Below are 72,089 nucleotides of genomic sequence, written 5' to 3'. Positions count from 1 at the left end.
TCACTTTCACCATTAAAGACCCATGAATATGATTACAATAATGAAGGGGAAGGGGAAGGGAATGATAGAATGAAAATCAATGGAACTTATCTCTCAAGATTATCTTTTCCTAGCTTGAAAATTCTCTCTAGGTGTTTGTTGGGAAGTGTGTTGGGGTTTTGTGAGAAGAGAAAATAAAACTGAGTATATAAAATTCAGGCTACTGTTTTACGTCAACATCTACAACAAAAGTCACGCTCGCCGCAATCACATCACGCCGTTGCAGCGGTACCGCTATAGCGGTCAAGTAATCGTTATAGCGGCCACCATAAAATCGATGTGATCGCTATGGCGGTCCATCTACCGCTATAGCGGTACCGCTATAGCGGTACATTGCCCGCTATAGCGGCCACCAAGGAAAATGGATGGCCGCTGGCAGCGGTCCGAGTACGCCACAGTGGCTCGTTTTGGGCAGTGAGCTCGATTTTGTCCAGTTTTTCTCCCTATCACCCCACATTTCATTCAAGGCCTCAAAAACACAACACAAAAAATGCACGCATACAAAAAGACGCCCTACGAATTTACCCACGACCTCAGAATTCCCAACAGAGTCCTAATTTCCCATAACAACCGGAAGGGTCATTACAGTTACTAGTAGCACAGTATCGACATAAATCCTATGCAGATAATCAGCGACGTAAGTTAGAGTTTGAGGTATACGATTGGGTCTTCCTGAAGATCTCGCTTATGAAAGAAGTGATGAGGTTTGGCAAGAAAGGTATGTTAAGCCCTCGATACATTGGGCCATATAGAATCATTCGTACAGTGGGTAAGGTAGCATATGAGTTAGAGCTACCTTCTGATCTGGAGTATGTACATCCTGTATTCCATGTGTCCATGCTCCGTAAGTGTATAGGAAATCCCTCGAGAGTTGTACCGATAGATCATGTTCAGGTAACTGAGCAATTATCATATGGGAAAACCCCTGTGGCTATATTAAATAGACAAGTCCGTCGGCTGCGGACTAAGGATGTGGCTTCTATTAAAGTGCTCTAGAGGAATAATAATGTTGAAGAAAAGACCTGGGAAGCAGAAAACGATATGAAATTCAAATATCCACATCTATTCTCAACTTCTGAGGAAGTCCGGACTTCAGGTATGTGATATACTTATAGCTATTTTATTTTGGTCGTGTGAGGCCACAATTATTATTGTTTTGTGTGGCCCTGTGTATTGTTAGGTTGCTGTATGGCAGGTTGGTATTGGTAAAGTTATAGACGAGACTCTGCCAATTTTTTTATAAGATTCTATTGACTAAACATTAGAGGACAAATGTTCCTAAGGGAGGGAGAATGTTACATCTCCCATTTTGATACGTCATTAGTCCATAGTATGTTAATCACCTCATCCTCGAGTTTTAAGATTCATCTTCAAGATTTTGGGATATTAGACATGCTTAACTCTTGTATATGAATAGTCAAGTTTAAGTATTACAAGTATTGGAAGGATTAGAGGTTAAATGAATCGATGATGAACGGAAAAGCGCATGCTGCAACTTGAGGAGGCAATTTGATGACCCGTCAACATGTTGACATCGTTATCAACATTGTTGACGGTGGCTAAAGCCAAGTTGACGCCCAGCCACCTAAGAATCAGGGGCTATGGCATGTTGACGGTGGAGGGACGACGGTCGTCGACCATGTCAGCGCCGTTGTCGAACATGTTGACGCCACCGTCCTTTTGAGGCGGTGGCCACCTTCTCTCTTTGTTATATTAAGTTGAGGCTCGACCTCTTCTTCATATTTTCATCCAAACAAACCCATATACTCCCCTAAGGCTCTCCAAAGTCTTCAAACTGATTTTTCTTAAAATAAACCAAGATTTAGTCTTACAAATTGGAAACTAGCTAAGGAAGAGTGGTAGTATTGATACTTTGATGTGGGGCTGATCATCGGAGCTTAAAGTTAAGATTCTAATTGGGTTTTTTGGAGTTTAAGGTATGCTTTATCCCTTTTTCTTGTTAATTAAGTTGGTTACGGAAGAATTGCCTAGTTTAAAGTGACGGAAATGGTGTTATAAAGATATAAACTAGTTAGTTGATATGGCTGTCTTGTGGGCTTTTTTTAATTAGATTTTTGGAGATATTCCCACTTGTTTATGTTGCTATTTGATGTTGTTATTGTTTTTGGTGATGTTGTGTATATTGTAGGTTGTTCTAGAGTTAGTTTGGAGTAAGAATTATAGGGAAAATGCTTCCCGAATTTCGTTAAGTTCCATTCATACTCGAATTAGATAATAAGTGATGTAAATGGTCTAATCGTGATATATATTATCTTGATTGTAGACCTACGGACTTGAGGTTAGACGTTAAGATAGATTTTGCAGGTATGTTAAGGCTATCCCTTTTATTCTTTTGGCATGATCCTTATGTTACGAACAAAAGAAGTAAATGACCGAGTCCCAAAGACTCTATTCCTAGATAGTATAGGAATCATTGTATCCTTGATTTCATATGTTTCACATCTATAGTTTTCCAAAGATCTATTATATTGATACTTTAGCTTCTTATGCCACTTAGAGGTCTTATGTTACCCCGAGGAGTTCAGAGTATTCTTTTACGAGTCTTTTATGCATCTATATATATGTACAACTATTTTCTCACACCGCACCGCGCTATAGTCGACCGGGTAGGCACGTGGATGTGCACACCATTGTAGTGGATACAGTATAAGAATACCCCGAATGCGGGATGATATGATATATGGATCGGGCTGTACGTTCCGCAGTACTAACATTTATTGATCAGGCTGTACGTTCCTCAAAGACTAACAGTTATATTATGATATATGTATTTTTTAAAAAGAAAGCATCCATATCATACGCCCTCGGATGTACTTTCAGTTATACAGAGTTATACAGACACTTCCAGTTGTTCAATCACTCAAATGCATTCAGATATTTGGATTAGCTTTCATGTTTCAGATTTCTTTCATGATTCTTATGTATATGTTGTTCTTATGCCTTAAATACTTGGTACATTATTCGTACTGATTCCCCTATTGCTTTGGGGCTGCGTTCATGCCTACACGTTCATGTAGACAGACAGGCAGTCCAGCTCAGTAGGACTTCCTTCCAACAGTATTCAGTGCGCTCTACTTAGTTCAGAGCTGTAGTCTCTTTTGGTATGCTAGTTTGAAATGTATATATGGGTATGGCGGGGCTCTGTCCTGTCCTTTATACAGCTTTGTACTCTATTAGAGGTCTGTAGACAGTTGTATGTAGTTGGGATGCTATGTAGCCTTGTCGGCTCTTATTTTATTGTACAACGTATGTAGCGGTCTAGTCCGCTTGCACTGTTATCTTCAGTACATATATATATATATGATTGTGCGTTCTCGATGCAGAGTCCATTATGTTATTCTTACAGGAGTCGATATTGTCACACCCCGATCTCACTAGGGTGTGATGGGCACCCGACCCCGTAACCGGAGCCGAGCGAACCCACTGACTCTTACTACGTACTAAATTTTTTTTTTTTGAATCTCTAAGTCAAGTATACATAATAGGATTGCTGAAAAATTCCTTTGCTGCTTTCAAATCAAATAAAATATGTAACTGTACAAAACTTGTATCATAGCACAGATTGACTCCGAACCCACGACTATGTCTGCAAAGTCTCTAACTTCGGACAAGACATCATAGCATAGCACACTGACTCGACGACACTCCAGAATGATTGGAGTTGCCAACTTCGCTGGGACATCATCTGCCCTGGCTTCTGTCTGTCTGGGTGTACCTGCGCGGCATGAAACGCAGCCCCCGAAGAAGAGGGGTCAGCACGAGCAATGTACTGAGTATGTAAGGCATGAACAGTAACATGGTATGAAAAGTAGAGCATGTCATGTAAGAGAGTATACTGTACATATGGAGCATGTCATGTATGAAGCTGTAACCTGTAGGTATGAGTGCCTCTTAAGGCGGAATCATGCATGCTTAATGTTTGCGGAACGTGCGGCCCCGATCCATATACTATCTTGCGGAACGTGCGGCCGATCCATATACATTCTTCGCGGAACGTGCAGCCCGATCCATTTGTATATACATGTACGTATTCTTTCTTGAAAACATCTCATTTTCATATATAAAGAAAATATAACATACCATATTGCCGAGGCGTCGGCTCCGATCCATTTAACCACTTATCCCGCGTCCGGGCATCCCGCGTCCGGGACGATATCATATCATTCTCAGCGATCGGTGGGCCGCGCGCCTATAGCCCTTTCCCCATCTTCCCCATATACATATACGTATACTTATACATGTATCATGTCGTAGCATGCAGGGGAGCCCAAAGAAAAGCTATAGCTCTATCGGAGTGACGTAAGGTCGGTAACCTCCGATTGTATTATGGAATAATCATGGGCGCTTTATCTCGCATCGAAAGGACTAATAATAAGGCGAGACTATCAATGAAGGATAACATTTAAAATCATAAAACGGGGTCATAACATATCATTTCATATACTTTGAAACCTTTAAAATAGTCATTATCCCAAAATAGCTTAACATTTCATATCGTCATATTCATGGTAAGAACATATCCTTGACATATTCGTTCTAGTCATTTCCTCATATCTAGCATCATCATGGTCATCCTAAAATCATAGTCGTTGTTTTGGTCATAAAACTTTCGAAAATCGTAAAACTTGGATTTTGGAGAAAATGGATATTTTGGAAATCATTCATAAACTTTTAGGAAGGAAAATCATGCTTTGAAATCATAACTTCTAACTTTTGAAAATAAGGACGCTAAGGGAGCATTTATAAAATCGCAACGTATGATTCATGCCATAGAAGGAAAAGGGACGAGCCTTAACATACTGTCGCGCCTTACTAGCTACGCTTGTTCGTCCAACTTGTTAGTCTACATTCAAGAAGATCGACACTATCGTTAGGTTCATTATCATATGCCTCTCTTAATCCTTCAAATACATTTACTTGTTATCTGCCGAAATTTCGTGCAAAAGATCTCTCCTCGTAAATACACCATCCCCGAGAATCTAACTCGGCCAATTTTTAATCAACGCAATCCGGAATTCAACCCGGCCAAATTATCAACAACAACACCAACAATCATGCCAATAATATCAACATCACAACACTTTTATTCATAACAATATGTTCCATAAACATCCCACACGATGTTTTTCAACATACAACAACAACATGCACTTCCTTTCGTCCCAATCGAGGAGTATAATCTCGCCAACAAACTAACAATATTATATACCATCTTTACATATATAAATCAGTCCATACACATGGCCACAACATGTTCAAACAGCCCATAAACACAATCGCTTCAACACAACACTTTATGACCATAACTTCTCCATAACTATTTTCGTTTTTAAAGCTTGCTAGACCTTAAAATAAACTCAACACAAGATATGGGATGAATAAAATACCTTATACTTGAAGAAACTCAGCCACATAAATTTTCTCCAACGCCACACTTGAGTAGAAAGAAGAACAATCACCTTTCACGGACTAGTTTGGCGAAATCTTGTTAAATTCTTGATTTATCAAACTATAATATTTGGGAGAAGTTTGAGAGAATTCTAGAAATTTTAGAATGCTAATATTGCTGAAAAAATAGGATTTATGGGGTATTTATAGCACCCCTAAGTCGGGTTTCACCGACCTCCCCATGTGGGGCCCGCGGTTTCTCTTTATTATTTTTTGGCAGCTTAAGGTCTCTCTCTTAAAATGGCCATAACTTTTGATTCCGACATCGTGTCGGGGTCCACAACCTACCGTTGGAAAGCTAATTCAATTATCTACAACTTTTATTTCTGGGGTTTTCCTAAATTCCAAACGTATAATGCCGTGTTTGCCCCTTAAAGTCAGGTCATCCGAAACGTTTTCTTAAATCGTCCTTTTGGAGGGCTTACACTCATTTTTGGCTTATGGGTCCTTCTTAAGACTTGCTCAACTTCACATGTACTACCCATATATCTCTTTATATGTCTTTTATAACGTCCCGATGGGCGGGCCCCACCTTGGCTTATGGTTACAAGGGCTATCCTCGAGTGATCACGTTAACCGGTTTACTTCCTACGCTCTCCGAATTCCATATATATACATTCTCATACTCGGATAATATAATCTTTATCCCCGATCCTTGTGTGAAATTCCCGTTTTGCCCTGGCACTTCCGCATTATTTCCGTGAACCATTTTGTGAATTCCTCTTTTTACCCTTAACTTTTCCCGATATTTCCATACTACTCATATTCCTAACCAACTTGTACATTAAAATAATTTTGGGAGATGGTCATTCCCTTATCTTTGCCACGACTACCTTGAAATATCCGAACGTATAAAATACGGGATATAACAAGTATAGTTCAGTTATAAGTTATATATGGGCCACCCTGTTATTCGAAGGAGATCCCGGGTACGGTATAAGGGTGTGGTCGGTAGGTCGAGGGCACTCATTGCGACTCATCGGGTTGGGTCGTGACACATCCCTTCTATAATTATGAGGGACCCAAGCTGCTTTGGGTTCCCAAATCCAAACACTGACATCTTGTGTAGGCTGAGGATAGAGAGAAGAAAGGAAATGGTTAATTAATCTTCTGAGTTAACTTGAGAGGTCTCTCCTTAAATCCTTCACGACAGGATGTGTCTTTGTCATCTAATGGAAAGGACACATCTCAATATCAGAAGCTGCAGTTCAAAATTCAATCACTCCAATGGAAGCTCGAGGAAAAAGCAGAGTGTGAAAATGCTGGGTCAAAATGTGGATGTGACAGAAAAAGAGGTATGCACGCATGAGAAGTACAGTACAGCGCATGAACAAGTTCAAGTTTTTAGAATTACTGCTCAGGACGGTCAAGTTTGTCCAGAGACCTACTCTCCCTGTGACTCAGGTTAGTAGTTCTCTCAGCACTCTCATATGTCTCTTACTACTTTTTGTACTAAGTCGGTCAAGCGCCTCCCACTTCAAAAGTCAAAAACAAACACGAATCCCAACGCCTTCTCTTATATCCACTCTAAACAGTCATCTCTAATAGCTTAACAATAACTACAGGCCCTCTCGTTTGTTCACCGTCAATCTCTCTCTCTTACATAGCACCTTCTTTGGTTCACATCGCTTCACATCTCTTTCCTACTTCTAAATACTACCTAGTGTGACATACTGATAGCTAACCAAAGCAAAATGATTCTTGTGTCATCATCCTCATATGATCCAACCTCTTTAGACCACAGTACTAGCGACTCTGTTTCTCTTGGAGGCGATAACCGCAAAACCGGAGGGAAGTCCACATCTCTATCCGAGTTGTTCTACTCAAGTCAACCACACTACTCTATTGATAGTGCTGAAAATTCATACCTATCAACATCAAATTCATCCCTTTGGAAACACAAAGTTCTTTTTGGAATGATGATCGATAAAAGCCTAGGGGAGCAGACTGGCATGAAAGAATTGATGGAAATGTTGGAATTTCAAAATTAGACTCATCTTTTTACTCCTTCGGCTCCTTGCATAAACAAAACTGAAGTGGATATATTTTACGCCAACCTATGTCACCTTGATAATAACACATTGGCTCTAACTGTAAATGCGACAGATTTTATTTTGAATGAATCAACACTGGAAAAAATTCTGGGAGTACCAGCTGTAGGGGTAAGGGATGTGACTGGAAGAGCTTCTACCTCCTTAAAAAATGTGATTGTTAAAAACGGATCATCAACTTGCACCAAAAAACTCTTCAAAAGAGAGATCCATCCAGTCTATCAACTAGTCCTTGAATTTATGGACAAAGTATTCATACCAAGGACTGGAGGAAATGTTATCGTCACTTCGGTATATGTGGTTCTCATAGAAGCTCTATCAGCTTTTGAATCGATCAATCTACCAGCCATCATGATCATACAAATGATCAAAGCAACGCGCATTAGGGAAGATAGACCTGGTCTTCCCTATGGCTTCTTCCTGACAAAAGTACTGGGGCACTTTAACGTAAGAACTGGAAAAGCAACCTTAGGAACGGCAAAGAACACGCTCTCTATGGCTAATCTAGAAGATTACGAATGTGTCGCTGAAGGAACGGGTTCCACCATCTCTTTCCTGACCGAAGCCTTAAAGGCAGTAAATTACGAAATTGAACAGCTAAAGGCTGAGAATGCTCTCCTGAAGGATCATCTGAAAGTAACAGTGGAAGAACTCCAGCACCAAATGCTTCAGGATAAGGGTGAAATTATTGATAGAATTGATGGGATTCTTCACGATCTAAATCATTTCTAGTAACCCACTCTTAAGCAAACTCTTTCCAGTCTCCGTCCTTTTTTTCCTTTGTTGTCTAGTTCTGTGCTGCTATGTGTCACGACCCAACCCCGTAGGCCGTGACTAATGCCCGAACTGGACACTCGTATACACACTTGTTAACTATAATCGATCTGAAACTGAACATAACATGGAAACTTATAAGAACAAAACGTCGCCTCAGAAAGCGTCACATATATGTCAAGGTAACCTGTCTCCTGAGGAGTTACAACAAGTCAAAGATAACACCGTACACAAGCCGACAAGGCTGTCATAACGTATGGGAACGTCCCAACTATATATACGCAAGCCGACAAGGCTGCCACTACATACAACATCCCAAAATATATACATACGCAAGCCAACAAGGCTGCCACTAAAAATGGGAACGTCCCAAAATATAATTCATGCTAACACAGCTGAACAACATCTATACACAACCCACACATATGTCTACAGACCTCTAAGAGTATCAACAGTAACCTATGACGAGACAGGGCCCCGTCGTACCCCTGGATAAATATATATATACATCAAAAGGGTCTGTACCAAAAGTATAGGCTCGGGACAATGGAGCACTCCAAGACAGCTGAATAGAAGTCCTAAGGGCCGGCGGATCACCAAAACGAGTATGCACGCGCGGGCGTAAGACGACCCCACAGAAGAAAGGGGTCGGTATGAGATATGTGCGAGTATATAAAATATGAAATATAATAAGAAAGATCATAAGCGAAGTAGAGATTCCGGGAGACAAGTATGATAATCAAGAAATCAGCATGCATGTGCCTTACGAATGAAATCATGCATATCATTATCATATACCATACCTGGCCCATTATGGGACTCGGTGAATAAAGTCGTGTACACATATACCGTACCCGACCCATCATGGGACTCGGTGCCATAATCATATCATCGTATCATCATATCATCATATAACGTACCCGGTCCTACAGTGGGGACTCGGTGAATAATGTAGTGAAACGTGCATGATAACATACCGGCCGGGACTCGGTGGAAGATGTAATAACAATATGCACGAGCAGAGTAGTGAGTAACCATATGCATCTAAATCATCATCTGAGACTCAATAGACAAGTAGGCTAACTAACACTCAAATATCAAAGCGATAGTCATGTTGCGTACTCTTTAAATGTCACTATGAATTACATCAAATAGAGCCTCAGAAATCATAGATATGTATCAAGATAATGTGTAATGGCTTATGGAATCAGAGACATTAGTCATCGTAGATCCTTTAGGAATAGGAACTTATACATCCGACTACTATCCGACATATAGAAGGCTCGAGGGCAGTAGCTCAACTACTTTAAGAGTTTTAATATCAAGAAGTGAATAAGAATCATGAATCACACTCGGAACTTATGAATGGAATTACCCCAAAGCTCATTTCATATATCACTTATATCTAAGACATGCCAAAAGAAAGAAGGGATAACTTTACATACCTTGTCCGCTTCTTAAGCTAATCCAAACTTAAGTCTCGGGCTTCCTAAGATCTACAACAACGTCAGTATATACCAAACATTAGCTACAAGTACTTAGGAATCCAACCTTAGGCTAGCACGTTATTCATAGAAATTCGGACAAAGATTTCCTTTATAAATTCAACAAACCCCGAGAATTCAACTCGGCCAAATCATCAACAACAATACCAACAACCATATTAAAAACATCAACAATTAATCCCATCGATCCAGCCTCTCAACAATATAAAGATAGTTTCAATAATTCAAACAATAATGCGACGAGCGGCAAGCTCGGCTTGTCAATTAAACAATAGTTTTAAACCCCATCTTCATTCCGAAATTTCTCAACAATATTAAAAACAACACTACCTCCAGGTTATTCAATTAATTTCTAGTCATATAATTTCATAAGAACAGCCTCCCAAAACAGTCCACCGAACTACAACACTAATTAATTATCCGATTTCTTACAATTAATTTTGTAGTTCCCATCTCATAATTTAGCTATGACCGGGATGAATTTAAATATATCAAGTATAGGAGAATTCTTACCTTATATGCCAAGAACTACTCTTCTTCCACCTTTCTTCACTACGAAGAAATCTCCAAATTTTCTTTTTCTCTGTTGTTCTTCGTGAATTTTGCTTCGGTGAAGAGCATTTTCCCTATCTCAATTCGTGGCTGCCCTTGACTCTTCATAAATAATCTCTTCCATTTAAGAGAGTAAAATGAAATATACATATTAAGTGTCTCTATAGTTATTAGAACCTTGCAACACAATTCTTCAATATAGAAAGCCAAGAAAATGGCTAAATGTTTTAAGTGAACTTTTTCATTTACACGTGTAAGCCCATGATCCGTGGTGAAATTTGTCATCACCTAAAGGATCCACCATAATTTCATATGCATGTATAGATATACTAATTTGCTGCCACTTGTCCGTATTTTATGTTGACTTTTCCCCACCTAACAATTATCCATAGTCCACTAATTAATCCACTCATCCTCCATACAGTCCAACATTTAATTAATTACACAAATAATTAATTTCTTGATCTCAGTTCACTCAGTATTGGTTACTTCTAACACACTTCATATACTCATTATCATAATCATGTGGTAGAATTGTAGTCCATAGCCTCATTTGCCATACATAAAATATTATTTGCAATCATCGTCGTCACACTTTTCCATCTTAAATTATTTTGGGACTTCATTCCTCATATACACCAAGTCCTTGATTTGCATGCTTCAATATGACCAAATTCTCCAGGCTTGGGTAAATTTGCTCATGTTGGACGGTTAAATTTCCCGGTCCAAAATATAGGATATAATAGCTTGGACCGTATTTCATTCAAATAATTTTCAAACCTCGACGAAACTTATTTTCTTCGACTTTCAAACCTCATTTTTGTTACTAGTGTCATTTAACTCGCATGCTTCCCAACGTATGAAAACACGGAATGTAATAGCCTACCATGTTGACATGTGTCCAGCCACCATGACATGTGTCCCACTATGGCATGGACCAATCAGATTTGGCCATGTTGTAGTGGGTCCCACTTAGTGCTACTTAATCTTAATTAATCTCTAATCCCCACTTAATAATCTAATCATGGTTAATTAATCCCTAATCTCCACTAATAGAAATTTGCAAGCAAGTCATGCACTTATTAAAATCGGGGATTAAAAGTCCTTGTTTCATATCCCAAAAATAATCTGATCCTTGAACTTATATCGATTAGCTTACAAATAATCCAATGTACAAAAATACGCGATATAACACTATGTGGTGGTCTGTTTGCCTATCTCCTCTTGTTGGTAGAATAGCAGTTAAGTTAACATATGTATGTACTGTTTGAACTACTATATGTCATGTGATCACTCTTTGTTTGCTCTAAATTGCTCTGATCACCGTCAATCACCCCGTGGATATGTGTTGATGTATCTGACCTTCTTACTTGTTGTGCCTTAGTTATTTTTTATGATGCCAAAAGGGGGGAAGATTTGTTGATGTGTTAGTGAGATTATGCTGAAATGAGAAAGTAATGTATGTGCGCTGAGCTAGATATGTACTCGTAAGTGATGAGAAGCGTGCGATGATTAAGGAGGAAGACATTTTGAATAATTTTACTGCAAAATCACAACTATGGGAAGATGTGCTGAGCAAGGGGGAAGAATTGAAGACTGATATGTGATGATATTGTGGCATTTTTTTTGTCTTCCAGTTGAAATTGGTATTATGTTTCTAACATATTGCAGGTGCCTTGACAATGATAATCTGCTTTGCAGGGGGAACATTGGGAAGTTGGATCTCAAGGGGAACATCATCTATAAGTTCGTCATCATCAAAAAGGGAAAAATTAGTAAGATCAAGTGCATTTGTGTTTTGATGATTGTCAAATTGATTTAGAACCAGATAGAGGCATGGTCTGTGATTTGCTCTATGTGTAGCTTGCACGGTAAGCAGAGACAACTGTAAAGCCGAGCTACTCACTACACAAGTACAGCAGTTGAGCTGGCCCATGCTTTAGGTCAAATATTGAATGAGTGGTCTCCAGATATCCCACATGGTTCCCACTATATATACAACATGTTGCAAAATATTTTGTATCACTAAAAAACTAAAAATCACTCAAAAGGTGCAGCCGTCACAAGACACTCCAAGTGTTCAACAAAGCTAATCACAAACTGAAGGATCTGCTCCAACACCGAAGATACTTTATTCTCTTAGTTTGCATTAAGCTTTATTTATGTGCTTTAACTTGTAAACCTACTCTTCTCTTATAAGAAGCTGTTGTAGGTATTTTAAATTCTTAGTAGTTGTTAGGCAGTTTACCTTTTAATTTATTAAGTGGTACCCTTCGCTAGTGTGTAGTCTAAAGTGTATTAGTTGGGTTGGCTAGAGGTAGTTAACCTTAGTTTCCTTGGCTAGAGTTAGTCAAGTGGAGGTGCTTGCAGTCGGAGTATTGCAAGGGTAGAGGGACTACGAGGGTTAGTTCCCAGGTTGCTATTATTGTAAGGGTTAAGGGATTATGGGAGTTAGTTCTTAGCTTACAATAGGTTGTAATCTGAAGTTTGTCGTGCAGTAGAGTTGAAATTCTACTGGGGTAGGTCGTGTTTTTAATCCCTTGAGTAAGGAGTTTTTCACGGTGAAAACAGTGTCTTCTTTACTTATTGCATTGCACAAAGGAACTGGTACACAACCAGGTCCCTCATATACTATTTGGTGGGCACACAACCTTTATCAATAAGGAATGTGAACAATCAATGAATCAATATCAAGGAACATAAGTCAACATGCCACAAGTCATATCAAGACTCAAGAATCAATTCATCAATAACATGAATAAGGGATTACTCTAAGTCAACAAGAAGAGTATTCATTAACTTCTTCTTTATCATATCATAATAGTTCATCACATAATTAATCAATCAATATCAAACTTAGGAATTTCCAAAAACACTTTATGTCCGAAGACCTAATCATGCCTTTTCCTATCAATTTCATAACATATACAATCGACTAATCAAAGTCTAACTCAAGTAGACCGTAACCTACCTCAATGCAGAACTGAAACAATGCAAGCTATTCCACGTGATTCTTTCCTTTCCGCAATGCCTCAGAACGTTCAAAGTCTAGAAATATAGCGCTACATGAGTATTTGTGTCATCTACTCAAACAATACAATAATTGGGAAAGGGAAACCCACTTATTTCCACTCTTTCCAATTGGTTGAACTATCGCTTATGATGAACTCACCATTACCTCTCTCCCAATGATCCTACTATTCTAATTCATGGGTTTCTAATCAATTCAACCCTTTTACAAGCAGTTTTTATGCTAAAGTTACATCTTTATGAAACCCTAAGTCTCAATACATCATTCTTATCCATTAGAACTTGAATTCCCACCCTAGGAAGTGATAATCTATAACCTTAGATGAATAAACAACAATAAAATCAGTAACTCATTCATTATTCAAGGGTTTTTTAAGTTCTAGGGTTTTTAGTGCTTTTATTCACCATTGTTAACACCTAATTTTTGACCTCTCATAATTTATTTTAATTATTCAGAGTCCTTGAATGACAAATAAAATAATTTGTGCACCTTAGACGGTCTAAATAATTTTTATAAAAAATTGGTTGGGACAATAATTCACCCCTTTAAATTGATAAAGAGATTTTCAGGACATTATGAATTGTGTGAAAATTATTGATATTTTATGACATTTATGGAATATTTTATTGGAATTAATCAAAGGCAAAACAATTTGAATAATTATTTACTTAATTAATTAAATCAAGCAAAATCAGATTAATGAATAATTTATTCTCTTTATTGTCCAAGGTAATTTGAGTAATTAAAAGAATTGACCATTTTATGCCTCAAACTCTGATTCTATGTGTTTGCCTGGTTGTTTAATTAATAAAGTATATTGGTAATTAATTTGATTAATTATTGGGGCCATATCTGCAAAATGGTTTTAACAAGTCGTGTTTTACATTAATTGAGTCCTAATTGGTTAATAATTGTTTTTTTTTTTTTTTTAGTTTAGGACATTTACCTTCGACCCTCCATACATATATATACACACCATGTATATAAAAATATACATTGTGTGTGTGTCTATATATATAAATATATATATGCCAAAAGGCCCATGCCTTTTTAAAAAAAAAAAAAAAAAAAGACCAGCCTAGTCCATAATGGACTAGACCGGTCCATCAAGCATTTTAAGGGGGGGGGGGGGGGAAGGAATACCTATATCCCCCTTCCTCATTTATTTTTCAGACCCTATGGGTCTTATATGCAAAAGAGAGAAAGGGGAGGCGGCTAGGGCAAAACCCTAGCGCCGCCTCCACTACTACACCCCACCCTCGCCTGTCCTCGTCGTCTCCCGTCACATGTGGCGTGTATAATTAGAGGAGAGGACTAAGCATTAATGGCTTCATCCTTTTCTCCATGAAATCAGGCTAAACGACCCCTTAAGTTATTAACTTGGAATTTCTTTATATTTTTCGTCGATTACAGTGGTATGAAGTGAACGGAACCATTGATTTTATTTTTTCTTTAAATCTGGACCGTGTATGTTGGTTTCAAGTGAAGACTTGTGGAAAATCCACAAGTCCCACATCATTGTTGTTAGTTTTGAGATAAGTTTTGGGGTTCTATAAATAGAACCCCATCCTTCACAGAAAAACAAGTTGGAACACTTTTATAAAAGCTTGAACTTTGAGTTTTTTGTTCAAGATTTGAGTTTCATCAGTGTTATTAAGCTTTCACTAAAAATTTTAAGTCTTCCCTAGTTCTAAAAATTTTATTTCTTTTCTGTTGCTTGGTATTTAGTGGCTGAGTTTGGTGTTGGAAGCACAAGAAGGCATCCAAATCTATTCTTGCTCCGGTTGCACTTTAAAAAGGTAACCATTTATTAGTTTGTTGCTTGATTTGAGTTTCTGTCTATATTAATTAAAGTTTGATGTGATTAAGTGTTCTATGTGTAGTTACAATGTAGTTCAATACTGGTGGTATGCCTAGTTGATGTATGAACAATAATTTCTGTGTTTGAATTAGAATTAGAATTAGAAGTTTATTAAATAGTGTGCTTGGTTGGATTCTGTTTATTCCATTTGGTAATGTGTTTGGTTTAAAGGTTGTTCAAAGGGTTACAGGTCTGATAAGCAGTATGTTTGGTTCAATTCTTGTTTATCCTATTTAGTAGTATGCTTAGCTTAAAAGTTAGTTCAAAGATTAAAAGTTTATTAAATAATATGCTTGGTTGGATTCTGTTTATTCCATTTGGTAATGTGTTTGGTTTAAAGATTGTTTAAAGATTTATAGATCTAATAAGTAGTTTGTTTGGTTCAGTTCTTGATCATTCTATTTATGTAGTATGCTTTACTTAAACGTTGGGTCAAAGGTAAAGGTTTATGAAGTGATGTGTTTAGTTTGATTCTGTTTATTCTATTTGGTAAAGTGCTGGGTTTAAAGGTTGTTTAAAGGTTTCCAGGTTTATTAAGTAAAGTGCTTGGTTTGATTATGTTTATTCTATCCAGTAGTGTGCTTGGCCTAAAGGTTGGTAGAGGCTTAAAGATTGATACTTTATTCTATATTGATAATGTGCCCAGTTGGCTATTTTACAGAACAATGGTTTTGAGGGCTTGAATCATGATAAAGATGTTCATTAATCCTACACTTGTCTGATTGCTCTTAATTGTAACAATTTGGTTTAGATAATGACTATTAGGACCTGTTTGAACTGACCTCTGAGTGGAGTTTGTTTGAATAAGAATGTACTTGGGTGGTTTGAAGGATCTTTGACACTTTTAAATAAATTGAACTCAGGGCAGTCCTGAGATGGTCCTTATCTTGTCCAAAATGGTCAACCAATTAGTAAAACAAGTTTGTTAAGTGGTGATGATAGTTATACTTGTTTTAACTTAGTAATGAGGTGCCAAATCCTGAAAAATGGTATTAAGAAAGAACTTTAAGGATTGGTAGTTTGACATGAAAACATGTGTGTGTGTGTGTGTGTGAGTCTGTTTTGTTTTACCATGTGTAGAAGTGTCTATGTATGTGCTATGTGTAGAGAAAATCATCTTTTCAAGACTGATCACATAACATCTAATAATTATAAAGATAAGAGAAAAGGGGAATTGTGGGAAAACCTTAGTAGGAGTCTGCCCAGGTTGTCTTTGTGAAGCTGCTTAGTACTGCCTTTTTGGGATGTTGTGGATTGAATTTCTTTAAATGAACAAGTTGTGCAGGGTCAAGAAGAGGACTGATGGTGATGTTTAGGGTCTGTAAAGTTAAAATTGTTTTGTATTTGAGTATGTCTTTTTTATCATATGTGATTTGGTCCTAAAAGAAAGACATATATGCTCTGAGATGCTGTGTGGTATAAAAAGGATAAAGTCATTCCATAGTTAGACTTTGGGTTGAGATTGTCTTTGAATATTAATCTGTGTCATTGCCATTTAAATACTTATGTTGGGTCTGTCTTAGTAGTCATGTTTGTAACTTGGCCACAAAATCTTTAAAGCTTGGATAGAGTTCAATGAGTCAACTGTGGTAGTTTTGTGATAGTGTTAGTTTGTTCTAAACCTTCCTATGGTCTTTAGTGTTGTCACTGGGGTATGAGGAAGAGGCCATGGGATGGGGGAAGGGTCTTGGGAGAGTAAAAGGTGAGCCTGGGCATGAACTGACCCATGCTATGCCCCTGAATTGGTTTAGTTATGCTTTGGGGATTTTGAGAAATGGTTATGACCCTAGCCTAAGATGATTGTGTCTGCTTAGTTAAACATGTATGTTTTAAAACCCATTTTGGATTGAATTCTAGGCTGTGAATAACTTGAAAAATGCAAACCTCCATGTGATCACAAGAGGGCTGAAAGTGAACTAAGGCCACATGGCCTAGTATGAGTCTTTTAAAGGTACCCTGGAGAAAGGAGATAGGAGAAAGGAGAAACGAAAACTAGGCTCAGCCTGGTTTATAACACCTTTTCCCTCAGATAAAGGGCCCATGGCACTTTTATGGCTCGGGGTTGTGTGTTCATTGCAAAGTACCTTGGAATCACATAGACCCAGCTCCTAGACTAAATGGGACTCCCAGATTTAGAGTTAAGTGTACTAACAGGAGTAATTGGTGGCTTGACCAAATGGGGGAGTAAGTGTGCACCTGTGATTGAAGTTAGGCAAAAGGGAAAGGAATTAGTGGAAGTGTGAGGCTGTTGCCTTGACCATTGTCTTATTTACCTGTTCCTAGAGTGTACAGGCTACTTTTAGATGACACCAGGCTGTGTATATGAAAATTCAGATAAATGAGGGCCTTAGTCTTGCCTATCTCCTTGCCATGTCCACATACCTTGATTTGTTCTGTCTGCTTTCTCATTGGCAAAATGTAAACTGCTTAGTTCATTTCATGGTAGTGTGTTTTAGTATTGGCTTGCCTCCCTTGTGTGTCACATTTTGTGTGTGTCTTACCATGGTTATGCGTTTTGATTTCCTATCCTTGGCCATCCCAAATCCTTATACTGCAGCCTATGAAGTATCTCCATGATCATGTTGCTTTACCCCTTGTTCCATTTATGTTATACTGGTGGACTGCAGTTGTGTTATCCCCAGGACTGTATATTTTGGTCCTTTGCCTCTTTGTTCATCTCAGCCTACCTTGAGTTCCTTTTATGAGTGTACGTTTGGTCCTACTTTTGCTACTTTAAGCCCATGTCCAGAAGTTTTACTTGATTGTCTATGTTCTTTGGTTTGCATTATGTTCATGAACATGGCCAATTATATTATGGTTTGGTCCTGGGATCTGCCTATATGTTGGTTACATTGGTATGGGATAAGGTAATTTAGGGGGGGGGGGAGTAGGGGGTCTAGTCTTAGCCTTCCGCGATGACCAGCCATGCCTGGGGTTCATGAAATCCCTTGGAACTTGTGCGGCATCAGGAATACAGGGGCGACGACTCTCCCTTCCTCTTTGTTACCAAACACCTGCCAGTGGGCCTTGTGGTATACATATATACACTCCTGCATAATTGCTTTACTTCATTGACTTATAAATTTACTTGATACATGTATACATATTTTATATATGTCTTTTTTTTTTTTTTTGTAAATATAATCGTGATAAGTTCAGAAAATCATAAACTAACCGGGTTCCCTTTTCCTTTTCTCCTTCACCACATAACCATTCGAGTCGGGGTCAACCTGCCTATTGGGCCTTAGGCCCAATGAGGAAAGTTCTTTCTCCAAAGATATTGAGTCCGCGAAGATAAAATTGAATAGCTTGGTGCGCAGAAGGCCCAGCCATGGGTGAAAATGGCCAGCTAGGGGCTTGGTACGCCCCTAGTCTTTCCATTTCCTTTATTTGTTTCTTGTTTTTCCTTCATCTTTGAGCTTTGAGTGTATTTGTACAACAAAAAAAAAAAAACTTGACTAGTAGTCTTAGGATAACGATACTTATGCCGTTTAGATTGACTTTAAGTCCCCAAAACCATTTTCAAAAAAAAAAAAAAAAACCGGATTTAGCGTAATGGTTTTGACAAACTTAAATAAATAATTAGCTAAACTATGTTTAACATGGTTTAATTTTAAACAAAAAGAATATTTCAAAATCACATGTTGCAGCACTGTTAAAGAAAAAACGGACTGAATTTAAAACCAAAGCATATATTCTTTCTAAAAATAAAAACACATTTTATTCAAAATAAAGCCAGCTATTTTTTGACACGGTTTAAAAGGACATTTCCAAAATCACGAGTATTACAATTTTATGGACTGAATTTTTGAAATCAACGCACATTCTTGATAAACCAGGTTTTGTTCTAAAAAATAGAGGCCAAGAATAAATGTGTTTTTTTAATTAAATGAATCTAGCAAAATATTGGGCCAAAAGCCCGCTGGTTTTAGAAAATATGGCCAGAACTGGCCAGGTTCAGCAAAAACAAAAAGGAGTTTTTGAACCAAAGCCCGTTCACGGATAAAAAGGGGTGATGATATAGACATCTCAAAATTTCTATGCACAAATTTATTTGGGCCAAGCCCATAAGGAAAACGGACAGACCTCTTTAAAAATGGAAATTTATTTGGCTACGAAATCCGAGATCGAATTTCCTAAACTTATAACAAAAGACGTACGTTCTAAAACAAAAAACATTTGTATATACGAGTTCTTGGAGAAAGCGTTCTAAATGTATTAAACGGATCGATCCAAATAAAGTATGAGTTAAAGCATGAACAAGATTATACAGTCAACACATAACAAGTTCATAATTTTAAAGATGACAACTCTATACTTATTAATAAAAATACATCATCCTCGTGTACCAAGGGAGGTTATTTTATCTAGATATTATAAATCTGAATCTATGTACCCTACATATAAAGGGAATATATTCACATTCTTTTCTCAAAAATGACATGCAAAATGACAAGATTTTTTTGCGAGAAAAAAATACTAAACAGACAGTTCATGCAAATACTCATATATTGGAAGTTGAAGGTCAACCATACAGTACGGATCCTTACCACTGGAGTGCCTAACACCTTCCCTAGGGGATCATCAGAACCCTTACCTAGAACTCAGGATTACGAAGGATTTTTCACGGTATTTGAATAAACCCTTCACCCTCGATTTTTCTAATTTCCTAGAAATTAGGTAGTGACTCTTTTCTAAACAAAGTCTGAAAGAGCACCAACAAGTTCATAGTAGCTTTTATGCCTTTAACTCGCATAAAAAGCGAATCGTTACAACCATTAGAGAACCTTAAACTAATCATGAAACTTAAGAAGATGATGGAATGAACAAAGTAAAAGGTTGATACTTACCTTTCAAGAGTATTTTAGCCCTAGCCTTAGAAAATCGGCACAAGTGTTCTTGGGAACTGTTTTGGAGTTATGTGAGGAATGAGTTCAGAATAAAGAATATAAAACGCTGATTCTGCCTCCCGTCGACCGCTGCAGCGGTTGATGTCTCGCTCCAGCGGTCTCGCTATAGCGGGAAACCTCCCGCTATGGAGGACCTCATTTATTCCCCGACTCCCCGCGGTGGCGAGCCTCGCCCCGCTATGGCAGACTCGCTATAGCGGTACTACCACCGTTGGAGCGGTCCATATTGACCAGTAGCTCTGGTTTTTCCACCAGCTTTTCAATAAAATACAGCAACAACAAACAATTCAAGTTTCAGTTTTTAGACTTCTACATGTTTAAGTTATTATTAGCTCATTTCTATTCTCACGAAGGTACTAGCAAGGTTACAAGGGTCGAATCCCCCATAACGACCTAGTGGGTCGTTACAAGAATTTGGGATACCAAATCATGATTTCAATTCTTTTAAATGTAAAACTCGACCCATAAGTCTATATTTTGTATTAAAAAAAAAAAAAAAAGATCCATAAGTTAGTATATATATTTTTTAAATGTAAAACTTGACTTGAAGTAACAATATTGGTTCGTCTTTTCGATCATTTGATAGTAAATGCAGGCTCGACGTGAAGAGATTGTTCGTACCATGTGGGAAAATTCTATTTTGTGTAGTACTCATGTTCAGTTTTCATTTTTATTGAACTAAAGTTCGATCAATAGATGTTGTTTTTTTAGAAATATTTTCTAGTAGCATATTGACTTTGGTATGAGCTAAGTTTTGCTCATTTCGTAAGATTGTATTAGAATTGAGAAAGTTTTGATAGTTTTCACAACTTGTGGGCTTTTCACGTTTATGAGAAAAAATACAACTTAAGAAATCCAAATTGCATGTCCAAAAAGAAAACTTCAACTTCAAATCAAGCTGATTTAAATCATATCCAAACGGGACCTTAGAAATTCCCTTGTGAGGGAGTTAGATTCGGGTCACCCATCTGGGTCAACACGGATCTATAAAAATAATAAATACATTCAGACCTCTCTATAATGAAAACGTTTTTCTGAAAATTTTCATAGCTGCTATTAGGGGTGTACAAAGAAAATCGACAAACCGTACCAAACCGATTAATCTAGTCAAACCGAGAAAAAAAACCCGACTAGTGGTGTGGTTTGACTTGGTTTGGTGTTTAAAAAAATCCGACCATAAATGGTTTGATTTGGTTTTAGTTAAAAAAAGTCAAACCGAACCAACCCAACCCGACATTACATGTATTCAATTTTTAAAATATTTTATACATAAAAATATTTATTTGTAATGTAGTTTATAAATATTTCTTATATTTTTTCATAATTTTTTGTCTTTATCATATTATTTCAAGCTTGAACTTAAAATTTTGAATGTCAATAAGTTTTATATCCCATAAATGTTAGTAACTCAAATAAAGTCCAAACCAAAACCAACTCAACACTAATGTTAACAAAATAAATTTAATTCTAACACTAGGAATGACAATAATGTTGGATATCGATTCTTTAGTTTTGCATAATTAGTTTAGAGAGTGAAAATACGTAATTTAATTTTTTCTTTGTCATTTAATTAATACTTATTAGCCGTACTTATTTAGCATGACTTAGTATTTTTAAATTATCGTCATTTTCTTTATGGCCTATTAATTAGCAATATTTATTTTAACCAATTTTATTATCATTTTTGTTGAATATTTAAATACAATATCATACCTCATCTCACATTTTGTGTTATTTTTTAAGAAACACCTTAATTATATAGTTTTATCTTACTAGTACTAAAGAAATATTTAGAGTAAAATTTATATATTTTGTATGAAGACTTTTCCCGAAAAAAATCCAAGGTTGAAAAATTCGAATTTTATTGGTTTGGTTTATAAATTTAAAAACCCGACGCAATTAGTTTGTTTTGGTATTTAAAAAATCCGAACCAACCCTGTCCATGTACACCCCTAGTTGCTATAGTGAGGTATTTTCATGTATGCGTACTGGCATTTGATGTTTAGATCTCATTTAGTTATTATAAATTGAAGTACACAAAAAGTTATTTTTCTATACTATTGATGTTATAAATGAAAACAAAAACCGTGTTAATTTTAAAATCTCAATTGATTTTCATATTTCATTAATTAAGATTGAAAGGACTAATAATTTACTTATAAATCATAATTAGTTGTATCATACCGATGTAATTAAAATCTAACGAACATATGCGTTTATAATTAATTGGAAGTTTAAATATTTAAGTTTGACGTAAGATTTTTTTTTTAGCAAATCAACTAGCACAAGTTTAGTTGTAATTTTATTAAAATTTGACGTAAGAATTCTATAATTGTAGGCTGTTTCGTGAATTTCAGTCTCTTAGTGATAATATAACTTGAATTGATTTTGAGATTTTGCAAGACTAAATCAGATTACATTGAAATTTTTTTATTTTATTTTTAGATATTCGTACTTGAAATTTTACTATGTACATAACATTAATGATGATTACCATAAATATTTTAATATTTTATTTTTATACATAATATATTTCTTACGAAATATTATACATAATATTTGAGTATGACTCTTATAGAGAGGTAATATTTATAAAGAGTGTACCATTAGGTAGAATGATATTATAGAGAAGTAAAATCTGAAGAAAATCAGGCCGTTATAGTGAAATGCAGTTATAACGAATGTACTAAATAAATTAACTTTTGTTATATATTTAATTGAAATTAAAAGAGAGAAAGGACACAACTATTGTACCTATTTAGGAAACATAAAAGAAGTTCAACAGGAAAAACCTTGTCACTTCTGGAAAAAAAAATGTTTCCTTCCATCATTCCGAAAATAGAAAAAAACTCTTTTCTTCTAGTGAACAGTTACCGAGTGAGATTCCGGAGAAGAACAAAAGTGATTTTCTACAAATCACCGAAGCAATTTTCTGTAATTCGGGTATGATTTAGACTGTGAATCTTTATAGCGCAGTCCGTGTTTATATTATGTGATTATGCCGTCAATTAATAAAACAGAATTTGATGCATCTTTGAGAACTGTGTGTTCTTGTGTCACGACCCAAGTAGTCATGAGTGGCACCCACACTATCCCCTTAGTGGGCGAACCATCTACTTAACCAACCAACCTAACGATTACCGATTACTTAGCCACTGTTAGACATATCCAGAATATAACAAAAGTAACAATCATCCAAAACATCTAGTCATGCCATAAATAAATAATGAATGCAGAAGTCTAATTATTACAACCCCAAAATCTGAAAGTCATCGTACAAGGACTCTAAAACAAAAATTGTCTAAAGAATGAACTACTGTCTGAAATTAACATAAATGTATGAAATGACATAGCCATCCAAAATAAGAAAGATCTTCAGGCGGCCTGGCATGGATAGGAGTTCACCCTCAATCTATCGGAAACTGACCTCACGCTAAATATGAGGTCTGGTAGACGTCTCTGGATCACAATCTGCACTCAAAGAATGCAGCAAGATAGTATCAGTATCAATAATATGTACCGATAGATATAATAGGCCTACTAAGATTTGTATCATGCATAAAATCACAAAATCAACAGAATAGACAGATAGATACAACAACACATAACCATATGAAACTATCATTAGGAATCATCAAACACCGAAATACGATAAGCCCAAACAAACAGTAACCAATACAAGTAACTCAACCCGTGTCATTACCAATACAACCATAACTCCCGAAAAATCTCAACTCTGTCACATATTTGTACACACATGCTAAATGGTATTATTTTCCCAGATAGCCATGACTTGCAGGGGACCCATGGTGTTCATGTACCACTCGCTCCTGAATTGACCTCGAATCACGAGCCCATAACTAGGCCACATCCTCACCCCCTATCAAATGTGCCTTTTCATATTTATATTATCTTTCTCATCACAATGTATTTCCGTTCCACAATCAATAAGGAATGTGAACAATCAATAAATCAATATCAAGGAACACAAGTCACCATGTCACAAGTCATATCAAGACTCAAGAATCAATTCATCAATAGCATGAATAGGGGATTACTCCAAGTCAACAAGAAGAGTATTCACTAACTCCTTTATTATATCATAATAGTTAATCACATAATCAATCAACCAATATCAAATAAAAGAATTTTCAACCACACTTTATGTCTGAAGCCCTAATCATGCTTCTCCTATCAATTTCATAACATATACAATAAACTAATCAAAGTCTAACTCAAATAGACTGTAGCCTAACTCAAAGCCGAACTGGAACAATGCAATCACTAAGCAATAGCTTTCCCCTTTCGCAACGCTTTAGAACGTTCAAAGTCTATCAATCATAACGCTAAGTGAGCAATGGGTCATCTACTCAACAAAAAACAATTGGGAAGAGAACCCAACCACTTCTACCCTTTTTCAAACGGGTGAACTATCACTAAGCATGATTTCATACTAATATTAATCCCAATAGTCATATTTTATCCATTCATGGGTTTTCTAATCAATTCAACCCTTTTTACAAGCAGTTTTTATGCTAAAGTTACCTTCTTTATGAAACCCTAAGTGTCAATACATCGTTCTCATCATTTAATAATCAAATTCTCATCCTAGGAAGTGATAATCTATACTCCTAGATGATCAAACAACAATAAAATTGATAACCCATCAATTATTCAAGGGTTTGCAGTTTCTAAGGGTTCTAACCTTTCATTCACCATTAGAGAACCTTTAACTAATCATGGAACCTAACAATATGATGGAATGAACAAAGTGAAGGGTTGGAACTTACCTTTTAAGAGTACTTTAGACCTAGCCTTAGAATTTAGTCACAGAAGTTCTTGGAAACTGTTTTGGAGTCTTGTGGGGAATGAGTCCTGAATAAAGAATATAAAACATGGATTCTGCATCCCGTAGATCACTAAAGCGGTCATTGTCTCGCTGCAGCGATCTCGCTATAGCGGGAAACCTCCCGCTATGGCGTACCTCATTTAATCCCCGGCTCCTCGCGGCAGCGAGCCTAGACCCGCTACGACAGACCCGCTACAGCGGTCCCTCACCCGCTGTAGCGGTCCATTTTAACTAGTAGCTCAGGTTTTCCCACCAGTTTTCACCCAAAAATTCCAACACCAATTCGAGGCCCTATAGACGCAAACAAAACATGCTACACACTCAACCACAGCCTCGAAATTTCCAATAGAGATGTAGTTTTCTAAGTCACCCCCCTATAACAACTTAGCGGATCATTACATCATATACCAATTAAACACGAGTTCGTCCCCGAATGGACAAGGAAGAGAAAAAGTACCCGACTTAGTGAAAAGCCGGGGATAATTCTTTCGCAGATCAGATTCGGTCTCCTAAGTAGTTTCCTCCAAAGGACGGTTCTTCCACTGAACCTTCACTGATGCTATTACTGTCGATCTCAACTTACGAACCTCTCTATCTAGAATAGCAATGGGCTCTTCCTCATAGGACAGATTCTCATCCAACAACAAAGAATCCCAACTAATGATAAATGAACCATCACCGTGATATCTCTTCAATATAGAGACCTAGAATGCTGGATAAACACCTGACAAGCCTGGGGGCAAAGCCAACTCATAGGCTCCATCCCCCACACGATTTAGAATCTCAAACGGACCAATGAATCTGGGACTAAGCTTAACCTTGTTCCTAAACCTCATCACACCCTTTATGGGTGAGACCTTCAACAAGACTTGTCTCTAACCATAAACTCAAGATCTCGGACCTTTTGATCCGCATACTCCTTCTGCCTACTCTGAGCTGCCAAAAGCTTTTCTTGAATCACTTTAACCTTATCTAATGACTCTCTTAAAAGATCGGTACCCCATGGACTTACCTTAAATGCATCAAACCACGCGATAGGAGACCTACTGTTTCACCTCGGACATTTCGTGTTGTTGTGCGGTGAATAGACTAACGCAAGCTTAAGGTAAACACGAAGTCCATATGATCCGAAGAGGGGGTATTTGGTGGCTTAAAGGTGTATACTATAAGTTTTTTGAAGTATTATGTATCGGAGAAATTAAGTTCGTCGAAGAAAGTGAGGTATAAGTTGCGTTTGGGGAGGTTTAGCAATTATCGAGTTGATAATTATTTAGTAATGTTTTGAGGAAGAGCTATAGGGCTCCTTAGATGGTTAATGGAGTGTTATATAAGTGCCTAGAAAGTCCCACAAGGATTGGGTAAATGGTCCGTATAACCATGGCAGAGAGGGGTGTTTCCATGGTGGGATTATACGGTCCATTATACGGACCGTATAAGTTATATGGACCGTATAATGGTATGTATAATTGGGTCGGGCCAGCTTTTTAAAATTTTATATATGGACGACCCTAGTGCATTTAATTCGTTTTCAACATTTCCCCAAGTCTTAAAAGACCTAGAACCCTCTCTCAAACTTATTCTCCGCAAACCTAAGGGAGATTAGAGATTAAATAGCAAGAATCAAAGGATCTAAGTGTTGGAAGGCTCAATAGGGTTTGTAGAACTCAAGATTTTCTTTGGTATTGAAGCTAGGGTTTTTATACAAGTTGGTAACTTGACCCAAAGCTCATCTCTATGATATAAAAGGTTAGTTTCCATGACTATTTCATGTTTTTAAGAATGTTTGGTTGTTGGATAACTTGGATGAGGGAAATAGTAGAAGAGGAAGTTCAAATGTAGAATTCATGATATTTTGAGTAGCAACTTACCTTGGGTTATCATTGTTAGAATGTTATGATTATAATCTCATTATGAAGGGTAATAACGATAACAAGAAAGTGTTGTGTACGATTGTGTAAAGGGTTGACGTGAAGTTATTGATAAGTTGAATGTGAGAATGAATTGTGAAACTTAATGAAATGTGACTAATTGGTTATGATATTGCAAATGCTATTAAAGTTGTTTGGGAGTTGTTTTGCAATATGATGGGAGTCAATAAGACAGAGGAAATGCTGCCCAATTTTGTGAACGTGGAAGGAGAACATTAAACGATTAAGGAGACGTTAAGGTATGTTAAGGCTGTCCCTTCTTTCATTTTGGCATGATCCTATGCTATGAGCCAACCAGCGATTAAATGAGCTTCCATATTACTCTACTCGTAGAAGCACTAGGAGTATGTCAGTTTTTAATGCTCCTATATCCCGTATGATTGTTCCTTCTGTTCATGGGTCTTGAGATTTCTTATAATGATGATGCTAGCTCAAAAGATGTTCATCGGAGATAGTACGACCATGTGTCACTCCGAGAGTTTTGTGTACTCAGTTTATACATACATTGCATTTAAATATTCATATGCACATTGACCCGTGACCAGAAGGCGTTATATAGGCGTATGTACATGGGATATGGACAAATGGATAGGCGTTATAGACGCATTACCACCTAATCAGCTGGTGTACCTTGATGATGATATATGGATCGGGTCGTACGTTCCTCGACATTATTATATGATATATGGATCGGGTCGTACGTTCCTCGGTACTATTATATGATATGGATGGGGCTGAACGTTTCTCAGCACTATGACCTATATTTATATACATGAGCATGATTATCATTGAGAGTATGCAGATTATGCGCCCACAGAAGCATTGTCAGTTATGCAGATACTTGTTCATACAAATCTATGCAGACAGTCAATTTAGCTTTGAGTTCCAGATTTCGTTCATAATTCTCATGTTTATACTTATGTTGCTATCATACCTTACATACTCAATACATTATCCGTACTGACTCCCCTATTGCTCAGGAGTTGTGTTCATGCCCGCAGGTTCAGGTAGACAGACAGGTGGTCCAGCTCCATAGGCCCTTCACTCAGCAGTAGTTGGTGCGCTCCATTTGATCCAGAGCTGCAGTCTATATTGGTATGCCATTCTTTTGGATATGTATATGCATATGGGTATGACGGGGCCCTGTTCCATCCTTTATACAGTTTTCTATTCCACTAGAGGTCTGTAGACAGATGTGTGTGTATGTCAGATGATGTAGCTTTGTCGGCTCCTATTCTTTTATATACACTATATGTAGCAACCTAGTTGGCTTGCACTATTCTTTCAGCTTGTATGTATGTAAATGTACGTAGTTCATGATGTCGCACCTTCGGTGGCAAGAGGGAGATCGATTTTAAGTTTCTTATGTCCACACTAATGCTCGATAATTCGATTTATGAGTATAGAGGTGTTTGGTCAGTAGAGGTCAGACACTCGCATCACGACTCATCGGGTTGGGGCATGACACCTACATCTCCTCCCATAAAGAGCCTCAAACGGGGCCATGTCAATGCTCGAGTGGTAACTATTGTTATAAGCAAACTCTGCCAATAGTAAGAATTGATCCCAATGGCCACCGAAGTCAATCACACAAGCTCGGGGCATATCCTACAGATCCGAATGTCACCGCATCGGATCTCCGTCCGAGGGAAAGTTGTACTAAGGTCCAATCTAGTACCAATTCCAACCGCAAATTCTTCCGTAACCGGGATGTAAACTTCGTGCCTCATTTGTGACGGAAATAGGAACCCCGTGCATATGAACAATCTCTCGAGATAAATACACGCAACTTCCTCCGAAAGCGTATGGGTAATCTGAACTAGTATAAAATGGGAAGACTTGGTCAATCTATCAATAATGACCCAAATCGAATCGCTATTCTCTTCCACTTCCACTCTGGAATGGGCATTCTCTGAAGTGTACCCTCGGGTCTCTGGTGCTCGTACTTCACCTGCTGGCAATTCAAACGCTGTGCAACAAACTCAACAATATCACGCTTCATCCTAGCCCACCAGTAGTGCTGCCTCAAGTCACGGTACATCTTGCTAGTACCAGGATGAATGGAATATCTAGAAAACGTAGTCTCCGCTAGAATCGTCTTAATCAGATCATTAAAACGGGGAACACAAACACTCCCCTTGATTCTCAAGACACCTTCCTCATCAATTACGGCTTAGCCACACAAGACTTTATTGCAAATCTTACCCAAACTCGCATCCTCAAACTGTCTGGCCTTAATATGCTCCCTAAAATGATGATCTCGCTTCAACACAAGGCAATACTCTGCCCAAACCAGTCACATCAAGCCTTATGAAATTATTAGCTAGAGTCTAAACCTCCCTGGCCAACGGACGTTCTGACACAATCAACCGAGCCAAACTGCCCATGCTAGCTGATTTTTTGCTCAAGGCATCTGCCACCACATTTATTATGCCGGGATGATACACGATAGTAATATCATAATCCTTAAGCAATCCATCCATCTCCTTTGCCTAGAATTAAGATCCCTCTGAGTAAACACATGCTAAAGACTACGATAATAGGTAAATACCTCGCAACGGGCACCATAGAGACAGTGCCTCCAAATCTTTAACGCAAAAACCACAGCTGCCAACTCCAAGTCATGAGTAGGATAGTTTTTCTCATGAATCTTCAGTTGTCTGAAAGCATACGCAATCACCTTTTTTTTCCTGCATCAAAACAACACCCAAACCAGAACGAGAAGCGTCACAATAAACTACAAAGTCCTTGCCCTCCACGGGCAAAGATAGAATAGGAGCTGTAGTCAATAAAGTCTTGAGCTTTTGGAAGCTCTCCTCACACTCGTCGGACCACTGGAAGGGTACCTCTTTCTGAGTCAAACGGGTCAAATATGAAGCAATAGAGGTAAACCCCTTCATGAACCGACGGTGGTAACTGGACAACCCCACAAAGCTGTGAATCTCTGTCGCTAATGTTGGCCTAGCCCAATCTCTCATCGCCTCAATCTTTTTAGGATCAACCATAATCCCTTCCTTCGAAACCACATGCCCAAGAAGGACACATATGCAAGCCAAAATTCATACTTAGAGAACTTGGCATACAACTCCTTGTCTCTCAGCAACCCAAGAGCAACCCTCAAGTGTTTTTCATGGTCATCCTTACTTTTTGAATACACCAGGATGTCATCAATAAACACTATCACAAAGGAGTCTAAGTATGGCTTAAAAAAGCCATTCATCAAATCCATAAAAGCAGCTGGGGCATTAGTAAGCCCGAAGGACATAACTAGAAACTCATAATGCCCATACCTGGTCCGGAAAGCTATCTTAGGAATATCCCCTGACCGAATTTTCAACTGATAATAACCCGATCTCAAATCGATTTCGAAAACACATAAGCCCCCTGAAGCTGATCAAACAAATCATCAATAAGAGGGATGGAATATTTATTTCGGATGGTGACTTTATTTAACTGGAGGTAATCAATGCACATTCGCATAGTCCCATTTTTTTTCACAAACAGAACAGGAGCACCCCATGGGGAGACACTCGGACGGATGAAACCCTTACTAAGAAAATCCTGAAGTTGATCTTTTAATTCCCTCAACTATGCTGGTCCCATCCGATATAGTGAGATAGATATAGGGCGGGTCCCTGGCTCTTAGTCAATGTAGAAATCAATGTCACGGTCAGGTGGCATGCTTGGAAAGTCTGCGGGAAACACCTCCGCAAACTCACGTACCATAGGAATTGACTCAAGAGATGGACCGTCAACACTGGTATCACGGATATGTGCCAAATAAGCCAAGCACCCCTATCCACTAATTTCTTTGCATGAATAAAGGAAATGATTTTTTTCGGGGAGGGACTAAGGTTACCCTTCCACTCAAGTGTAGGCACCCCGGGCATAGCTAAGGTGACTTTATTGGCGTGACAGTCCAGAATTGCGTGATAAGGAGCTAACCAACTCATACCCAGGATGACAGCAAAAACTACCATGTCTAAAATCATTAAGTCAACCTAGGTGCCATACCCCATAAGTATGACCGTACAAGATCGAAAGACTCTATCTGCAACCATAAAGTCTCCAATTGGAGTAGATACGTGTATAGGGGCATCAAGTAAATCACAGACCTATAGAGAAATATGTAGACACATAAGAAGGCATTTGTAACCCGGGTCAAATAATCGACAGCCATCCGGGGATGTTCGGGATGATACACATGAACCGGTATCCGAGCCCTCGACCTCCGTCCCGGCCAGAAAGGCATAACAATGAACCCGTCCGCCGCAGCTCGCGAACCATTGTAATCAACTCCGCCCGCCCGAGCTCCGCCCCCGAGCCGATGTCCACTTATCAAACCGAAACCCGCCTCTATTAGGTCAAGTCATGCTCTATCGGTCATGCGATCGCCACGCCTGATCGAGCCTGGGCTACCCTATAAGATCCTCCCCCTCTACCTGATGTTGGAGCTCTGGAATCCAGAAACTGAGTACCCTAGCCACCTTTCCTAAGTCTGGGATAATTTCTCTAGAAATTCCCCATATCACCACACTCATCCGGGCGCCCAGTGCCTGACGAACAAAAAATGGACGAAGCCGAATAACCACCGTACTTGAGTTTTGGTCCGGCGAACCCCCGGGCCGACCGGGAATAGCACCGATCGGCCTTGATAGGCCTCCACCGAAGCTCCGCATGGCCGATCGAATAAGGCGTCCTGAAAAGACCTGGGAACTCTAGCCCTTAGAGAAAGAGCCACTGAAACGACCACCATTTTGGTCCTTCTTCTCCGCGTACCTATTATAACTGTCCTGCCTCACACCCTGGACGGTCCTAACATGATCCACCACTTCCTGAAAGGAAGCATCTGTTGCTGCAAGCTGAAGAGCTGACAACTGAAGGGCAGTGTTCAACCCTTTCACAAATCTCCTAACCCTCTCCTCCCCGCAGTACAAGTCGGAGGCATAGCGAGACAACGAGCGGAATCGAGCCTCATAAGCAACCATGCATAAATTACCGTGCTCAATGTTACTAAACTCATCATGCCTGCGGTCCTCAAAATACGAGAAACATACTTGTCTAAAAACACCTGATAGAACTGAGTCCATGTCAACGGAGGTGATCCCGCTGGTATGCACTTTACAAAAGCCCTCCACTGTAACTTGGCATCACTCAAGAGCTGGAAGGTCACAAACTCCACACCATACTTCTCTACTGCTACAATCTTATATAGCCTCTCATGACAGTCCATAATGAACTCGTAAGCATCCTCAACCTCGGTGTCGAAGAACTCTGGAGGCTTCATCTTAGTGAACCTCCAAAACAAATCATGCTCATCCCCGGTCAACACTGGACCTCCCACTGGTCTAGGAAATACCTCCAATCCTGGAGCCTCATCCAAACGAGGAGCCACGCCGCAAAAGATGTCAGAATTCCGGAGCACGAACTCCGTCCGAAGCTAGATCACCCACTCTGGCACCCTGAGCACCTGGAACAGCTGGGTAACACACCTGCATCTGTCAACCCATTCTGCAGGTTCAACACTCAAACCATCACATCTGACAACACCGGACGAGCTATAATATCTAGCTAAGCTGGTGCTGCTGCAAACTCTGCTGCCTCATCTGGAATCACCTAAGGCTCAGGGACTCAGCGCGGTCCTGACCAGCCACTGGAGCCCCGCCCCCGGCCGGTGCCGTCGCTCCCCGCTCGCCACACCCACCGACTCCGGCCCGGCCTCCACCACAACCGCGGCCCCACGAATCCGACTCCACCACGAGCTACGACCTCAGCGACTTCGCGGGTACCTCATTAGCTGCTGCTGCCGCACGAGTCCTTACCATCTGTGAGAGAATAGAAAGAAAAGTAAGATACCAAGTTGAATCATCCAGATACAAATTGGAATCAAGTAGTATGAAAGAAAGAAAGAATTGGAATTTTCCTAGTATCTCATAGCCTCTCGAAGATAAGTACAGACGTCTCCGTACCGATCCGCATGACTCTACTAGACATGTACTTGTATAACGAGATCGACGAACCAAGGGCTCTGATACAACTTTGTCATGACCCAAGTAGCCGTGAGTGGCACCCACACTAACCCCCTCATGGGCGAACCATCTACTTAGCCAACCATCCCAACGATTACCAATTACTTAGCCACTTTTAGACATATCCAGAGTTTAACAAAAGTAACAATCATCCAAAACGTCTAGTCATGCCATAAATAAATAACAAATGCGGAAGTCTAATTATTACAACCCCAAAATCCGAAAGTCTTTGTAAAAGGACTCTAAAACAATAACTGTCTAAAGAATGAACTACTGTCTGAAATAAACATAAATGTTTGAAATGAAATATACATCCAAAATGAGAAAAATCTTCAGGAGGCCTGGCATGGATAGGAGTTCACACTCAAATCTGTCGAAAACGAGCCTCACGCTAAATATGAGATCTGGTAGACGTCTCTAGATCACAATCTGCACTCAAAGAATGCAAAGAAGGTAGTATCAGTACAAATACTATGTACCGATAGATATCATAGGCCAACAAAGATTAGTATTATGTAAAAAATCACAAAATCAACAGAATAGACAGATAGGCACAACAACACATAACCATATGAAACTATCAATAGGAATCATCATAAACTGAAATACGATGAGCCCACACAAACAGTAATAAATAAAAGTAACCCAACCGGTGTCACTACCAATACAACCATAACTCCCGAAATATCTCAACTCTGTCAAATGTCCGTACACATATGCTAAATGGTATTGTTTGCCTAGATAGCCATGACTTGCAGGGGACCTATGGTGTCCGTACCACTAAGCCCGAATCGACCTCGGATCACAAGCCCATAACTAGGCCACATCCTCACTCCCTGTCAAATGTGCCTTTTCATATTTATATTATCTTTCTCATCACAATGTATTTCCGTTCCACAATCAATAAGGAGTGTGAACAATTAATAAATCAATATCAAGGAACACAAGTCACCAGTCACAAGTCATATTAATACTCAAGAATCAATTCATCAATAGCATGAACAAGGGATTACTCTAAGTCAACAACAAGAGTATTCATTAACTCCTTCTTTATCATATCTTAATAGTTAATCACATAATCAATTAACCAATATCAAATAAAGGAATTTCTAACCACACTTTATGTCCGTAGCTCTAATCATGTTTCTCCTATCAATTTCATAATATATACAATCAACTAATAGAAGTCTAACTCAAGTACACCGTAACCTACCTCAAAGCCGAACTAGAACAATACACTTACTCCGCAATAGCTTTCCTATTTTGCAATGCTTCAGAATGTTCAAAGTCTAGCAATCATAATGCTAAGTGAGTAACAGACTATCTACTTAACAAACAACAATTAGGGAAGAGAACCTAACCACTTCTACCTTTTTTCAAACGGATGAACTATCACTAAGCGTGAATTCATACTAATATTAATCCCAATAATCATATTCTATCCATTCATGAGTTTTCTAATCAATTCAACTCTTTTACAAGCAGTTTTTATGCTAAAGTGACCATCTTTATGAAACCCTAAGTCTCAATACATCATTCTCATCATTTAATAATCAAATTCTCATCCTAGGAAGTGATAATCTATACTCCTAGATGATCAAACAACAATAAAATTGATAACCCATCAATTATTCAAGGATTTGCAATTTCTAGGGTCCTAACCTTTCATTCACCATTAGAGAACCTTCAACTAATCATGGAACCTAACAATATAATGGAATGAACAAAGTGAAGGGTTGAGACTTACCTTTCAAGAGCACTTTAGCCCTAGCCTTAGAATTTCGCCACAGGAGTTCTTGGAAATTGTTTTGGAGTTGTGTGGAGAAAGGGTCCGGAATAAAGAATATAAAACACGGATTCTGCCTCTAGTCGACCGCTGCAACGGTCAATGTCTCGCTACAGCGGTCTTGCTATAGTAGGAAACTTCCCGCTATGGCGGACCTCATTTAATCCCCGGCTCCCCGCGGTGGCGAGCCTAGACTCGCTACGACGAACCTGCTATAGCGGTCCCTCAACCGCTGAAGTGGTCCATTTTGACCATTAGCTCAGGTTTTCCACTAATTTTCACCCAAAAATTTCAACACCAATCCGAGGCCCTACAGGCGCAAACAAAGATGCACACATACACAGAAAAACGCTACGGACTCAACCGCAACCTCAAAATTCCCAACGGAGGTCTAGTTTTCTAAATCACCCCCTCAACCCCCCCCCCCCCGCCCATAACAACCTAGCCGGTCGTTACATCTTTGATTAATTCCTCACCTTGAATAAAAAATTCAAACAGCGTAAAATTAATTTATTCTAAAGAAATTTCCATAAAACAGAATCATAAACTAAATTATTCTAGTAGTGATTTTTTTTTTAAAGGGCAGACTGATCAAACTAAATTTTCTTTGTTCGTAATAAATAAATTAAAATAATTGTTACAAATATATCGCAAATCACAGGAGAAGTTAGTGTTACAAAATCAAATCATAGAGAGGTATTTGAAATTATCCCTTGATTGTTTAATAATGGAAATTTTTTAGATGATAAAATTCTTTGCTATTCCAAAACTATCCTTTTGAGTTAGTTTTTGGAGTCAAAATTTTAATGGTTTTCATAAATTATTCAGTTTTTTAAAACTAAACATTATTTAAGCATTTTTCAATTTTTTATTTCGTTTCTAATTAAAAAAACACCTCTACAGTCATCTGTGTCCAGCTAAATACGAGCCACAAAATCAACATTTTTATTTATCGCACTATAAAGATAAAGATGATGTGCGTAAGGTTCATACTATTCTATACATAACTCTTAATATGGTGGTCCCTTGGAATCTTGGAGCATACTTCAGTAAAATATTCTGGCATGACATTTATTTAATGAATTGAAAATACGTCTCAATTAATCATCGTTAAATAAAAGAAGTCAATATTCAAACGTATAACATAACATGCATGTATTGATCTAGTTTACCATTAGGTGTGGGTAAGTTTTTATGCAATATGATATATTGTTCTGGAACACTACAAACACCTCAATTATATGTTGATGTTATGATTGTTCGAATATCAATGAAGGATAAAATAGTTAAAACTCCCTCCTAATTAATGTTTATTAAAGAGCGCATGCAAAAGAAGAATTATTTTATTATGTGTATCACACAACTGACATTAGTTGTGTGAGGGTTCTTTCTGTCTCATAAAAGTCACATTTTTGTGAGACAAAAAGAAATCTCACACAACTAGTATCAGTTGTGAGATGCACGTATGGCAAAAGAAATCACATAGATAATTTGAGACGAATGTAGCACTTTAAGGCTATACTAGACCTAAACAAATAAATACATAACATGCGTCTTAGCTTTTACTTAATTGTTTAATCGATAGATTTATAATTAAATAATATCATTCATCAATCTATCCTTTAAATAAAATACTTCCTCCATTCACTTTTATTTGTTCACAATTGACTTTACACACCCTTTAAGAAATAATAAAATGTTGTGCATAATTTACCATGGTACCCACATAATTGGTGTATAATCTTAATGTACTTTGAAAAAAATTTGGAACAAGTAATTAATGCTTAGAGTAAAATATAAAAAATAAATTATTTTTCTTTTGATATGCTAAAGTGGATAAGTAAAGTGAAAATTTATTTTTGATATACTCCCTCCTCTTCTAAATAAACGATGTTTTAGGCTTTTCATTTTGTTTCAAAATAAGTGGTGCTTTAGCATTTCAAGAAGGAATTGATCTTGTTCTTCTAAAACTATCTTTATTTACAGAATCAAGAATCATTTAGTAGTTTTACTTTTTCTAGATATTTGATTAAGATAAGTTAGTAAAATCACTCCTAATTTTTTAGGTGTAAGCAATTTTATAAACCATATGTATAAGCTAAAAACACCACTTATTAAGAAATGGACGGAGTATCAGACAAGTAAAAGTGTGGGTAATTTTTTTTGTTTTCCGCGTTTGACTTCTTCTTTTTCATCTTTATTTGTGGGAGTGTAGAAATAGGCTATGACGATCAAAATGAAGGAAATACTACGATCCGTCGTTAGACTTGAAATACCAGAACCCAAACAGTAAAGTTGAACTAATTCCAACGAAAACGATAGTGTGAGAGTTGGAAAGATTGACCATAAATGGGCTGTCATCACTTGGCTTTGATGGCATCACATTTTTCCTGTATCCAGCTCAATACTCATTTTTTTCCTACTTCCTGTTTTACTCTGTACCTTCCTCTTCACTTCCTCAAGCCTATCGCCACACGCTCTAGCTACTTCTTTGTTGGTGAGGTGGGGTGGTGTAAACCCTTATAAAACCCCATCTAGCTATCCAATTCTAATTCATCCAACAACCTTGAAATATTAATAATTAAAGATGGCTTCTTCTTCTAAGTTTGTTCTTGTGATATGTGTTATGGTTTGTGCTTTTGGTGTTGCAATAGGGGCCAAATTCGATGAAGAATTTGACATCACATGGGGTGAAGGCAGGGCAAAGATACTCAACAATGGGGACCTCCTAACTCTCTCACTTGACAAAATATCTGGTTCAGGTTTTCAATCCAAGAATGAGTATCTATTTGGTAAAATTGACATGCAACTCAAACTTGTCCCTGGAAATTCTGCTGGCACTGTTACTGCTTACTATGTAAGTAACCCTTCTTCCTCAACATTTTCTTTAAATCATTTTTCAGCTAGATTACATACATGTTTAATTTATTGAGCTGAAATAAAATTGTATTCTTTTTTTAATTTTTAATTTTATTTTTTTATTGCAGTTGTCATCACAAGGGCCAACACATGATGAGATAGATTTTGAATTCTTGGGAAATCTAAGTGGTGATCCTTATACTCTGCACACTAATGTGTTTAGCCAAGGCAAAGGCAACAGAGAACAACAATTTCATCTTTGGTTTGACCCTACTGCCGATTTCCATACCTATTCCATCCTCTGGAATCCACAACGCATCATGTAAGTAATTAAAGATTCAAACTTTCTTAAAAATCGGTCACTTTAATCCAATCCTGATTTGAGGTTCTCTTGTTTTTTGGTTGAACAGATTCTATGTGGATGGAACACCCATTAGAGAATACAAGAATGGTGAATCAATTGGAGTGTCATACCCCAAGAATCAACCAATGAGGATATACTCAAGTCTATGGAATGCAGATGATTGGGCTACAAGAGGGGGGCTTGTGAAAACTGATTGGAGCCAAGCACCTTTTAGTGCTTCTTACAGAAACTTTAATGCAAATGCTTGTATTCCCAATTCTCCATCATCCTCATCTTCTTGCAATTCCAATTCTGCAACTTCAACCAGCAATTCATGGTTGAATGAAGAGTTAGATAATACAAGCCAAGAGAGGTTGAAATGGGTGCAGAAGAATTACATGGTTTATAATTACTGCACTGATTCTAAGCGATTTCCACAAGGATTTCCAGCAGACTGTGTTCAGAACAACTAAGCACTTACAATTAAAAAAAAATCTTTTATTTATGATCTCTAAAATAGAGCATTGATTCTTTTATTGTTTTGTACTAAGTAGAAGATGCATACTCCTAATTATTGAAGATTAGAAAAATCTTAGTTTTGTACCAAATTTGTAGTATAAACAATGGAAATGAATATAATCTTTTATACTTCGTGTTTTGGATATGAAAAACTATGCTTATGCAGTTCTTTTGCTAAGGATATTAGAAAGAAAGATGAATTTGTATAGTTTCAATTTTAAATTCCTATTTTACTTGACGAGACGGAAATAGAAAAGTCGAAATATTTATACTCGAGGTATTTTAATTGGTATTAATTGAAGAGAAGGAAGAACCAGGATCTGCACTAGATATTAACTTTGTGGCACCAATTTGAATCATCTAATAGGAGAAAAGTGATATTTGGATATTTTAGTAGGATTTAATATATACACTTACACGTTGGTACTAAAATATTTTACATTCTTAATTTAATTTTAGCCAATCATAATATGTTATACTTTATTTTTCCTCTGGTTATCATAACTCATACTAGTAAAACTCCTCATGATAACCATAATTTTTTTATCGCCATAATATATAGTTGCTCCAGAAGTCTTTAAAAAGGGCTTCCCTCGATTTCATTAGTGAATGGGGATTAGATAAGGGATTTCGTCTTATTTCATAGTATTTTCTAAGCCTGTTTGAAATGAAATTAATACCATCATGAGACTTGATGTGGCAAAAAAATGCTATCATATTTCTAGACGCATGTGGAAAGTGAAAAAATTTAAAAGGAATTAGACAGTACATGTATCGTCTTTTAATTGAATGTCATCAAATAATAGAACTTAAATTATTTATTATTCTTAATTTTTTTATTATCTTATTTTTTACTCTTCCTTCTTTCTTTTCTTCATCTTTCCAACTCTTATTTTCTTCAAAAGAACTCAGCAGACCCGTCGTACCCCCACCTCCTCCTCCTATGACACCAACTTTAGAACCAAAATTTTACTATGATTAGAACAACCAGTTTCTCCTCTACTTCCACCACTTCTGCTGACACCTAGACATCCACTAGCTTTATTTTCACGATAACCACCGGCGGCTCTACCTTCACCACCTCTCACGGCGTTTGATAACCATCAGATTTATCCCCAACACCTCGTATTATCTCTGGTCAATTACTAAAGATAAGAAAATTGAATTTCTGTTTATAATAGCAACATATTTGCGCTATTATAACTAATTAGTTGTCAGTTCTGTTAGAACAAGGATGATAATAATATAAGAAATTCAAAATAAACTTGCTTGGCTTAGAGGAACATTAAGACGTTTCTTGAAGACAGTTAGAGTCTCTCCCACGAGCAAACGGAAAATTAAATAACAACTCTATCTTTGGGATTCAACTAAATCACAACAAGTAGCATTCAAGAAAGTTGCTCTTCTATTCTTGAATTGGTGATTTCACCTTTTGTTCAATGTCTCTCTAAAATTTTTAGGGAAATTGTTTTCTTAAAGTGCTTGCCTTTTCCAAAAGAATGGAACACTATTTATATGATTAAAAATCTTGAAAAAGAAGAGAAAATTAACTAATAGTTATTAATAGGTTCATGAATTTTACAAATTAAAATGTATCTTTCAAGAACCTAAAACGTAAAAGAATGAAAAAACATAAAAGAATGAAACCAAAACGTAAAAGACAACAATGAAGAATGTATCTTCAAATCCAATTCATTTAGTTTTGAAACTCAAGAACTTTATCAGATTAACTATTTCAGAATTAATTGAAACATTAATTTTAACAATCCACTTGTTTCAAGAAATTTTGAAAATATTTTTGAGACATTAATCTAGTAATATGCATCAATAATGGTGTCTTTTGGACTTGAACCATCAGCTAGTGAATACATTCTAAATCATTGACTACTTAGTGAGCGAATCTTGAACTAAGTAGATCATTAAACGAAGTAGAAAAATTTTCATGCACATTACTATGTTCCGGTGAAAATCGTAATGCTTTGATACCTTACGGCCATGTGTCCTGAATCCTTTTATCTAAGTGCTTTAAGAATTTTACAATCACGCGCATAGTGACCAAATTTGTGACAGTGGTAACATTCAACCAACTTAGAATTGGTGCTAGTATGCTTGAAATTCGTACATCTCTTTGCCTTCAGAATTTTCTTATTAACAGATTCCTTCTTGGTTGATTTTTCTTCAACCACATGACCTTTCATGATGGGTTCCTTCAAAATAGTATTTTCACGATATCGAGTCTCTTGTTCAATTTGCAAATGCTGCAACAATTGTTCAAGAGTCAAATCTTCCTTCTGTATTCTTTCCAAGAGGAAGGAAGTTTCGAGACAATAGCACCAACATAAAAAATTTCATCAAGAGCAATTCCAGATATAGCAATTTTATTAGCTATAAGTTGGAATTCTTGTTCTTGTTCAGTGATTGACTTATCATCAACCATTTTGAACTCCATATAGTTTGAAACAAGAAATTTCTTTGAACTCACCTCTTCTGCCAAATAGATAGTTTGAAGAGCGTCCCAAATCTCCTTAGCAAATTTGAACTTGATATAATATTGATCATAAAATTTGTTGGACATTCCTCCAGGAATATAATTCTTACATAAATAATCATCATCTTTCCATTTGGCAATTTGTTCTTTAATCAAAGTAGCCTTGTCAATTGCTACCTCAGAACCAGGAGCATTAGGACAAGGTTGTTCAAGAACATATGTCAACTTCAATTGTCTTAAAAAGAATTCCATCTTTCCACGTCATCTAGGAAAGTCTTTGCCATCGAATATTTAAAGATTAGGATTAGGCAAAGATGGAACACCATTCAATGTTGATGTAGTAGCCATAGAGACACTATTTTCAAATTGTTAGAACAAGGATGATAATAATATAAGAAATCCAAAATAAACTAGCTTGGTTTAGAGGCACGTTAAGACATTTCTTGAAGATAGTTGGAGTCTCTCCCACGAGCAAATGGAAGAATAAATAACAACTCTATCTTCGGGATTCAACTAAGCCATTGTACAAGTAGCATTCAAGAAAGTTGCTCTTCTATTCTTGAATTGGTGATTTCACCTTTTGATCAATGTCTCTCTAAAGTTTTTAGGGAAATTGTTTTCTTGAAGTGCTTGCCTTTTCCAAAAGAATGGAACACTATTTATAGGATTAAAAATCTTGAAAAAGAAGAGTTTCATTAACTAATAGTTATTAATAGGTTCATGAATTTTACAAATTAAAATGTATCTTTCAAGAACCTAAAACGTAAAAGAATGAAACCAAAACGTAAAAGACAATAATTAAGAAAGTATCTTCAAATCCAATTCATTTAGTTTTGAAACTCAAGAACTTTATTAGATTAACTGTTTCAGAATTAATTGAAACATTAATTTTAACAAATTCTTAGCTCCTTTCATTTACTTGATTCAATATGAAAAAATGCTATGCAAAAGACAAAAAGCGAATTAGAAAAAATGGGGAAAATATTGATTTATAGTGTATTTTTAGGTCTGTCGGGTGTATGTGTTATGCATCACTGGATACAGTGATATACACATGACATACAAAATACATACAACGTCGTTGCATCATATTATTGAAAATGCGTAATTGATTTCATTTACTAGTTTGAAGCTTTTGAGTAAAATAGATTCACTGGTGGAGTGCAGTTCACTATTGGTGGTTCTGAAATTGTCATTGTCGTCGTCTTCTTCTTCTTCTTCTTCTTTTTTTTCCCTTTTTACTGTATGAGAATGGTGTCTTCCATGTTATGGTGAATGAGTGGTGGATATGGTATTTTATGGTGTTGGTATGGTGGCTTCTGATGGCAATTTGGTGGTTGAGCAATGAGAGACAAGGATTTGTGGGAAGAGAAAATAGGAAAAAAGATGATTGGAAGAGATACAAGATAAGAAGAAAGATAAGAAAAGAAGATCTTCAAAATCTCTAATTTTGTGAGATTTGTTAGAGGTTGTATATGTTTTGTTATAAAATTATTGCTAGTTTTTGAAAGTGTGGTTCTTTCTTTAAGAATATTTGGGATTATATGACAAGTTAAAACAGTATATAGCATAAGATAGCTTGAGTTTAGGATACTGGCATCAGGTAGTCCGTGACCATGTTTCAGGCTATAAATTTATATCTTATAACAAAATCCTCCCCACCCCCACCCCCACCCCCACCCCCATCCCCTTAAATTTCTTCTCTTCTCATGTTCAAGCTATAAATTTATATCTAATAACAAAATTCCACTCCCCGCCCCTACCACCCCCTTTAAAATAGCTTTAAATTTCTTCTCTCTTCTTATGTAATGTGAGAGCTTCAACAGATATACGATGCCTTGTTCAATCTTGGCTCATGTAAATAGTAACTAGCAGTTTTGTAGAGGATAGCTAAGGCAGTATAGTTAGGTGGTAGATGAGGAAGTTTTCTGTTATTTGGATTAAGCTGACTGTGGTAGTTAGCTTGTTTTATAATTTTCATTCGGGTGATTAATACAATGTTGGTTACCTAAAAAAATTCCTTCTTTGTCTGCTTCCAGAGTCTTTAAAACAAAATGCATATTGCACTATTTCCCTTCACACTCTAACAAGCCTGAAACGAAATGTATATTGCATTATTTCCCTTCACACTCTAACAAGCTTGGTTTTAAAAGTAGGAATGCTGAAGGGATTATTATAAATTTTGGTCCTTAGGAATACAATACGATGAACTTTTCTAATTTGACTAGTACAAATTTTCGTCTTTTCTCTCTTCTGAAAGTTTTATCCAATTACTTTTCTTAAATCTATCATATTTTTTTCCTAAATCTCTCTAGAATTATACTCAAATACCCCATGTCTATCTTCTAACCGATGAAAACATCTTAAGAAGCTAGAATATCAATTTTGGAGGTGTTTGAAGATGATTTGAGGCGAATTTGAGTGGAACTTCAAATTTAAACTCAAGGTTGAAGAAGCGTCCATATGTGTATACCACACTGTATCCCGTGTATATGATCATGTATATCACACTGTATATCTGCGTATTTTTGTATATCATGTATATATGTGTAAATCTGTGTGATATACACTGACATACATGGTATACATAGTGAATATATATATATATATATATATATATATATATATATAGGTCTACCGTATAGCTGGAATAATTTGTACGTATTAATGTATATTAGCATGTATTGCGCTCATTTATTTGATATACATTATGCTAATGTACATACAATGTTTATCATTATGTATATCACATATTTTAAGCTAAAATTGGTATCCATTATCATATTTAATCAATGGAGGGATTGTCCATCTTGCTGTAACAAAACAAGCTAAGGAATGAAAATAATGGAAATTTAGGTCTTTGTCCGTTTGGAAGATTATTCTTTCCTCCTCGTTGAAACAGGGCAAAAACGGACTGAATTGAAAAATAAGAATATATTTTAATAGAATATTGGGTTTAATTAGATAGATTTTAAGTGAAAGAAAAATGGAAGAGAGATTTAAGGGGAGGGAATGAAAGAGAGGGAAAATGGAGGAGAGAGACGCAGATGGAATGGAGAGGAAGAATGGAGGAGAGAGACACGAATGAAATGAAAGAGGAAAAATAGAGAGATTCAAGGAGACGACTACTGTATGCCATTTCTTTTAGGATTAATTTGCTAAATAAAATATTTAGTTAAAGACATGTCAATTCTATCTAGGGGTTTTATGTACATGTCAATACCACTTCTTTAAATGGGGTCATTAGGGCCCTGATTTTGTATTTTTAGGGGGAAAAAACTCTTAAATATTATATTGATTTTGTGCATTCAAATGATTAGTTGGCAAATACGTTAACCAAGCTAGCACTCAGGTCTTGTAATCAAGTATGTGTGGTAATTGGGAGCCTGTGATCTAGATGCTCTAATTTGAGGGAGAGTGTCACAAATGTCCAAATTCATTGTACATAATTTGTCTAAATTGCTCTTTGTATATTATTTAGAAGATCATTTAAATTAAATACGTCTTGTAAAAAGGACATGTTGCCTTATTAGAGTAGACTGGAGGCTCCTGTATATTGAATCACTTTGTATTAAGTCTCAACCATTAAGAAAAGTAGTTTCTCTCCTCCCTTCTTACTCTCTCACAAGAAAAGAAAGATTCCTCGGCGTATTCGAGGGAGGCTAGGTTGTAGTACTACAAAATGTATTAGAGAAGTGAGAGCTCTAGCTTGGTTTAGATTTTTGATTCTATCCTTGCTATACAAGACTAAAATTGTTGATTCATTGATTTTTTTTTTAATTTTTTGTTTAGATTCAACAAATTTGAATTAGAGAACTCTGTTGTATAAGCTATCCAAATGCCAATATCTAAAATACTCAGACAAAGTAGTGAGCTACATTATGTTGCAGACAATTTTGTTTGTTGGACCTAGACATGTTGTATGCAAATGATATTATAGTATTATTGGATGTGTTGTTGTTACGTATTAATTAATTTCCTTTAGATATCTCGTATTCAATACATGTAATCATTCTTTCGAATAAGAATCAACCAATTTAATTAGGAGACCGATAGATATTTGTTCTATTCTTTGTTAATTAACATGCAATTTTCAGTGTTTCTTGCAGTTTAGACTATAAAGAAAACAAGCACATAGACCCTGAATCTTGATCTTCTCGTTAAAGCTTTAGTCAAGTTGATTTACACCTATAACAAGCAAGAGAACAAAAGAGATAATGAAAAAGGACAAATAAAATTCAGGAATCATGTAAAATCATCCAGAAATACAACTCCGGATATTTGATATCACCCTAAAACAGTTTGATTTGTGATATTGCTAGCATTCCAGTAGTTTCTACACTGGATTTAGAGGGTGGTTGGGTAAAGTTTATAAGTTGGTCAAATTAGCTTATAAATGTTTTGTTGTCTAAATATATGTTAGATAAATTTAGAAGTACTTATAAGCTAAGTAGCATCGATATCAACCAAAACTCATAAGTTGATCATCCTCCAACTTATGATTTTTCATCTTATAAGCATTTTTAATTTGATTAGGATTTTACAATATCATCCCTGATATCTTTTCATTTTTCTTTTCTCAGACCACTTCATGCTTTTTATAGACTTTTGCATGACTTATCCGCTTCCGTTATTTCTTTTTTGGTACTTCTTTTAACTACTTGTTTTTATGCTGAGGGTCTACCAGAAACAGGCTCTCTACCTCTAAAGATAGGGGTAAGGTCTGCGTACACTCTACCCTTCCTTGAACCCACTTTGTGGAATTTCATTGGGTATGTTATTATTGTAATCTTTTCCTCGTTTGGATACTTTTTAATTCATAACTTTTAAGATAATCGGTTAAGTACCCACAATTTGACACCGGTACCCACATAAATGAGCAGCGCCTCATGGATGTGGGACCCCGTCTTTCACCATTAACCCTTATTATTATTTAATTAACAACAATATTCCTCTAGTTGGAGTTGAAACTTAACTTACCTCGATTTGACCGAAGCTTTAAATCTATCGAAAGCCCTACCGCCCCCGAATTCATGAAATGGATCAATCTATTCAAAATAGTACTCTATGTGGTTAAACAACTCCAACGATACCCATATTACTATATAAAATAATTTGGACTAAAAAGCCAACCCTGAGCCCTCAGGCTCAAAACTGGAAATTTCTTCAAAAATCAGGTTACCCATGAAATTTAGCCCAAAATGAATTCGAATTGACCTCCAAATCCATAAATTTATCTTTCTTAAGTTTTAGGGCTAAAACCCTCAAATTCTCAATCAAAATACAGATCAATTCATTAATGAGTGAGTGTAATCAAGTTGAAATATAAAAGTTGAGGTTATGTTCTTACCCCCACGTTGAAATGAGAAGAAAGTCACAGAAATTGCCCAAATACGAGGTCTAGAATTGTCAAAAATTGATTTTGAAGATTAAGGGCGAAGTCGGGTTTTTAATACCCGTTGTTACCACATTTGCGGACCCATAGGCAATTTTGCAATCTTCGCATTTGCGGACTCATGGTCATTTTATCAGTCTTTGCATTTGCAGTCAATTGCTACTTGGCGGAAGCACCAGTACCAACAATAACCCGTCAAGGTAAAATTACTATACTCATACGACCTCAGAGTTTGACGATTCGTGCTGCTATGGTTCTGCAACCATGATACAGATCTAATGGTTCAATCAAAGAACAATTTAGAGCTCGTTTGCTTAATGTGGTACCATTTATTCTCAAAAAGACGTTTAAACATTAAATATGAACGCGACAAGATCAAAACATGTTTGAAACTCATCGAAATCTAACCAAAACTTGCGGACAAGTCCAAAATATCATACAAGCCTGTTGAAACTTTCAAATCATGAATCTAGACTCGCTAAGACAACTATTAGACCGTAGTCAACTTTGAACTTTAAATTCTACTAGAATGCAACTCAGCCATCCGAATTCACCCTCGAAGCCATCGGGATTCGTGCAAGCTATCTAACTAAGTTATAAATCCCATATGGACATTTGAAAATTTTCAAACCTTGATTCCAAATCTATTTACCCGAATATTGACTTTGGTTAATTCTTTTTTTTTTTCCTCAAAACTTCTAGTTTTTAGTTTTCTTCTCCGATACACATCTGGTTGCTTTGGGATATGATTCAATGGTCCCCACAAGTCATAATATGAATGTTAAACCTGCAAGAAGTTTCACTTAGGGAAAAAGGTCTCCAATACTCAAAACAACCGGACAAGTCGTTACATCTTCCCCCACTTAACAAACGTCTGTCCTTGAACTTGTACTGAATGGTATTGAAACGGTTGAGCTTCTGTAACTACCAATTATAAACCTCATGTTGGCGTCCTCAGGAAAAATTTATACCAATATCACCACGTGTTTACCTTATCTATCAAATCTTCCTTGAGCTTGGACAAAAATGACTTCGAATCGACCTCCAAATCCATATATTTATCTTTCCTATGTTTTAGGGCTAAAACCATCAGATTCTCAATCAAAATAAAATCAATTCACTAATGAATGAGTGCAATCAGGTCGAACTATAAAAATCAATGTTATATTCTTACCCTCACGTTGAAATGAGAAGAAAATCGCAAGAATTGCCTAAATACGAGCTCTACAACTTTCAAAAATTGAGTTTGAAGAATGAGGGAGAAGTCAGATTTTTAAACCCGCCATATCCCGCCATTGCCGCATTTGCAGACCCATAGGTGATTTCGCAGTCTTCGCATTTGCGGACTCATAGCCACTTTATCGGTCTTTGGAGTTGTTCCCAATAGTTGCTTTGGCGGAAGCACCAGTATCAACAACAACCCCTCAAGGTAAAAGTATCGTATTCATTCGACCTCATAATTCGATAATTCGTGTTGCTATGGTTCCGCAATCGCGATACAAATCTAATGGTTCAATCAAAGAACAATTTAGAGCTCAATTGCTTAATGTGGCACCATTTATCCTCAAAAGGACGTTTAAACATTAAATACGAACGCAACACGATTAAAACCCGTTCGAAACTCATCGGAATGTAACCGAAATTTGCAGACAAGTCCAAGATTATTATACAAACCTGTTGAAACTTTCAAATCATGAATCTAGACTCGCTAAGAAAACTATTTGACCATAGTCAACTTTGAACTTTAAATTCTACTAGAATGCAACTCAACCATCCGAATCACTCCCAAGTCCCTCGGGATTCGTCCAAGCTATCCAATTAAGTTATAAATCACCTTCCGGACCTATGAGAATTTTCAAACCTTGATTCCAAATCTATTTACCCAAATATTGACTTTGGTCAATTCTTATTTTATTTTTTTTCTCAAAACTTCTAGTTTTTGTTATTCTTCTTTGATACGCATCTGGTTGCCTTAGGATCCGGTTCAACGGTCTCGGCAAGTCATAATATTAATTTTAAACCTACAAGAAGTTTCACTTAGGGAAAAAGGTCTCCAATACTCAAAATGACGGGACGAGTCATTACATCTTCCCCCACTTAACAAACATCTGTCCTCGAACGTGTCTGGAATGGTATTGAAACAGTCGAATATCCGTAACTACCAATTATAAACCTCATGTTGGTGTCCTCAGCAAAAATTTATCCTAATATCACCGATTGTTTACCTTATCTATCAAATCTTGCTTTAACTTAGATAAAAAACCTTTATCTCCATTATTTATAACTGGAACTTCCACAAGCAGAATATCTTTGCTTGTTTGAACTAACTGCATTCGAGACACCTGATTTTGATTATAATCCTACTCTTGGCAGTAGTTGCTCAATATAACTAATGCCACCAAAACCACCACAACCTCTTAGCTACAACCACAATCCATTGTCGAACCTGTACTGGTAAAATACATTGATTTACATATTATCTTTGTTTCACACTCTTCAATAGCGTTATTGATACCAAGAATCCTTAGAAAATACATTGAGACACACCGCAAGTCTAAATTATGAATTACTTTTACCAGAACAAATTTCTTGCTTGTTTTAAGCCAATTCTAAGCATTTCTCCCAGAAACAGACCTTACCCAAGGCTGATTGCGTTAATTTCAAAACCGTTAGTTTCGTTTCATAGAGCCGAGTGTACTGAGTCAGCAACTGATGTCCAATTCAACATGAATCTTCAAATGACATGTTTTGTGCTCCATTCTAGTAATTATCTTGTTGTGTCAAACTGTAGAAAATAACTGATCACTCCGAAGGCTTTCCATATCCATTCATACATCCTCAATACATCATTGTGTATCTATATAAACTATTGTCATCCATGAAAATTGCATAAACTCCACTCATAAACCCCAATAATACTCGGTAAACCTATTATATCTTCACCAAGAACTGTCACTCCATCGAACCTAGTGAAAAATGGGCTACTTGTATAACTGTAAATCTTCCTAGTAATATATACATATGACATATATCATTTCATGACCAAATACGTCTTGGTTCAAATGCACAACCCCCGAATATCACCAATTGGCGCTCGAACTGATTCTAATTCCTTTCATAGTAAATAATAAGTCTTTGATAGGTCTGTGCTGACCCATTCCTTCCTTCCCTCATGAATAATTGAGCCTGTGCTGTTATTCTTAACCTCAAAAGTTGAAATCCGACCAATTGATCAACTTAGTACCGAGGGGTGATATCTTATGAATTTAATCTTCATGTTTCTCGATTCACACTAGTCATACAAATCTTCTATAACTACCTGAAATCATACAAATCTTCTATAACTACCTGAAATCTAAGTACATCAAATTCTTCAATATGTGAGCTTCTTAAGCTTTGGCTTAACTCGTTCACCGCATAAATACTTCGATGCAAGGTCTGTAGCCTCATACTTCATACTTCTCAACCATAAAATCTCTGAGTGTGATACCTTGTTACGCCTTTAGCAAATCTAAAAGTATCGAATATTGCAATTAACATGTCTTGCCACGTACAAGTCATCCCAATTCATTTGTATCTATCATACTCCATCGTGACTATCTAGCTAGTATCACTCCAACATAGTCCACTACCACAGACATAGTCTCACCTCAAAATTTTGACTTATAATTCCCTAATGTAGAGAATTCCTCTTATCAATCATCTGTAGTCCATTCATTCAAGGATGCTATGAAATCACACACCTTAGTACAACATGGATCACCTTCCCATCAATCTTATCACATCAGTCGTCTGAAATCTGAACCTCACTAATTATTGGCTGCAAAACCACCATGGCTAGGGATGCTTATCGCGTGGATAATTACGATTAACAGTTTGACTTATTAGTTATCGGCTTATATATATATATATTTGCTAGCCAACTGATTAGATATCGATTGGTTTGGTATTGGGTTAGCAATTATCAAACAATTATAGGGTGATGCATCGGCTAAATCTAAGAGAATGAAAATTAAAATCACTAACATGTTTATTGCTAATATTTCTTCAATTACTTTTGATAAGTACGTTTTCCTACTGTTTCTTAAAATTTTTGTCATCCTTTCTAGTATCTAGTGTCAAGTTTTTGAATTTCTTTGTGGCAATTTAATTGGACGTGCTCTAAAAATTCAAAAAATAATAATCAAGAACTCCTTTGCTAGAAGGAATAGAATACTGAATGGCCTTTAGCTTCAAGATTTATAATAGATACTTTATATATTTAGGGATAAAAATGTAAATATGATAATTCTTAACGGGTTAACTGTTTATCCGATAAGGAAATTGAGAAATCCGCCACCGCATTAATAACCAGTTAACTATAAAATATTAATCCATCCACCAACCGTTAATCCAATAACCAATACCAACAGGGAAATAAGACAATTTTGCGGTTGAGTTATCGGTTACGGTTCGATTTTGAACATCCCTAACCCAAATTGTCCGGACAATCCACACCCAAAGTATATTAAAAAACTTACACCCTATCCAAATGATTCCGAATAGTATCACCATAATCTATACATAACTCGAGAAATCATGTTGTTTCAAATTCAAGTCTTTTTTTCCTGAAGATGAACCTTAATCCTTCCAAATCGATAGCAAGGTGCCCTTTTTCCTGATTCTTCATTCGTCACATTCCATTTACAATCAATGTTAGCATTATCAATCGAAAATCATTCAAACTCACTCGAGGGGTGTATCAAATATCATAAGTTATTCAAAAAGGCTAAACCAACCGCGGAAATAGTAGTAAACCACAACCATGTTCATTTGAAAGTTTTTCTTACACCACTTGAACCTTAAAATGAATATCTTTACAAGTCAATCGCATCCGAGGTACAATCCTTCACGAAATCCTTCCCCCAAAAGTACCTACTAGCCTTGATTACTCCATTAAGTTACGGTTGATCATTATTATTGCCGATATAATATCCTAAACCACCACTGCACGAGTCAAAAATCTGTAGGGCGATTCTTAATTATTGTGCACATGTTCTTATAAACATTCTTATATATCTTCACACAAGAATTCTTGTTGAAACTCCTTTAACTACAAGTTCATTACCCTACATTGATTCCCAAAATTGTCCATAGTAAATTCACTTTTCTTAGTTTCAACTGATATTGCTGACCCTCAATTCATTCTGAAATGCACTTCACAACTTGAATTTTGTTCATACATATCATAAATAGACAACAATAAATGTCCTTATTGATTGAAACCTCGCTCGAGGGTCTGTTGGAGAGGCTTGCATATGAATAACCACTACTTGTTTTATCACGCCGGACTAGAACACCTCAAGTAGATTGTACTAGAACACCTCAACTAGATTGTGCGATTATTCCTCTGAGTTCTTCTACTTCATAGAGTCATATCAATGGTGATGGTAGAAACTGCCGAGTCTTAGGCAACAAATATAATTCCAACATCCATTCTCCAAATTAGGTGAAACATTCGGTAACTCCTTAAGTAATAAATCTTACTTGTTAACCTCTAAAACCATACTACAGTAGTCTAAGGTGTAGCTAATTATGCAGAACCAATTCATCCTATCCATCACCTACTTCGCGTATGGGTTAACCTTTCTACATTACAACCCACTAGATCTTCCACTTTCTGGCACCATAACCACAAAGGTTACCATATATATGTCACCCTACACTCTTTGAACATCATGTAACTGTAGTAAATTACATAACCAACAAGTTCTTCTTAGTCAAATATGACCTTATATCGCCATCCTCAAACTCAAGAAAATCTGCAAATGCGCTCTTCGCTAAAGGATTACTATCCCTTGTTCCATAAAAAATCAATCATCACGGGTAACTTCCCTCACTTGTACTAAAGAAATTAACCATTTCCTTAAAGAACTCCCAAACCACTTTTCTTTATTCATCTTATCCTTTCGTAAAGTTAGTCGATATTAAACTTAGCACACCTCATGAGTTTTGTCAGATAGACAGTTTACCACCGCGACTGTCGTGTCACCAAGCTTGAACTATTCAAATGTTTTTCATTGCTCCCCTAATATGTAGGATAAAAGGAAAACTCTTAATACAAACCCTATAGGAAGTCCTACCACCTCGAACCTCATCACAAGAGACCAACTTTTATGCCCTTTTCCTTACTCAACTTCTGCTCATAACCTTAATATGGTCACTGTCATTTCATCTGATCAATTGATCCTCCCAAGCTTACACTTGTCTTCAAGATATTAGCATATGTACCATTCCATTACTGGATTGTTGACAAGTCATTGATATATTTGTTTCGTAAGACTATCCTAATAAATATCGATGACGTTGAAGTATCCCCACCCTAATCACACCACGACCCAACAATCCTTGTTATGTCAAACCTCCCCAACGTAGTCTTCAAAGTCATGATTCTTATTATCTAGTTATCTCGCTGACAAAGACAAATTCAATTTTGTCGACTTTGTCCATCACTTGCTATGCCATAAATGCACTTCCTCAACATCCAAACAACCCATCATAGAAGATATGACGATCATGGAGTTCTTTATATCATCATTCACATTTATCATGGATATTACCGAACTAAAGAGTCTGAATCACAATTCCACTCAATCTAAACCTAGCCACACATCTTTAGACTGGCTTACTCTGTCATCACGATACAACCTCTCGCACAATGCCGTACGACGCCACATCCAACCCCTGGCATGCGAATTTAAGAACGTATCCTCACCAGCGGTAAGAGAATAAAACAAGGAGATTTAACACTAAAGACGAATCAAGTACGCACGATGAGGAGTGAAAGAATAGGGAACAAGCTAAAAAATGCCACTGTAGCCTTTCGCTTGTAGATATGGAGCGCTACATATGCATAAACAAGACACCACTCATGACTCATAAGACTTGCGAACTTAATGCTTTGATACCAATTTGTCATGATCCAAAATCTCCTAAGCCGTAATCTCACGACCCAACTCGTGAGTTGAGCGGGCACCCACTCTAACCCCCTTGGTGGGCGAACCCTTCCTTTATTCAAGATTCATTTTAGGCATATTAATAAGAAATATAAATATAAAAGCAGTTTAAATATATATAAATAACTACTAAGTGCGGAATAATACTACAAATGCCCCAAAATGCGTCTAAGTACAGTACAAGAACCACTAAATATACATAAGTCTGGAAATGTCAAATAACAAAGTCTGTAATATTGTCTCGGAACAATGGACAGATATCCTAAAGAAGAATATTCCGGGCTACTGATCAGGAACATGGCTCACCCTAGAAACTCATACCAAAAGCCTCGGGAAGATCACTCACGATGTGCTGAAGTGGAACCTGTAGCAAACTCTGCACTCAAAAAAGAGTGCAGCAAGGTAGAATCAATACAAACACTATGTACTGATAGGTATCATAGGTCGACAACAATGGGTTCACATATATGAAGAAAGAATCAACAAGTAGATAAGTAAGAAAACAAGTAAGTTAACAAACCAATCAACAATGAAATCATCCCAATATTAATACCAACACAACTCAATCAATGAATAATGGATGTAAAGGTGAATGCATATGTAATGAAATGCACTGGCCAAACCTCAAGCCTGTACACACGTGCTACGGAAGAAAACCTCCATGTCTTGAAAGTCATGACCCATAGGGGACCCGCAAAGTCTATGTACCCACTCGTCCCGGGAAGAAACCTCGGGCAGCAAGTATATCAAACTCTGCTCCGGTAACAATCTCGAATCACGGATTCTCATCTTTTTCATATACAATCCGGAAAACCCTTGGACGTGCCTTTGTATAACTTATCATCATCAATACCAAGTCACAGTTCATATCAATGCATCATATGAAATGAGAGTGTATGCAATGCAAGATATCATAATCAACAACAAATCGAAATCAAAGTCTCATTCGTGTCTTATCATAAGCACACATCATAGTTCAATCCTAATCTTATGATTCTTTCCCTGTTCGATGATAATTGGCATAAGCAAAGAGAGATGAATATATATGTGAGTCACATCATAACAAAAGGGCGACAAGCCCAAATCACACAGCAAGGCGACAAGCCCACAACCATCAACGACCAACCTAATAGAATTCCATCCCAATTTCATACTCGAAGGCCTAGCATGTTTTTCCCGTCAATATCTAACTCCTACATGTGGGTCACTAATTGGATTCTAACCGAAAGGTAAACTGTAACCTACCTCGATGTGGAGCGGGTAGCACGAACTATCCAACTTGACCTTTGCCCTTCTGAAGAGCTTTTGAAAGATCAAAGTCTATTCAACAACGCATTCTATATAAGAAATAGCGACTAATATCCATAAAGCTATAGTACTAATCGAATAAAAAATAACCCTTTAAAAGAGGAAAATCGATCCCATAAGGGCAAAATAGGAATTTAGGTAAAAATTGGTTAATCCAAACTTAAGAGGTCCAATACTATCCCTCAATTGCTAAATAGACTCAAGAAATCATCATTTTCAACTCCTAATAAAAAAAAAAAAAAACCCAAATTAGGAAGAAACCTAAGTTTCCAAATCATAAACCATGAAATATAGAATGACTCAACTTAGTATCTACTCAACCCAAGAATTCATGACTAGGTTTAACAAGATTTATAAACAAACCCCAATTCTATAGCATAAGATACAAAGATGGAAAACTTAGAGTCTCAACTTACTTTCCATACTAACCCCTTTAATTAATTATGAATTCTAACTTAGGAAGTAAATAAACATAAAACAACGCGAAGGGAACTTACTCAAGAATGATACAATCCAATTGCTCTTCAAATCGTCTCTAGAATCTCTTAGGGTTTCAATTTGGTGAATGAATGAAGAATGGTTCAAATTGGGAAATAAAAAGGGAATCTGTTCAGCGACCCCCGCTTCCGCAATCAAGGTTCCGCTTTCGATCTTGCCTCGGCTGATGATCGAATGAGTTAGCTTCCACGTCTGTGGGCCATGTCCCGTCGGTCGGACCCGCTAAGGCAGACATACCTCTCATAGAGGCGGGACACCAGGAAATTAGAAAATCTGGTTTTCATAAAGTTTCACCCAAAATCCCGGCATCCACCCGAGACTTCCCAGCCACAAACTGAACATGTAGACACAACACGCTATGAACTCAACTGTGGCTTCAAAATTCCCAACGGACGTCACCTCGACTCGATCAACCCCCAAATGACCAAAACTAAGTTTCCAACTCAAGGTACAAAATGCTTTCGAATGCCTCGAGAACCGAACCAAACATCCTACTAAATCATAATCGACCCTCCAAACCTCATGGAATTGACAGAATTCTGAAAAAGTCTGTTTACCCAAAAGTCAATTATTGGTCAAACATTTTTCACATTAAGGTCATAACTTCCTCAAATCCTATCAAATCTCACCCAATGACCTCGGGAACTATGTCGCCCATTCCAGCGGGTCAATATCAAGCTAACAGAGCTAGGGGAAGGGTCAGCGGGGATATAAAGGTCAAAATGCATGTAACTATCAAATGGGTCGTTACATCAAATACCAATTAAACAATCGTTCGTCCTCGAACAGAGAAGAAAGGAAATGAAGAGAAGGTACTTGAATCGGTGAAAAGATAGGGGTATCTCTCTCGTATATCGGCCTTGATCTCCCAAGTAGCCTTCTCAATAGGACGGTGCTTCCATTGCACCTTGACTGAAGCCATCTCCTTAGACCTCAACTTTTTCACTTGCCGATCCAAAATCGCTATCGGCTCCTCTTCGAAGGACAAATTCTGATCGAACAATACTGAATCCCACTGAATGATATAAGATCCCTCTAAATGGTATATCTTCAACATAGAAACATGGAATATCGGATGAACACCCGACAGAACCGGTGGCAAAGACAACTTATAAGCCACCTCACCAACACGATGAAGAATCTCAAAGGGACCAATAAACCTCGGGCTTAACTTACCCTTCTTACTAAATCGCGTCACAACTTTCATGGGTGAAACCTTCAACAGAACCTGCTCGCCAATGATAAACTCTAGATCACAAACCTTTCGGTCTTCATACTCTTTTTGCCTACTCTGAGCTGCCAGAAGTTTTTCCTGAATCAGTTTCACCTTGTCCAAGGACTCTCTCAACAAATTCGTACCCCAAGGCCTCCCCTTGAAAGCATCAAACCACCCAATCGGAGAACGACATCGCCTACCATACAAAGCCTCGAACGGTGCCGTGTCGACACTCGAGTGATAGCTGTTGTTGTACGTAAACTCTGCCAATGGTAAGAACTGGTCCCAATGACCACCAAAGTCGATAACACAAGCCCTTAACATGTCCTCAAACACCTGAATAGCCCTCTCCGAACGACCATTGGTCTGTTGATGAAATGCGGTGCTAAGATCTAACTGAGTAACCAACTCCTACTACAAGGTCCTCCAGAAATGAGAATTAAACTGAGTGCCTCTTTCTGAGATGATGAAAATAGGCACCATATGCAATTAGACGATCTTTCTAATGTAAATCTGTGCCAACTTCTCTACATTGTAAGTCATCTGAATCGGAATGAAGTGCACAGACTTAGTCAACCTATCCACAATAACCCAAATCGAGTCGAACTTAACTAAGGTCTTCAAAAGTCCAACCACAAAAATCATAGCAATCCTTTCTCACTTCCACTCTAGAATGGGTATCCTTTGAAGCACACCACCTAGTCTCTGGTGCCTATATTTAATTTGCTGGCAATTCAAACACTGAGAAACTAAATCCGTGATGTCCCTCTTCATCTTACTCCACAGTGTTGCCTCAACTCACGATACATCTTTGTTGCACCCGAATGGATAGAATATCTAGAACTGTGAGACTCTCCTAATACCAAACAAATCAAACCACCCCTACGAGGAACATAAATGTGCCTATTAATCCTCAAGACATCCTCGCTATTGATCATGGCCTCCTTGGACTCGCTACTTAATACCTTATTCCAAATCTTACACAACTTCACATCATTGAACTGCTAGGACTTAATCTTCTCCAAGAGAGACGACCTCACCTCAAAATAAGTCATAACCTTGTCAGGTTTCAAAATATCTAATCTCATAAGGCTATTAGCCAAAGTCTGAATCTCAATGGCTAAAGGACACTCCTCAATAACCAAACGAGCTAACCTACCCATACTCACCGCCTTTCAGCTTAACGCATCAGCTACCATATTTGCCTCGCCCAGATGGTAAAGAGTGGTGATATCATAATCCTCAAGCAACCCCATCTATCTACGCTGCCTTGAATTGAGATCTCTCTGATTGAACACATGTTAAAAATTGCGGTGATCGGTAAACACCTTACAATGGACCCCATACAAATAATGCCTCTAATTCATCAACGCGAAGACTACTACCGCCAACTCCAAATCATTAGTGGGTAGTTCTTCATATGAACCTTCAATTGCCTCGAAAAAAATGTGATTATCTTGCCCTCTTGCATCAACATACAACCTAGACCGATGCGATACGCATCACAATATATGGTGAAGTCCTTACCCTCCACGGGTAATGCCAAAATTAGGGCTGAAGTCAGCAAAGCCTTGAGCTTTTGGAAGCTCTCTTCACACTCGTCGGACTACGAAAAAGAAACATGCTTCTGATTTAACCAGGTGAAATATGAAGCAATCGAAGAAAACCCTTTCACAAACCGGCGATAATAGCTCGCAAGGCCCACGAAACTACGAATCTCAGTAACTGAGGTAAGCCTCGCCCAATCCCTAACAACCTCGATCTTCTTGGGATCAACCATAATCCCGTCCATAGACACAACATTGCCCAAAAATGCCACAGCACTCACCCAAAACTTACACTTAGAAATCTTGGCATACAACTTCTTTTCCTTGAATAAACTAAGCACAATCCTCAAGTGCTTCTCATGCTCTTCTTTACTTCGATAATAAGCCAAGATGTCATCGATGAACATAATCACGAACGAATCAAAATATGGCTTGAAGATCCAATTTATCAAATTCATAAATGTTGCGGGGGCATTGGTAAGCCCGAATGACATAACCAGAAACTCATTATGACCATAACGGGTCCTTAAGGTTGTCTTCGGAATATCCTCCGCTCGAATCTTCAACTGATGATACCTTGACCTCAAGTAGATCGTAGAGAAGACCAATGCATCCTAAAGCTGATCGAATAGGTAATTTATGCGGGGTATCGGATACTTGTTCCGAATAGTAACCTTATTCAATTACTGATAATCGATACACATTCGAATAGAACCATCTTTCTTCTTCACAAATAGCACGGGAGCACCCAAAAGGGACATACTAGGACAGATGAACCCCTTGCTCAATAGATCCAACAATTGTTCCTTCAAATCTCTCAACTCGGCTGGAGCCATACGGTAAGGTGGAATAGAAATAGGATGAGTGCCGGGCTCTAAATCAATATAGAAATCAATGTCACGGTTGGGCGGCATACCAGGCAAGTTTGCAGGAAAGACCTCGGCAAACTCGTTAACTAAAGGAATAGACTCTAAGGAAGGAGTATCCACGCTCGTATCACAAATATGAGCCAAGTAGGCGAAACATCCTCTATCTACTAACTTTTTCGCTCGGAGGTAAGAGATGATCTTCTTAAGAGTAGGGCTGGGAGTACCCTTCCATTCCAAATGCGAAATACCAGGCATAGCTAACGTGACCGTCTTGGTGTGACCGTTCAAAATCGCATTGTATGGAGATAACCAATTCAGGCCCAAGATAATATCAAAGTCTATCATACTAAGGATCACCAAGTCTACCCACATATCATAGCCCATAAAAGTAACCACACAAGCCCGATAGACTCGATCTACTATTATAGAATCTCCAACCAGAGTAGACACACGTATGGACAAATCAAGAATATCATAAGTCATAACCAATATAGTAGAAAAGTAGGTAGACACATATGAGAAGGTAGAACCCGGATCAAATAAAATCGAAGCTGCCCGATGACAAATAAAAATGGTACCTGTGATGACTGCATCAAAAGCCTCCGCCTCTGGTCTACCAGAAAAGGCATAATAATAGACCTGTCCGCCATCGAATTGCGCATCATCTTGGCCACTCTGGCTTGATTGAGCTCCTCCCCTATAACCCTGAGAGCCGCCCCTGTCGATTTGATAACCACCCCAAGTAGACTGAGAACCACGGTGACTTATAGGAGCGCAACCTCTTAGAATGTCTACCCCTGCTGGCTGAAGGTGTTGGAGTCCTGGGAGTCTAAAATCTGGAACCCTAATGGGCCCCACTCTGTCTAAGCCTAGGAAATTCTCTAGCAAAGTGGCTGAAATTGCCACACTCATAGCATCTAATCTCTCGAGGCTGTGACATAGAAGCTAAAGAACCGGTATAACCACCACGGTCTACATGTCGAGAAAGGAACTACTAAAAGTGCCTAATGTTGTAACCACTCTGTCTCGAAGGACCTCCAGCTGAAGTCTGGAGTGCTAACTAGATGGGGTGACCAGGATAATGCTAGAGAGTCCTGCCTAACTGGCCCCCACCTCTAAAGGCATAACTACTAAAATTGCCGACCTGACGGGCCCTCTTGTTGCTATCCCCATCGTGTGCTTGGAGCCTAGCAGACTCCACCCTCATAGCATGATCCACCACAGACTGGAATGAAGACTCTACGATAACAAGCTGAAGACAAGCTACGTGCAACAGGAGTACCAATCCCCTGAAAAACCTCCTTAGCCTCTCGGCCTCAATAGGAATCAATTGAACAGCATAGCGAGCCAAGGAAAGAAATCGGTTCTCGTACTCAGTAACAAACAAACCCCTCTGTTCCAGGTTGTTGAACTCGTCTCTCCTCATATCCCTAAAAGTGAGGGGGACATACTTCTCCAAGAACACTTGATGACAACGGAGGCGACCCAACTGGCCGAGACTTGACAAATGACCTCCACCACACCTTAGCATCACCTCAAAATTGATAAGATACATAATCCACCTATGCGAATCAACAATACCTATCTTGTATAACCTCTCGTGACTATAAACTCCTAGGCATCCTCAGATTGGAGTACCAAAGAACTTCGGCGGCTCCATCTTAATAACTCTGGCAAATATCTCCTAATCTACAATGGTCATAGCTGGGCTGACAACAGGCCTAGGAGCACATGCAGGTGCCTAGATCTCATCGATGTGTGGAGCCATAGCAGCAGCAGGCTGCATCCCCTGAGTCTGGCCCTGCTCGAGAGTCTATGCTCCCGCTCTAGTTTGTGACCCTCCTGGAGTGGCTGGATGGCCACCCACCACATGCATCCTATCAAGATATTGCAGAATACGGACCATGGTGTCCTGAAGCACCATAGTAGAAATCACTACGGGCTGAGTCTAGACTGGTTCCAGCTTTTTCTCATTTGTAGGCTCACACTCAGGCTGATACTCTGGCCTTCGTGATTAGGATCTAGTACGTCTCTGACCAACCACAGGGGCCTTGCCTTTAGCTGGTGCTGCACCACGACTTCTATGAAGGTCTCGCTCGGCCTCATCCTCATGCTCCGACCTCAGCGGCGGCTCGGCCACCTCATCCTTCGTGATAGTAGCATGGGTCCTTATTATCTATGAAATAATAGAAGTGAAATGAGATACCAATTAGAACATCATAGATAACAATTTATACACCCTATATGCCAATTTGAATAAAGTAGCATGAAAAAATGAAAGAGTTTGAACTTTTTTAAATGTCCTGTAGCCACTCGCAGATAAGTACAGAGCTGATCATATACTGATTCACAAGACTCTACTAGACATGCTTTTGTACTTATAAGACTTGGTAACCTAGGGCTATGATACCAACTTGTCAAGACCTAACTCGTGAGTCGAGCGGGCACCCATGCTAACCGACGTGGTGGGGGATCCCTTTCCTTATTCAACATTCATTTTAGGCATATCAATAAGAAATAGAAATATAGAAGCAGCCTCAATATATATAAATAACTACTAAGTGCGGAATAATACTACAAATGCCCCAAATCTGGTCTAAGTACAGTACAAGAGCCACTAAATATACATAAGTCTGGAAATGTCCAATAACAAAGTCAGTAATACTGTCTCGGAATAACGGACAGATATCCTAATGAAGAGTTTGCCGGGCTACTGATCAAGAACATGGCTCACCCTGGAAACTCGTACTAAAAGCTTGGGGAAGATCACTCATAAGGTGCTGAAGTGGAACCTGTAGCAAACTCTGCACTCAGAAAAGAGTGCAACAAGGTAGCATCAGTACAAATACTATGTACTGGTAGGTATCATAGGCCGAAAATAATTAGTTGACATATATGAAGAAGAATCAACAAGTAGACATGTAAGCAAACAAGTATGTCAATGAACCAATCAACAATGAAATTATCCCAATATCAATACCAACACAACTAAATCAATGAAATGGATGTAAGGGTGAATGCATATGTAATGCAATGCACTGGCCAAATCTCAAACCTGTACACACATGCTACGAACAGAAACCTTCACGTCTTAATAGTCATGACTCGAGGGGACTCGCGAAGTCCATATACCTACTCGTCTTGATAAGAAATCTCGAGCAGTAAGTATATCACGCTATGCTCCTGTAATAACCTCAAATAACAAATTCTCATCTCTTTCATATACAATTTTGAAAAATCCTCGGACGTTCTTGTAATGACTCGCTAGGTCGTTATGGGGGGAGGGGTTGACTTAGTAAACTAGACCTCTGTTGGGAATTTTGAGGCCGTGGGTGAGTCCGTAGTGTATTTTTATGTATATGTGCATATTTGGTTTGTGTCTGTAGGGCCTCGAATTAGTGTTAGGACTTTTGGGTAAAAACTGGTGGAAAAACCCAAGCTACTGGTCAAAATGGACCGCTACAATAGTTGTGGGACTGTTGTAGCGAGTCTGTCGTAGCGAGTAGGTGACCGCAGCCGTAGGGTGGAGGGGAAATTAATGAGGTCCACCATTGCGGGACATTTACTACTATAGCGGGACCACCGCAACGAGAAGTCGACCGCTGGCAGAATCAGCGTTTTATATTCTTATTTCTGAACCCATTCCACACATAGCTCCAAAACAGTTCCCAAGAACTCTTGTGGCGATTTTCTAAGGCTAAAATACTCTTGAAAGGTAAGTCTCAACCCTTTAGTTTGTTTATTCCATCATCACATTAAGCTCCATGATTAGTTTAAGGTTCGTTAATGGTGAATAAAAGAACTAAAATCCTAGAACTTAAGAAATCCTTGAATAATAAATGGGTTAGTGATTTTATTGTTATTTATTCATCTAAGATTATAGATTATCATTTCCTAGGGTGGGAATTCAAGTTCTAATGGATGAGAATGATGTATTGAGACTTAAGGTTTCATAAAGATGGTAACTTAGGTATAAAAACTACTTGTAAAAGGGTTGAATTGATTAGAAATGTCACGACTCAACCCCGTAGGCCGTGACTAGCGCCCGAGCTGGGCACCCATACGCGCTCATTAACCAGATTCGGCATACAAACGACTTATACCTATATAGATATCAAACGTGGCTCCAAACCGACGCATACAAACATATATACTGCGCGCTGTCAAAATATACATAACGTATTAAAGCATACATACACGCAGCCGACAAGGCTGCCACGGCGGATGGGCCGCCCAAATACAACTCACACGTCGCATCCGAACAAAACTGTACATAACCCACATCTATGTCTACAGACCTCTAATACAGAACAACAGAATCAGATGACGGGACAGGGCCCCGCCGTACCCTGAATAAACATAAACACATACACACGGGAGAATATATACCAAAAGGTAGGCTCCGGAATAAAGGGAGCTCTCCAACAGCAGGGTAGGTGTCCTAGACTGGCGGATCACCGAATCAGTACGTACGCACTGCGGCATGAAACGCGCCTCCGAAGAAAGGGGGTCAAGACGTAAATATGTACTGAGTATGCAAAGCAGAAATATACAATAATCAAATCTGAGTCATAATCGAAACGGAAGTACAGAAAGTAAGTACATATCCAAAAATACCAAAATGTTTATTTATTAAATTATTTTTCTCAAGAAAACAAATTGTGTATAGGACTCAGTATCACACCACATACCGCGGTCAAAATCCAGCGGCACTATCACATTACATAACATACCGCGGCCAAAATACCCGGCGGCAATATCACGTAACATACCGCGGCCAAATACCCGAAATGGCAATATCCTTAACATACCGCTAAAATACCCAATGGCTATATCACATAACATACCCGCATACAAATCATTATTACCAACCCAATAGAATAACCAAAGCGAACTATTATTTCCAAACCAAGACAATAACCAAATCAAATTTCCTCCGAATATCACTCGGGAACATATCAGACCGAACTTCAGAATCCATAGTCACGTATCGGAATCATAAGTATACAAATCATTATTTCAGCCTCAACAGACAAATATATAATTATACTCGTGGGTCAAAAAGGTAGTCATAGTAAGTCCTTTTCAAAGAGCCATCAGAATCATACAGAAGAAGATCGCGGGACCCACGCACGAGCGTCAACCCAATCCGGGCCCGCCTACGAAAGCCATAGTCATCACACGTTATCGAACCATTATTACAAACTCGAAAGATAAGTAACCTGGTCGTACTTGAAATCGGAATAAAAGCCAAATCGAATTCTTTCAAAAGTCGTCAGGATCATAAAAAGAAGAGTCGCGGGACCCACGGACGGGTGTCGACCCGAGTTGGGCCCGCCTATGAAAAACATACTCATCATACGCCATACCATCAGCTACGAGCATATCGAGGCAATCCGAGCCTTTCTGTGAAAGATACGGGCGTTCGTAGTTACGGAACTCTTTAAAAGCCAAACTTTTTATGCAAAAATTGAAAGTCAAATATTTCAAAGACATAAAGGCCAATATTTCATCATATCAACATACGAATACTAAGAAATGAATAAGAGTCCTAAACATGCTCGGATTGCGAGAATCGAATTTCCTCGAGGCTCGTGTCATAGCCTACTTGAAGCTAAGGCATGCCAAAAGAAGAAAGGATTGGGCTTTACATACCTCAAACGCTCTCCAAGCTACTCCAAACTCAAGCTAACGTCAACCTACGCCTCGGGCTCTCCAAGTTCTACAAGTATGTCATAATATGCCAAACATTAGCCATAAGCATTTAAGCATTAAATTCCAAACTAACACTTAATTCTACAGAAATTTGGGCAGCATTTCCCCTGTAAATAGGCCAACCCCGAGAATTTAACTCGGCCAAATCAACAACAACAACATCAACAACCAACCTAGCAACATCAATAACCAATCCGAAAGGCAATATAGCATTAATAACTCTCTTTTATGTCATTCGACGACATTCAATACTTTCAATTCAACGGCTTACATTCAAGCCAACATTAACGCTTATGCATTCAAATACTAACCCGAGCCCATACCAACAACATTCAAAGACATCTTAAACAATTCATACAACATTTCCAACAATCCAACAATTGTTCCAATCTACCCGAAAACAGTCCCCAAACCCGAGAACAACACCCATAACACATTTCTAGCTTCCGAATCATGATTTGTAACAACAATTCACATTCTAGCAACATCATTCTCATAAACATAATATTCACATTAAATGCACATAATTCTCCAATTCAGCCCATCGACATCCCAATATTAATCTTGAGTCATTAAACTCTTATCGTCAACATAAAATTCACGACGACTACAATCAAAATTTCAAATAGAATTTATTTATTCTTTGCTACACTTCACAAGCCATATTCGGCCAACACTACATATGCCAACTTCATGATTTTCATTCATCTCATCACATCACAACACTCAAAACATGCTAACTAGGCTTTAATTCATTGCTTCGACACAACACAACACACACACTTACACGGCCACATACTACATATACAACCTCAACTCCAACATGTCATATTTCATGAATTTCCTCCATTTTAACATACTACAACATGCATACAACATTTATAACACATAAAACACAATTAAATCTCACCTTTCTTCTTCAACTCTACCACTAGGCTAGGGTTAGCGATCTACGAAACGGATGGTTGGATGACCCAAACAACACTTCCACGCTACTTAGGGACCTCAAAATAAAGGGATTTGCATCAACAAAATATTTTTGGAGTGGCTCGAATTGAAGTTGGTTTTTTTTTTCTCTTTTTCTCCTTGGCCGAGAGCTCCCTTAATGGGGTTCTTCAACTTCTATTTTTTTTTTCTAAGTGTAAAGTGATAAGAAGATGACTTATTAGTCATCTTTTGCATACTAATATAAGTCATACAAGTGTCCATGGCCCACACACATGTGTTGGACCAATTAAAATTGTCCACAAAGTGTGTGGGACCAATTCAAGCCACATGGCCAACATGGCCAATTTTCATGAATTACTAACTTCCAAATATTCCACTTTTGGTCCCAAATTTTTTAAATTGTTCCATGCCAACAAATTCATGAACACATTAGGTCTTAAAACGAAATCGAAGGTCAACGGTCCCGACTTCATATCCCGGAATGGTTTTGTCTCTAACTCATCATAGTTAAACCGGTTATCCCAATGTACGAAATACGGGATATAACAAGAAAACCCATGAATCAGAATATTACGATGGTTGGGGTTGATTTTATGATGAATTCACACTTAGCGATAGTTCACCCATTTGAAAAGGGTAGAAGTAGTTGGGTTCCCTTCCCCAATTGTTGTTTTCTTATGTAGATGATCCATTACTCACTTAGCATTATGATTGCTAGACTTTGAACATTCTGAAGCTTTGCAAAAGAGGAAAGCTATTGCGGAGTAATTGCATTGGTCCAGTTCGGCTTTGAGGTAGGTTACGGTCTACTTGAGTTAGACTTTGATTAGTTGATTGTATATGTTATGAAACTGATAGGAGAAGCATGATTAGGGCTTCAGACATAAAGTGTTGTTGGAAATTCCTAAGTTTGACATTGATTGATTTATTGTGTGATGAATTGTTATGATATGATAAAGAAGGAGTTAATGAATACTCTTCTTGTTGACATGGAGTAATCCCTTATTCTTGTTATTGATGAATTGATTCTTGAGTCTTGATATGGCTTGTGACATGGTGACTTATGTTCCATGATATTGATTTATTGACTGTTCACTTTCCTTATTGATTGTTGGAATGAAAATATATTGAGATGAGAAAGAACAAAGAAATATGAAAAGGCACATTTGACAGGGGAGAGGATGTGGTCGAGTTATGGGCCCGTGATCCGAGGTCAATTTCGGAGGGAGTGGTACATGGACACCATGGGTCCTCTGCAGGTCATAGCTATTTGGGCAAACAATACCATTTAGCATGTGTGTACGGATATGTGACAGAGTTGAGATAATTCGTGAGTTACGATTGTGTTGGCAATGACATGGGTTGAGTTGCTCTTATTGATTGCTAATTGTGTGGACTTATTTTATCTCGGTGTTGGATGATTCTTGTTGATAATTTCATATGGTTATGTGTTGTTATGCCTATCTGTCTATTCTATTGATTTTGTGATGTTATGCATGATACTAATCTTAGTTGACCTATGATATCTACTGGTACATAGTGTTTGTACTAATATTACCTTGCTGCATTCTTTTGAGTGTAGATTGTGATCCAACGACGTCTACCAGACCTCATATTTAGAGTGAGGCCAGTTTCTGATAGATTTGAAGGTGAGCTCTTATCCATGCCAGGCTGCCTAAAGATCTTTTCTTAATGATGTCTATCTTCATTCCGGACATTACTTATGTTATTTCAGGCAGTTGTTATTTCCTTAGATAGTTTATGTTTTAGGGTCCTTATACGATGACTTTCGAAATTTAGAGTTGTAATAGTTAGACTTTTGCATTCGTTATTTATTATGGCATGACTATACAATTTGGGTGATTATTAATTTTGTTATATCCATGATTTATCTAAAAGTGGTTAACTAATAGGTAATCTTTTGGATGGTTGGTGTTACACCCCGTAGTTTCTGTACGTTGAGGTTCGTTAGGTATTAGCTATTCAATTGCAGACATCGGAGTTATTGTCGAGAAGATGCAAGATCATAGGTGCTCGTGTTACGATTATACGAGTTCGAGTTCGCGTAACGGGTTATAGGAGGATTGGGAGATCAGTGAACTAAGGAAATTAAGCTTCCGAGGCTTTGAAGGAAAGTTAGGCAAGGTTTGGTACGAAAATTTTGGCCTAACTGGAAGAAGAATATGTTTTAGTATATTAAGAGTTTTGAAGTGAAACAAAAGTCTAAAGTGAAGTTCGGGAAGTCTAGTTTCTAACGCAACAAACCGCTCCTCAATAGGACATCGGGGTAAGAAGATGTGGACGTTACAAGTCGGGCTGGCAGACAGGAAAATGGTCTGCGCGAACGGGCCAAGGAGTGGCGCGAACGCGCAGAAGGCCAAGGGCCAACACAGCGCGAACGTGCAACAGGAAAATTAAGTCGGTCCAGGCAGAACCTGGACCGCTATTTAAAGGGGGAGACCCCCTCATTTTCGTCCCAAACCACCCCAAACTCTCCCTAAACTTCCAGAAAACTCTCCAACTTTCCACCACAAACTTTTAGGCCCGAAACCAGGTATAATTCCCAAATTTCGGTCCAGACAGCGTATAGTTGCGACTACAAAACTGCGTATTGAGGCTTTGTGGCTTAAGTTCAAGGTGGAGGAGTAAATATATAGAATTAGGGAAAGGTATGAATCTCTTTCTATTTGTGTTAATATCGGTTTATTTACGGAGAAGGAGTCAAAATTGTTATAAAATGATTCTATGGAGGAAATATGGGACGAACACCATATGGGCTGTTCTATGGAATACTTTGATATGGGAAATGATGTTTTTGATGTTGGTATTGTTATTATTGTTGTTGGTTGTTGAATTGAGAATTCGGGCTAGGCATATAAACAGGGGAAATGCTGCCCGATTTTCGGCAGAATATAGAATAGTATAATTTGAAACTTGGTACAAGTGTCCGATGAAGAGGCTAACGTTATTGTAAATCCTCTTAAATGTAGACTTACGAACTCGGACGAATAAGCATAGCTAATAGGAGTTTGAACAGGTATGTTAAGGCTCGTCCCTTTCTTTCAAAGGCATGATTCCTATGTTATGATTTCATAAATGTTTCCATATCTTCCTTGTTATCAAAATTTAGAAGTCTATGATTCCAAGGCATGATTTCTTTTTTCGATAACCCGTAAATATTTTCCAAAATGTCCGTATTTGTCCAAGACGGAGGTTTATGACTCCGTAAGCTTTCATGACAACAACGATGGATATGTTTTACTATGATAACGATGATGTCAAAGATGAGAATGTTTTCCTACGATGAATATGATGATGATGATTCCATGTTTAAAGGTTCGAAGTTTACGATTTCAATGACGATATGAGAATGTTGAGCTATTTCTTGATTTCTCAATTTTATTCATGGATGATGACTATTTTTTAAAGATTCCAAAGTCTATGAATTGATGCCCTATGATCCTATTCTATGTTTTCTCGTGGTGTTATTCTTCATTGATAGTCTCACCTTATAGTAATTGTTCCTTCAAGGTGAGACAAAGCGACCATGATTATTCCATAACATAATTGGAGGTTACTGACCATACGTCACTCCGATAGATACATAACTTTCTTTAGGCTCACATGCATGCTTACGTTATATGATATATGTATATGTATATGGGAAAAAGGGAGAGCGTTATATACGCGTAACCACCTGATCAGTTGGTATAATATGACATGATATCGTCCCGGACGCGGGACATATGTGGCTAAATGGATCGGAGCCGACGCCTCGACAATATGATATGTTCTATTTTCTATATATATGAACAAGAAATGTTTTTCAAAAGAAAGCTAAGCATGCATGGTACCCGCCTAAAAGGCACTCAGATGTACAGGTTACTCCTTTATCTCATGATATGCTCTACATTTTCGTCCTGTTACTATTCATGCTTTGTATCCTTTAATATGTTATTACTCATGCCTTACATACTCGACATTGCTCGCATCGACGTCCCTTCTGTGGACGCCGTGTTTATGCCCGCGAGATCGGGTAGCCGGGCCGGACGATTCACGCCGCGGGGACCTCCCCCGGCGGCGGCCGGTACGCTCCATTGATCCAGAGCTTCAGTCCGTTTGGTATGCCATCTTGTTACGTACATATATGGGTACGACAGGGCCTTGTCCTGTCCTTTCTACAGTTTGTACTCCACAGAGGTCTGTAGACAGTGAGTGATATGTAGTCGTGTTGTTATGCAGCCTCGTCGGCATGTATTTTGTTGTACAGTATATATGTATAGCGGCCAAATCGGCTTGCGCTGTTATTCACAGTATTTATGTTTATATGTATGTGTTGGCCGTGAGTTCCCGGTACGGTGTCTTTTATGTTGATTGTTCGGGGGACATCATAGCACAGTTACAGATTGTACATGGGCCCGTGGACGCGGAGTCGAGTGAGAAGTAGATGCAAGCATAGGGGTGCTTGGCCGCAATGGTCGGCACCGTCGCCGCTCGTCGGTTTGGGTCGTGATAAAAGTGGTATCAGAGCAGTTCGTCCTAGGGATTGTCTACAGGCCGTGTTCGGCAGAGTCCTGTTTATGGGTGTGAAGCCGGCCACACTTATAAACAGGAGGTCGCGGGGCATTTAGAATCATTGACCTTTCTTTCTATCTTAGATCGTGCGATAGAGCCGAGTCTCTAGGGAAAGATCGCTTCGATCCTTTTCCCCGCCCGGATAAGTACAGACTGACGAGAGATGAAGAGATCAGCTTCAGATAGTGGGGGTGCTAAGAAGGCCCTTAGAGTATCTCCAGGACCCCAGGCTCCAGGACCGAGCAGAAGGAGCCTCAGTTATTCTATTGAGACTGATCCCTCGGAGGACCCAGCGATGATTCCTCCAGAGTTTTTGACTCCCAAGGAGGAGGACCTCCCAGAGGACAGCTATGATACAGATCCGTTTGAGTATTTGTTTGGGACACCAGAGGAGGAGATTCCCGAGGCCGTACCAGTTGCTCCTATGGTGGAGCACTACGTCAGACCAACCTCCCCGATGAGTGTTACAGGTTACTCCAGCCCCTTTCCTGGCCGTCGGTAAACCAGGAATTGCTCGGTTATCTATATCCCTCGAGCTCAGATGAGAGAGACGACGAAGGCCAGACGAGCAGATGGTGGGTAGACGATGACGAGGAGTACACTTCACCTTATAGTCCACCAGATCAGACTAGAGACCGATCGGCTATAGGTATGTGAGCCTTTATTGGAATTTTCTATGTATGTGTATTTGCTGTAAGATTATTACTTAACAGCGGCGAGCGGAAATCCAAGGGCTGATAACCGAGTATTTATAAGTAACGGCGACCAAGGTGTGTTCACTACCATTGGGAATCTGGAAATCTAGGATGAAAGGTGAGTATTGAGGATTGACAGGGCTAAAATAGTAATTGTATAGTCAGAAGAGTAAAAGACCCTTTCTAATTCGGAGGGAGATGCGTTACGAGAATGTTTTGGAATCTGTTAAGACTTCAACTTTCTCTAGATAATATGATGAAGGTCATGCAGTAAGGTTGATGCGATCATGCCAGCATTAACGCACCGGATTTCATCAGAGTTTCAAGGTTAAGCGTGCTGGAGTGAGAGAAATATTAGGATGGGTGACCCCCTGGGAAGTGTACTAAAAGTCCTATAAATTCAGATATAAGAGACAAATGAGAAGCTAGAGTAGCCTAAGGGAAATTAGAGTATGCGGAGTGGGCGGAAACCTTAAGAGGTCGCGTAGGACGAGGCGGACTAGACCGGTGAAGAGAAAGAAGGTGCATCATAGCTCTAGAATTAGGGTGAGTTTGAATAGCGTTTGGAAATATTTTGTAAGCGAGATAGTAGTAATTATATATATATATATATATATATATATATATATATATATATATATATATATATATATATATATATGATATCCCATACATGGCTATATCAGCGAGTATGTGTATCCCGGTAACCAACATTGCGGTATATGAAAGGCATTGATCGAACAGGGTAACGAAGTTCAAGTGACAAAAAATATATATATATATATAAATGGTACAAATGTTACAAGGTAAGCTGATGCTATTTTCACTACAGGTTAGGTTTGGAGAGGTTTAATGCAATGACATTTGGAAAAGAAAAAAAGTGAGTAGGTGGAAGGTAAGAAACATGAGTGAGTAAAGCCTCCAAGAGAGACGACGGGGAAAGCACGAGACTATTTGGATAAAAATTTGAAGGTAGGCGTGTCAAAGGGATAGAGTGTGGTAGTATGGAACAAAAGAGGAATATGTGGGGTTGGAGAGCAGACTTCGACAAGTGGGACTAAAGGATAGTGACCACGACAAGAAATGTGAAGTAAGAGAAGGAATGATTAGGCCTTGCAACGATGCTCAGAGATTCCCAACTCTCGAAAGATATATTTATAAAGGAATAAATGTGTATCCATATTGATGTGGTTGTCTCGGACATAGAGAAGCTTTCCAAAAAGATGACTTAAGAATAGAACGGATTGGCACGTTTAAAGGAATGTCTCACTAACTTCAGGGTCGATACTATAAATAACAATAGGAGAAGGGCGCTCGGGAAGGAAGAAACCTAAG

General features: G+C 38.0%; 1 protein-coding gene across 1 annotated transcript; it reads left to right on the top strand.

Annotated features, from left to right (window-relative positions):
- Positions 1–37,275: 37,275 nt before the first annotated feature.
- LOC132058361 (probable xyloglucan endotransglucosylase/hydrolase protein 23) lies at positions 37,276–38,466 on the top strand. The gene is made up of 3 exons (XM_059450894.1): positions 37,276–37,641; positions 37,772–37,965; positions 38,054–38,466. The coding sequence occupies exons 1-3, from the start codon at positions 37,372–37,374 to the stop codon at positions 38,457–38,459; spliced, it is 870 nt and encodes a 289-aa protein (XP_059306877.1). The 5' UTR covers positions 37,276–37,371; the 3' UTR covers positions 38,460–38,466.
- Positions 38,467–72,089: the final 33,623 nt, after the last annotated feature.

This window comes from Lycium ferocissimum, chromosome 5, assembly GCF_029784015.1.
Source record: "Lycium ferocissimum isolate CSIRO_LF1 chromosome 5, AGI_CSIRO_Lferr_CH_V1, whole genome shotgun sequence".
Classification (NCBI taxonomy): domain Eukaryota; kingdom Viridiplantae; phylum Streptophyta; class Magnoliopsida; order Solanales; family Solanaceae; genus Lycium; species Lycium ferocissimum.
This window is presented reverse-complemented; position numbering and strand designations above follow the sequence as displayed.

What these genes read in the sequence shown, in the direction of transcription:
- LOC132058361 (XM_059450894.1), top strand. Translation starts at nt 37,372, where the DNA reads ATGGCTTCTTCTTCTAAGTTTGTTCTTGTGATATGTGTTATGGTTTGT. An exon ending in GCACTGTTACTGCTTACTAT is followed by an intron (nt 37,642 to 37,771) that starts GTAAGTAACCCT and finishes TTTTTATTGCAG; the next exon opens with TTGTCATCACAAGGGCCAAC. An exon ending in TGGAATCCACAACGCATCAT is followed by an intron (nt 37,966 to 38,053) that starts GTAAGTAATTAA and finishes TTGGTTGAACAG; the next exon opens with ATTCTATGTGGATGGAACAC.